General features: G+C 37.6%; 2 protein-coding genes and 1 long non-coding RNA gene across 8 annotated transcripts; 1 reads left to right on the top strand and 2 right to left on the bottom strand.

Moving 5' to 3' along the window:
* Positions 1–29,018: 29,018 nt before the first annotated feature.
* LOC113342296 lies at positions 29,019–40,176 on the bottom strand. Of its 2 annotated transcripts, XM_026586885.1 has the most exons (3): positions 40,047–40,176; positions 29,592–30,462; positions 29,019–29,287 (listed from the first exon to the last, which is right to left on the bottom strand). In XM_026586885.1, the coding sequence occupies exon 2, from the start codon at positions 30,444–30,446 to the stop codon at positions 29,643–29,645; it is 804 nt and encodes a 267-aa protein (XP_026442670.1). In that variant the 5' UTR covers positions 30,447–30,462; positions 40,047–40,176; the 3' UTR covers positions 29,019–29,287; positions 29,592–29,642. The 2 variants fall into 2 exon arrangements, with proteins under 2 accessions (XP_026442670.1, XP_026442669.1); XM_026586884.1 differs by lacking the exon at positions 40,047–40,176 and having other exon boundaries at positions 29,592–31,727.
* A 970-nt stretch (positions 40,177–41,146) lies between these two features.
* LOC113342156 lies at positions 41,147–43,282 on the bottom strand. 2 transcript variants are annotated; one of them, XR_003356457.1, is made up of 4 exons: positions 43,205–43,282; positions 42,831–42,926; positions 42,005–42,149; positions 41,147–41,863 (listed from the first exon to the last, which is right to left on the bottom strand). It is a non-coding gene; the product is annotated as an uncharacterized LOC113342156 (long non-coding RNA). The 2 variants fall into 2 exon arrangements; XR_003356458.1 differs by lacking the exon at positions 43,205–43,282 and adding an exon at positions 43,064–43,186.
* Positions 43,283–44,095: 813 nt separating this feature from the next.
* LOC113342315 lies at positions 44,096–49,021 on the top strand. Of its 4 annotated transcripts, XR_003356598.1 has the most exons (7): positions 44,096–44,658; positions 45,463–45,550; positions 45,646–47,036; positions 47,916–47,988; positions 48,262–48,407; positions 48,493–48,746; positions 48,831–48,988. XR_003356598.1 is itself a non-coding variant. In XM_026586894.1 (4 exons), the coding sequence occupies exons 2-4, from the start codon at positions 47,934–47,936 to the stop codon at positions 48,622–48,624; spliced, it is 333 nt and encodes a 110-aa protein (XP_026442679.1). In that variant the 5' UTR covers positions 45,557–47,036; positions 47,916–47,933; the 3' UTR covers positions 48,625–49,021. The 4 variants fall into 4 exon arrangements, 1 of the variants encoding a protein (XP_026442679.1); XR_003356600.1 differs by lacking the exons at positions 47,916–47,988; positions 48,262–48,407; positions 48,493–48,746; positions 48,831–48,988 and having other exon boundaries at positions 45,646–45,789; positions 46,673–47,148; XR_003356599.1 differs by lacking the exons at positions 47,916–47,988; positions 48,262–48,407; positions 48,493–48,746; positions 48,831–48,988 and having other exon boundaries at positions 45,646–45,789; positions 45,982–47,148.
* The last annotated feature ends 23,068 nt before the right edge of the window (positions 49,022–72,089 follow it).

Raw genomic sequence — 72,089 nt, 5'->3', positions numbered from 1 at the left:
TGGGAGAATGGCCAGGATGTTTGTATGGATGTCACTAGTGTCTCGCTCTTAACTAGTGAAGGTATTCGTGCCTTTGTTCCAGGTAAAGCCATTTCTAGTGTTGTTTCGCGCAAACGCACTAAATACCTGGACAAATGTGTCTCACATGGTTATGGTTGGGTGTTCTTGCTTTCTCTACTTTAGGAGAGCTTAGTGAAGATACTTTGTGTTTTTTTAAACGTCTGAAAACTGTCTTCTTAATAATGATGCTAGTAGTGGTTTGGGTAGTTTTATTTTTCATAGATTAGGCATTGCTATTCAAAAAGGCGTTGGAGCTCAGTTTGTTGCTAGGCTACCAACCAAAGCTCGATATGAGTCATGATGTAATTTTATTTTTGCATATATTATTATTTTTACATAACCAATTAAGGTTAAAGAAAAAAATAAAATAAATAAATAAATAAAACATATACACAAAAAAAAATTGCATTTAGGTTATTATTTGTTCAATAAGGCCATGGAGAATAAAAATCTATAAAGAAGTTTCGAGCAACAAAGAAATAGAGGAAAAGAGTTACAAATTGTCGAAGTTCTACGAAGTTCAAGAGTTTAACATCAACCGTTGAAGACCGAAGACGAAGAACAAGAAGATGAAGACGACGAGCCTAAGACTTTCCATTGGATGTTGTGAGAGTGGTGCTATCATTACTGCCGATCATATGTGAAGGTGAGTGAGTACTCCCATCCTTGTATATGGTTGATTTCCTTTCTTAAAGATCATCATAAAAATACTTTTATTTTCCCCGATTTTGTGGAGTCTCCAGAAATAATTCGGAAGGTTTTTTTCCTACCATTCAAAGTGTGCAGCATTTCTCTCTTAATTCCAGCCTGCACACATGTGTGAGACTAGAAAAGCGGTCTTTTGGGTGTGAAAAGGCGAGGGTATCCAAATATACCTCAAGCTAAAACTTTTCCTACCTATAAGTCCTTTCTCCGAAAGTGATTGTCTATGGACTGAGTCGAGACAATACAACTAATCGGTTCACACTTCGAGTGATTTTCTATGTATACGAGATCGAGACAATACAACAACGAAGTATGTTTACTTGATACAAAGGTTCGGACTTAACCAGACACAATAGGATTGCTTATCAAATAAATAGGAATTAAAGTTTGTGTAATTTACTTTAATTATAATAAAACAATTATAATGCGGAAATAAAAGTAAATGACACAGCAAGATTTTGTTAACGAGGAAACCGCAAATGCAGAAAAATCAGGGGACCTAGTCCAGAATTGAATACTCTCAGGATTAAGCCGCTACACAAAATTACACCTAACTTCGTATAGTTAAGACCAAGTAACTAACCTTATAGTTCACTTAGTTCCGTCTGTATTCCAATGCCTCCTACCTATGAATAAGTCACGTACTTGGAACAATCCCTTTTGTATTCCAAACAGTAAAGGAACAAGAAATCTGTTTGGTATCAACTCTATTCAACCAAGTGATATGAGTCGGACAAAGGCTCTTCCGTTTATCTCAACATAAACTCCTTCGTCGGGTCTAGATCTATCTTATGTTCAATCACCCTAAGGTAATCGTTTAAGATTAATCCAACAACACCTTTAATCCGAAGAACCGTGTTGATGCCGATCTACTCAATTAATCAATCCAATCTACCACAAGGATAAACCGATTATTAATTGGATCCTCTTTTACCGAAACAAGTATTGTGCACACCAAAGATTATAAAACCCAAGTAAGATCTTCAATATCTTCTTTGTCTTCAAATCTTCTTAAATCTTAAATAAAAACCTGCACACAATCACTTGAATCTCTTGTGATCAATCACGCACAGAACGGAGTCTGTTAACAATGGATTATCACAAGATCGTCTTTAGAACTAACAACAGTCTAAAGATCCCTGTCGAAACTCTGAACTAGTTTGAGTGAATCTTATATCAGAAGAGAAGATTCTCAAGAATAAACAAACTAGGTGCAATTAGATATCAACCATCGTTATTCAATCAAATCAATCGAAAAAAAAGATAAACCGCAATTATCTAGTTTCCCACCAACGGGTCGCGCTAAAGCTTCTCAATCCCAAAGAATACTTTAAAACGAGCGGTCGTAAGAGATTTCACCTAATTAGATTACTCTCCTCTCTGATAGGCGGCTACACCAGTAACAAACACAAAGAGAGGAAGTCTGTTGTTACGAAGGATTAGTTTGCTAGAAAGGCAAACTTGGTGTATTTATAGACAAGGAAGTTTGGACACCAAGGAATTTCCAAAACCGAAAATATTCTCAAGATATTCATAAATGCACATATTCGGTTTTCATAATTCCTGGAAATGCTCTGTCCAAAAATAATGATTGAAATCTCTCGAAAAATATAATTAGTAAATGCATATTACTAATTCTGGAATTTCCCTACAAAATGAAATTAATAACCTTAATTAAAAGATTCTTAACTTACTTATGTTTCGATCCTGGGATTCTCTTCCCTTAGCCTTTAAGGAATATCTTTGGACAATTATAGAAATAAATATTCTCAGCACGTGTTCAAAGTTTGTCAACATCTTTACTTTGTAAGTTCTCTTTCACACTTACAACTTTGAAACCGATTTGCCACACTTCCAAACAAGTTTAGAATTGGTCCATCTGACTTTCAAGAACTATGTGATTGATCAAACCAACATTCAATCACAATCATGGGTTTACGGTTCTACCAAAACAAGTTTCGGTTCTACCTCCATGTGAGTACTACGCATAGTCACACTAGCTTCCCAAAAGATTCGGTTGACTAGGTAATAGGGTCGGTTCCCCACATATATATGGTATCTAACTTATATGTGTTGCACATGTTCACAGGATCGGTTCCCCTTTCTGCTGTAGACCTTACTGCACCCCATACAAGGATCGGCTCCCCTTGATGTACTGCACCCCTTACAAGGATCGGTTCTGATCGCTGTCGTAGGCGTCAAAAATAATTACACTTTCTTACTACTCAAAATATATTATGAAGCAAGGGAAAGAAAGGATCGTTCCCACAGAGAGGTCTAGGTTGTCAATATGTTTCGGTTTCTTATATAAAAAAAGGGGGATTTTTCTGATTTTTATAAATTAAAGTAAAATAAAAGCAAAACAATAAAAAGTAAACACGCAAATCAAGGATGAAAAAATATTGGATAAAGGTTTCATCTTCAATAGCAAACAAGTTTTGAATGTATGATTGGAATTCGTATTTAATCTCGCTATCATCAAAAGCCCTAGAATACCTTATTGCAAGAATACTTCGTAAATTTCCTAAGTCATCAACACACACATTAGAGCGGCATATGTGAATTCTACCTAAAGAATAACCTAACGCCTTGCGCTAACTAAGTTCAATTCCTAGGAGCTTTAAGTTTCAGAAATAGGCTAATCAATGCAATTGTCATGCATTGTGCATAACAATTCGGACAAAGGTCAATTTCTACATATGACTACAAGGATGTATCACTACAAACCGTAATCATATCATGCTACTCGTATTTAAGGTTATCGCTCGATGATGAACCCTAAATTAGCTATAGATATGAGTGTAAGTTCAATCAATTTTAGACTCAACCAAACAAACATTCAATCATATTGCAATACATCAATCATGCAATTATTATGAACAGTAGAAATCAAACGATAATATTGAGAGAAAACTAATTCATAAAAATCATAACTTGGTTGCAAAATCCAACTACATCTTTAACCAATAATTAAAACTTATTACTTGTGCTTTTGGAAATCATCATAGAAAGCAAAGAAGAACTATCATGTGAAACCCTTAACAAACAAGTAGAAGCCTCCCTAATGGAGATATCTAGGTTTAGAGAAAGAGTTTTCTATTTATTTGCTTCTCTAATTCCAAAAGGATACTCTTTCCAAATTTAGATCTTCTCAAAACCTATCTCCAAGTGGTCCACCAAGCCCATGTGTCAATACCCATCTCAAAATACTGTGTGAAAAGTGGTTCGCCGGAAAACTGGTGTCGCCGTCCGGAATACGTCATCACCGGCAACCTGAAGTCTGCCGCTGACTAACTGGGTCAACCTAACGGTCTTCCGGAGTCGCCGTCATATTTAACGGTCAAGTTAACGTCACCGTTATCTCTGGATCAGTGAGTCAAGTACCTGGATCGTTGAGTCAACTCGTTGTACTCCGATTCCGGAAAACTTTCCTCTGTTTCTGTCCGATCTAGGACAAATTCAGGCATTTTATAACTCCTCCCCTGCACAGTTTACATTCACACATATCATTCATTCACCACTCCAGTTAAGATCAATACCCATTAGCTTAGAATTCCAACTCCATTCCTTGCTGCAACCTTGCTCATCACCACATTGCAGTATTGAGTTCCAATCTCAGCTGCCTACTAATGACACAAGTGCATCACCTGCAATTCATCACATACTCTGGGTTCACATAAACTCCAGCAGCATCATCAGCTCCATCCTTCCCTGTCTTTATCACCAGCTACAAAGCACCAACACATAAACAGCAGCAGCATCAATTTGTTCTTCTCAGCTTCAATACCACCAACACCATTTTCTTCTCCATCTTGGCTTCTCCCTGTCCAACTCCAGTGCTGGCAGCAGCTTCTTCTTCAATTTAACCCTTGTAGTCAACCAGTCCCAGTTGCAATCTCACTCAAAGCATTACAACCACCACCAGTCCTAGCCACTCATCTATGCATTTCACCTGCAATACCATGTCCACCATCTGTTGCAGCTCTACCAGTTTAACTGCAATCTACCAACACCAGAACCCATTCATTCTTCCGCCAATTTCAGATGTAAATCCCCTTTTCTATCTATCACAGACCCATATCGATCTCCATTTCTTCAGCCATCTGTTACATAGCAAACATACTCAAATTCAAAGCCAACACCATCACATCTTCTCTTCAATCATCATTCCAGGCCACTCAACAATTGAAACCCCACTTGAATCTTGTCATCACCCATCTCTGCTCCTTCCTCAGCTCAAATTCTTCATTTTTATCACAGAATCGAACATCCAACACAAACCCTAGTTTCTCTGATTTTGACTGTACTACCATCAGCTTCTTCTTTAGTTCTTCATCATATCCCAAGAGTTTCAACATAACTTTCCCATGAATTTCAACATCTCGGATCTACCATCTTCTTTATCTTCATCAGCAGAAAACCCACATTCGAATTGAGTTTCACCCATCTTCTATTTCATCACCACCTCTCAAATCAACAACCGCAACCCCAAATTTCCATCTCAATTAGCAGCAACCATCAAACTCACATCGTCTCTGCAAATCTCGACCTCCTTCATTATCAAACTCAGACCCACAACTGTTGTAGCTTCAATCACCAGCAGCTCAAATCTTTCATCACCAACAAACCCCATTTCTGCTTTGCTCTCAAATAATCAAAACCCAAATCTCGGTTTCAAAGCTTTCTCTCACAGCAGCCACACTTCTCTGAATTTGAGATGAAATAATTGAGAGAAATTATTTTCTCGACCCTAGGGTTTTGGTAATAGAAAGGGGGATTGATTGATGGTACCCAGGGAAGTAGATAAGGGGTACAAAATAACTATAGGCACCCAATGATGGATATGGGCAGACCTACTGACGCCCCTTTGACTAAATCTCCTTTTTAACACACTAAAGACTTGTGTTCTTGCCATCTTCATCTCTATCAACGCCTCGTGCCTCCAAGTAAAGCCTTTAGCTCATATTTCTCCTCTTTTTCACCATATAAAAGTAGGTGCTTTAGACACCTATCAAATTCCCCCACACTTAGAATTTGCTAGTCCACGAGCAAATCAAACAAAATAATTCTAAACAATACATACAACTCCGTGTCGTCGAGGCTACGGTCACACTTAGCATGTATAACAAGACTTTAAACCCCTAGGTGTCCCTAGTGGACGAGTTATAGTCTCGTGAGGGCTTACTAGAGATATACCTACAAAACCTACTTTTCCAACTTACTAGTTCTCCGAAATGATAGCATCCAACGCGCTAAGAAGACGTAGAAATTCTGCACACTAGTCATAAGAAGTTAGACACATAAATGAACACAATCTCATCCTTAAAAGTTGAGAGAGAAATAGCCATCCCTTATCGAAAGAAATTCGGATTCGAAGTGATCAAAAGTCTCGACCCTGCCTCACAAGAAAGGGTTTTATGAAGTTGCTCTCAATAATAAATAGCTTTTTATGAGTCACACATGTGTCCAGGTAGGAATGAAGAGAGAATCCTGCGACACATTGAATGGTAGGAAGGCAAAAACCCTCCGAAATATTTTGAAAACCCGCATCTTTTATTCATTTTGAAAACCCTTTTTCTGACGATCTCTAAGAAATGAAATCTACCACTTAAGGAAGGTGGGAATATACTTACTTACCTTGTTATCCGTTCGACGTGCAGCTAGCACCACTCTCACAGTATCCATAGAAACGTCTTCGGTCTTCAATCGGTGTCTTCATCTTCGTCTTCGTTCTTCAACTCTCGATGATAACTCTTGAACTTCGTAGAATCTTGACAATGTGATTTTTTCCTCTAATTTCTTGTTGCTTGAAACTTCATTATAGATATTCCTTCTTTCCATTGACTTTATTGAAAGAAAAAAACTAAAAACAAACTATACAAACCCAAAATATGATACAATGAATTTTTCTTGTCTCTTTTTTTTTTTACTTTTTTTTCTTTTTCTTCTTTTTTTTCTTCTTTTTTTCTATTTTTTTTTATGAGACAAGAAAAATAAATAAATACAAAATGAAAACAAAATAATAAAACTAATAATGAACCTTACAAAATTTTCTCTTGTCTCTTTTCTTTTTTTTTTTTTTCTTTATTATTATTATTATTTTTTCAATCTTTTTTTTTCAAATTTTTTTTTTTTGCTTTTCATGAGACAAGAGAAATGAACACAAACTGAAAATTAAAAAAAAAAAGTACAAATGGCAATGGTGTAAGTACTTTACCGCTTGATTCTTCACAACTTGTATCGGCTTGATATCATAAACTTCTCGAACTCTCATCTTGATAATCTTCGTTCTTGTATATAAGTCTTCAACTTGTAAAAATTCTGCTCCTTGTCTTGTTGTTTTACTTAAATCTGAAATCTGCTCATATAAACCTTGAACGTCTTCAACTTTCCTTCGAATTTGTGATGCTCCTCTTTTTGATGATGATGGTGTTTCTATGGACCTGTTGGTGTAGAGAGAGATAAAGTGGATGGTGCTAACTGCGAAAAAGAATACAAGTGGTATGTAAGTTTGCAATTCGATGTCACCATCATGATTAACAAAATAGCACTCAAGATATCAAAGTAGTGCTTCTATTGGTGGGAGGTTGGGTAGCTCACCATTCTACCCGGAGTTAACGTACGGTGACACACACTCTAAAAGCACATACTTAGACAGGTACAAAGAATTGAAGGTTGGTGCCTCACATTATGTTACATGGGTAATCTCCACTATAGGGGACCACAACTCTAATACCGAATTCATTTTGCACCTCATTTTCCACTGGCATGGTTAAATCCAACTTTAACTCTCATACAAGTAAGAAACCCGATCACGTTCTCTGTCATCTCTAAGTTCAGTCACTCTTATGAGAATCTCGATGTAATCTTAGCGACATGTATACTATGTGACTCTAAACTAACTACAAGTTGGAGTTTTTATTCATTATTTTACAAAAATTTATAAAAAATTTACAATGCAAATGCTTAACCACTCCCCCACACTTAAACTTTACATTGTCCTCAATGTAAATTGAATCGTCCAAAGAAAGTCAAGGTGGGAAGTCTTATAATGATATGCGACAAGAAAAAGTAAATACAAGACGAGAAAAATAAAAGATAAGAGATACAAAACCTATGGGTTGCCTCCCATGCAGCGCTTGGTTTAAAGTCGTCAACCCGACTATATCCTTGCAAGAATCATTCCCCATATACCAACAATCTGAAAAGTTAGGGATCCTTCCATGTAACCTGTTTTGCAAGCACTAGCTTCACACAAATATTAGTAATATAAAACAGAAATGAAGCTATTAACCGATAAAAGTTTCCCCCACACTTATTCTTGTCCATACTTGGAAGTGTATAAAGAATATAAAAGTAGGGAACTTCTACGGTTTCTTGTTCCAAAACCTGCATAGTATGAGAATCAACTATCTCTAATGGCGGAAATCGAGAAACAAAGTCATTCAACAATATTCTCGAAGCACATACATTCAAACCAATAAGAGGTAAAGGAGAAGAAACAATGGCAAAGGGTTAGACAAACCTTGCACAATCTCTTGTATTACGGAATCCTCTTCATCCTTGAAAAACTCAAGTGAATTATTCACCTCTTGTATATCATGGTCTTCTATCAAACCTTGCAACCATTCTTCATCCGTTTGTGCCTTAACCAAAATATCGGCATCAACATCATCATTACAATCATATGCAAGCTCAATTGGGTCTTCCACAATATTGGTCATATCGGTCACATTCTCAACATACTCGTCATCATTAGACTCAAACCTTGTTGCAAGGCTCTGTAAAACACTAGTTTAATCATACTCATGTACCTTTTGAATAGGTGTTTGATCATTATAAAGATCAAGAGTTGAGTCAACTACACTAATGTCATCAAATATCTCCAAAGGCTGGTCCTTTTCAACACAATCATCTTCATTTTCAGACTCACCATAATAAGAATCGCCGTCAGTTTCCCAACCTTTATCACGACGTCGTTTAAGCTCCATGTGAATGGTCCTACTAATTTCATCGACAAGCTCTTCCTAGGCTTCATCATCTTCCAACTTGTATAATTTCTGTGCAAGTTTCTTGATGTTCACACGCTTACCACCGTTGGATACAATAGGTTCTCTTTCCCATGACTCTTCCCTTTGAATGGGTGAATGATCATAACTACGATCCGGAGTCGGGTAAGAAAAAGTGTTGCAGAAATTGGTTTGTGCGACGTTCTCTCTATTACGGTCAAGTTGGTCTAGTCTTTGTTGCATGTCTTGTAATCCATTCAAAATCTGCATACAACTCGAATGAAGCCAATTAGAAGTAGAATTATCCCACCTTGGTGCTTGACTTACATACCCACTACAAGGTTGTAGTTAGTATGTATGAAAATTACCATAAGGTTGTCTAGGATATGCATCATAGCCAATAAATTGGTTTTGATTGTATCCCATAGATGGTGGGTAATTTTCGTAGTGTTGAGGTTGTTGAAAACCGTATCCATTGTTTCAATATGCTCCTCTATAGAAATTGGTACCTGAAACAAGAGGTCTCAAAACTATGTCAAAAACCAGAAAACAAGATAAAAACTAAAAACAAAACAAAAATAACAATAAAATAAGAAACCAAAAACAAGTGACAACCGCTGCCTCCCCGGCAACGGCGCCAAAATTTGATCGCTGTCGTGGGCTTGTAGGCGTCAAAAATAATTACACTTTTTTACTACTCAAAATATATTATGAAGCAAGGGCAAGAAAGGATCGTTCCCACAGAGAGGTCTAGGTTGTCAATATGTTTCGGTTTCTTATATAAGAAAAAGGGGATTTTTTTGATTTTTATAAATTAAAGTAAAATAAAAGCAAAACAATAAAAAGTGAACACGCAAATCAAGGATGAGAAAATATTGGATAAAGGTTTCATATTCGTTAGCAAACAAGTTTTGAATGTATGATTGGAATTCGTATTTAATCTCGCTATCTTCAAAAGCCCTAGAATACCTTATTGCAAGAATACTCCGTAAATTTCCTAAGTCATCAACACACATATTAGAGTTGCGTATATGAATTCTACCTAAAGAATAACCTAACGCCTTGCACTAACTAAGTTCAATTCCTAGGAGCATTAAGTTTCAGAAATAGGCTAATCAATGCAATTGTCATGCATTGCGCATAACAATTCGGACAAAGGTTAATTTCTACATATGACTACAAGGATGTATCACTACAAATCGTAATCATATCATGCTACTCGTATTCAAGGTTATCACTCGATGATTGATGGTATTTTTACAGTGGTTGTAGAAGTGGTAAATAATATAGTTCGTTCAAGACTTGTGAAGGTCGTGCTTTTAGATTTAAATTTTAAGAATAACGAAAATAAAGCAAGTAAAAGTTAATGTAAAAATTAGAGAAACCGGGGCTCAGTATTTCTGCATTCTCTAATGTTCATGTGAATTTAATGTTAATTTTTATCATGCAATTCTAGACAATAAAACTCCAGTTAAAAGAAATTGTGATTCTAATCTTTGCCTAAATTAGATTTTCAAAACATCAATTGTTAATTGCAAGCATGAAGTATCAAAAGTCCTAAACTAAGCATACTCCATCAAGAGAAAACACAACTAATTAATAAAAATCAATTACTCAATTTTCATTCGGTGCAAATAATCATAAAAGAATTGCATAAATAATTTTAAAAAAATTTACCACATAATTATTGGAAGAATGACTTCCTCCATCGCCCCAAGGATTGGGTTTAGCCTCTCATCATGTTGGAAACACACTCAAATTTCATTTTTATTGCTCAAAGTGTTGACAAATGATGAAATGGGAGGGAAAATGATTAAAATTACAGAGAACGATAAATTAAAATTGTCGCTGTTATTGTAGCTTCTAAGACTGCCACGGAACTGTCGCAATCACTGTAGTGTTTACGACATATGGGTGTGTGTCTTATGTTCTTCGTATGTTCTTCACCAGCAGCAAACAATATTTCCGCAACTCTGAATTTTTGGCTCTATGACGTTCCAAACTGCTCCCAATCTCTCTGTCCCTTCTCTGAGTCCCCAGCAACATATTTATACCCACAGCAACCCCAAATCTCTCGAGTAATTGCAAAATATTTATGATTATTCTCCATGCAAGATACGAGATATTTTTTTTTTCTTTTTCACCTCTTCACGCGCCTTACAGCTGCACACCTTCCTTATTTATCTCTGACACGCTCCAAACTGTTGCTCGAGTCAACAAACATGCTCAGAAATCGTTCAAACTCATGCAATCCCGTGAAATAACTCTCCCATAGCCATGGGTGCTGAGAATGAATTTGGGCTATACATAGTCATGGGTGCCCCTTATCCAAACTTGGAGTCCGCTTAGCAAATGTCCTTCGGGGGGTGCTCCGAGTGATTTTTCCAGCCGAATTTTCCAACAATATTTATTTCCAAAAAATACCTGTAAACACATAAAACACCATTATAAGTACGAAATCGAATACCAACAATACAGAAAATTGAGGACAACTTAGACACAAAAATGTGTCTAACAATGATAAACCCTAAATTAGCTATAGATATGAATGTAAGTTCAATCAATTCTAGACTCAACCAAACAAACATTCAATCATATTGCAATACATCAATCACACAATTATTATGAACAGTAGAAATCAAACGATAATATTGAGAGAAAACTAATTCATAAAAATCATAACTTGATTGCAAAATCCAACTACATCTTTAACCAATAATAAAAATTAAGTTACTTGTATTTTTGGAAATCATCATAGAAAGCAAAGAAGAACTATCATGTGAAACCCTTAGCAAACAAGTAGAAGCCTCCCTAATGGAGATATCTAGGTTTAGAGAAAGAGTGTTCTATTTATATGTTTCTCTAATTCCAAAAGGATACTCTTTCCAAATTTAGATCTTCTCAAAACCCATCTCCAAGTGGTCCACCAAGCCCCGTGAATACCCATCTCAAAATTTTGTGTGAAAAGCGGTTTGCCGGAAAACTGGTGTCACCTGCCGGAATACGTCATCACCGGCTGCCTGAAGTCAGCCGCTGGCTACCTGGGTCAAGCTAACGGTCTTCCGGGGTCGCCGTCATATTTAACGGTCAAGTTAACGTCACCGTTATGTCTGGATCAGTGAGTCAAGTACCTGGATCGTTGAGTCAACTCGCTGTACCCCGATTCCGGCAGAGTTTCCTCTGTTTCTGTCCGATCCAGGCCTTTTATAACTCCTCCCCTACACAGTTTACATTCACACATATCATTCATTCACCACTCCAGTTAAGATCAATACCCATTAGCTCAGAATTCCAACTCCATTCCTTAATGCAACCTCGCTCATCACCACATTGCAGTATTGAGTTCCAATCTCAGCTGCCTACTAATGACACAAGTGCATCAGCTGCAATTCATCACATACTCTGGGTTCACATAAACTCCAGCAGCATCATCATCTCCATCCTTCCCTGTATTTATCACCAGCTACAAAGCACCAACACATAAACAACAACATCATCAATTTGTTCTTCTCAGCTTCAATACCACCAACACCATTTGCTTCTCCATCTTGGCTTCTCCCTGTCCAACTCCAGTGCTGGCAGCAGCTTCTTCTTCAATTTAACCCTTGTAGTCAACCAGTCCCAGTTGCAATCTCACTCAATGCATTACAACTACCACCAGTCCTAGCCACTCATCTATGCATTTCACCTACAATACCATGTCCACCATCTGTCGCAGCTCTACCAGTTTAACTGCAATCTACCAACACCAGAACCCATTCATTCTTCCGCCAATTTCAGATGTAAATCCCCTTTTCTATCTATCACAGACCCATATCGATCTCCATTTCTTCATCCATCTGTTACATAGCAAACATACTGAAATTCAAAGCCAACCCCAGCACATCTTCTCTTCAATCATCATTCCAGGCCACTCAACAATTGAAACCCCACCTGAATCTTGTCATCACCCATCTCTGCTCCTTCCTCAGCTCAAATTCTTCATTTTTATCACAGAATCGAACATCCAACACAAACCCTAGTTTCTCTGATTTTGACTGTACTACCATCAGCTTCTTCTTTAGTTCTTCATCATATCCCATGAGTTTCAACATAACTTTCCCATGAATTTCAACATCTCGGATCTACCATCTTCTTTATCTTCATCAGCAGAAAACCCACATTCGAATTGAGTTTCACCCATCTTCTATTTCATCACCACCTCTTAAATCAACAACCGCAACCTCAAATTTCCATCTCAATTAGCAGCAACCATCAAACTCACATCATCTCTGCAAATCTCGACCTCCTTCATTATCAAACTCAGACCCACAACTGTTGTAGCTTCAATCACCAGCAGCTCAAATCTTTTATCACCAACAAACCCCATTTCTGCTTTGCTCTCAAATAATCAAAACCCAAATCTCAGTTTCAAAGCTTTCTGTCACAGCAGCCACACTTCTCTGAATTTGAGATGAAATGATTGAGTGAAATGATTTTCTCGACCCTAGGGTTTTGGTAATAGAAAGGGGATTGATTGATGGTACCCAGGGGAAGTAGATAAGGGGTACAAAATAACTATAGGCACCCAATGATGGATATGGGCAGACCTAATGACACCCCTTTGCCTAAGTCTCCTCTTTTAACACACTAAAGACTTGCGTTCTTGTCATCTTCATATCTATCAATGCCTCGTGCCTCCAAATAAAGCCTTTAGCTCATATTTCTCCTCTTTTTCACCATATGGCTCCAAAACACCTAATAAACTCAAAAGCAAATATAAGATACATAATCTACAAGAAAACTCGCAAAGAAAGCATAAATACAAGATATAAAAGTAGGTGCTTGAGACACCTATCAGGTTCCCCCTTTCCCATACTAGGATCGGTTCCTCTTTCCTTTACAAGGATCGGTTCCCTTTCCCCAAGGCAGACATAATCCGATCATACCAAGGTGATTACTTAAGATTGGTTTTACTAATAAAAGTTATACCAATACAAAAATCGGGCCTTTGTGAATAGTTCTACCAAAAACACAACAAGTTGTAAGCGGTTCTACTTTATCACACATATTGGTTGTTCATAAGATATGCAATGAATAACAAAACCAATAACACCTGGCAATTTCCTTTTCGGTTCACAAAACAAGTTTATGAACTTACTTCCTTAGAACACATGTAAACATTGTTCCTTAGGATGAAATCCTCACATCATACCCATACATAATCACAATAACATTCAAATGATTATGCCGATGTCTTATCTACAAAGTTTAATGGTTAAGCAATAAACCTCGTATTGTATTCCTTAATACTATGTCTATCTAGAGTTCAAATATGCTTCTCAGTTATGTTTTTCAATATGCACGACTTGAAAGATACGTTAGGGAATGAAACGGTTCAAGTCAAATATCACTAACCTCAAGTGGAAGGATGATTGTGGTCGTTGTAGATCCTTGCTTCTTCACATCTTCAAGTCTTCGCAATACTTTTAATGTCTTATATCCTAATACTTTCAAGCTAACCTATACGAAGTTTAACTCTAGTACATAATCAAGCGACTCTTAGCATGAGTTTTGATTCACTAAAATATCACAACCAAACTTGACATACCAACGCTTGGTGGGTTCAACCGAGCCATGCTCTAACAATCTCCCCCTTTGTCAATTTTAGTGACAAAACTCTTACATCATATGGATAAACAAATTACAATAATTCATTACAATCCGCTTGATTCCCGATTCAACAACACAGTTAAACTGCTTATATTCAATCCTTGAAAATGTCGTTGTTGACATTATAATAACAAAGCTAATACTCCCCCTAAGGAAGATAGGTAGATATTCAATCCGCACGTCTTTGTTATACCAATCTATATGACATGTTACTCCCCCTTAGTTCGTGCTTTCACTCTTTCGTTAGATAAAACATTCAAGTACCAATGTTCTTTTCCTTAGTGATACCAATTAATATAAAATCAATGCCAGTATCACTTGTTTACTCCATATATTTCTCCCCCTTTTTGTCACAAAAATGACAAAGAAACGAAAAATAAAGGACAACACGAAAAGAATCTTACAAATCTCAGAATAGACTTGCAAACCTGTAGAGTTAGCCACGAGGGTTCCACACATCATATTCTGATAACCAATATCAAAACCGAAACTACAAGTAGTCTTATTTTGATATGTTACCAAGGAAAAAATTGCCTGAAACAATTTTTCCCATTTAGTTTAGCAAACCAAAAACAACTAATCGCATTAGTTCCTTTGCTAAACCGATTGTTCAAAAACAACCACTTAATTCGATAAGACCAAAATAAAGAATAAACTCAATTTTTCTCATCAGGTTCTACTTATCCATAAACTTAGACCTTTCAATTTTAAACAAACCAAATATTAAGTTAGTAAACTAGCATTTCCTTGTTTAGGAATTCGATTAGACTTGAATAACCGAAACCTCACTTTGATAAGACAAACTAAGATCAGAATTAATTTAGTTTCTTATCCAGAATCGAATAAGACTAAACAACTCATCCCGTACAAATATTATTTCGTTAAGCCATAAATAATTCATACAAACCAAAATAAATCAACTTGCATAATTATTCACCTCAACCGGAAGCAATTGAAACAATAATAGACATTATAAGCACCGCAATTGCACCGTAATTTTGTAAGCCTAAAAGATTGATACCAAACAAAAGCAAGATAACAATAGTTTTTCTTAACCGAAACCAATTGAATCACACACACATCAATTGTACCGAAATTTTGTAAGCCTAAACGATTGATATCACACAATAAAGCAAGATAACAATAGTTTTTCTTAACATGAACCAATTGAAACACACATCCACACACACATCATGAAATAAATATCAATTGAACCTGAATTTCGTCAAGCAAAAGCAACAATATATATATAATATAAACTCAGGCTTTTCTTAAACAGGAAAACAATTAACTAACAGATTTTTACCTCAAATTTCGCATCCACTTCTCCAATATGATTGCATCTTCGTCCAGGGAGAATTGATATCGAAATATTACCATGTTATCATCTTATGTGTGAACAAAAGAATAACAGCATACCTCAACCTTTACCAGAGAAAGGTTGAAAACCGGTTTTAACTATTGCAAGCAAAAGTTAAAAAACTGTCGAAACACATATACTTTTATGCTAAACCGAAACCGATTCAACATATTGTGACTTTTCACGTACTGTTTCTATTAGAACCCCTCATAATCCTTTGATAAAGCCTACCTACTAGGGCTAGAGCTTAATCCCGCTAAATCAAAAAGTCACCCAAATCATGAGGGTTCACAATATATGAGATCGAATATTAAGGTAACAAAACCGAAAACATACATCTCATAAACATACATAGCAATAAGGTAAAAGCAATTAAGCACGGGCTATGTAAACCAAAAACTATCACAAGAAAAATTACTAATCAAATAATTTTATTCATAATAGTTTTATTCATAATAGACCAATACAATCAATGAAAGAAATCAAAAATTGATGTCTATTAAACTGGATTAAGTATTACAACAAATAACTTAATCTCTAGTGGTGCTCTTGTTGTTCACTGAGGTCTCTTCAGTGTTCAAACTCTTAAAGCATGTCTCCAGAGACTTGTCCGCAACCACTTCTTGTTTCTCAAATCTCTCAACTTGAATCTTCATACCAGCTATATCAGCTTTTGTTTCATCAATCTTGTCTTTGAGCCAATCTTGATTTCGAACGGTTATAATGAGATTGGATCTCAATTCCTCAAAACCTTGGATATATTTAATCATACTATCAAAACGAATCCACTTGGTTTTGGTTGGATCTTGAAGGTTGTAAGCCAACAGACATGACTCATCTTGTGATTCAGCAAAATTATCAGAGTCATAATCAGACATAATGCCTTTCTTCTTTCTCTCTGTATTGATTCCTTGACAATCCTTAACTTTTTGAGCTTCCTCCTTATTAGTCTTTGAGACATTGCGAATTACTGGAGGCATGTTCGGTTATGAACGAATTTATAAAGGATTCCCCAGGGTCGAATACAGACAAGATAAAGTTTCTCTTCTTAAAAGAGTCAACTTTCGGACCAAAAGACCTCTGGTAAGACCGAAAATATGAAATAATATATTTTGTTTTCCTTAGTTCGAAAATCTCAAGTTGGAAGGATTATTAAAAATCCAAAAATTCCAAATAACACCTATTTTTGGAAAATCATGATAAACATGAACAATTTTTAGACTCCCATGGATTCGCAGCAACCCATAAACTATCACAGAGTTTTTTTTTTATAAACAACTACACGATGTACATGTGCTCCTGTTTTATTGTGCCTTTCTCATCCAAGATCATGAGCACAAAAGGATGAGAACCCACTATGACACAACTAAGTTGTATCGGAGTAAGCTTTTTCCAGCTTACAGTGAATATCAGAAACATAGTTCATGTCTCTTTTAGGGAATTTCTGCCCAAAATATTTTCTCCCAAGACGATGATCTTTTCTAACACTAGAGATATGATCACGTGGAGAAAATATGCTAATGTGAGAATTCTAGGAGATAGCTAGATCTCTCTTAATTCTTTCAATGAGATTTTCATTAGATTTTCTCATTCTAAGGACTTCCTTATTATTCACATTAGTGTGATCATCTGAAATAATTAACGGAAAATCCTGATTGTTTCTTTTGGCAGAGATTCGATCTTTCCCTTCCTTCTGAAGTCGTTCCTTATAAAAACCAGAACTGTTTCGATATGGGTGCGGAGGAACCTTTTTCCAGAAGCGATTATCAACTCTTTCCTCTGACTCCTTTGAGTTGATCTTATCGAGATGTAGTATAATCTGTCTTTCTACTGAGGAATAATCTTTTAGTTTTTTAAGACAAGAAACTTCTATCAAAATTTTTACCACTGTATGTTGAAGAAATATAAGTTTCCTTTCAAGTGACTGAAAGTTGTATTCCTTAGAGTCATCACGGAATCGGTTCAAAGTTTCCTTTGGACAAGATTTTGTTTGATCATCAGTAGATCTAGAAGTTGGTTTCTCATCCTCTTCTAATTTGATGTAGTTAGGAAAAATACCATCATCTTGATCTGTTTCAGATGTGATTAACCCGGTTTTATCACAATATGTAAAAGTCGAGCAGGGACTTTTAGTTTCCTCATCAGAAGAATTCACAAAAGCATCATTAGCCAAAATCATAGGATGTGTCTCTTTATCTGTAAGAGATTTACCAAACGCTTCTAGTTTAACATCGAGATCCATTTTCTCCTTGGCTAGACAGTTCAGTTGAATGTCTTTTTCTCTAATCTTCTGCTTAAGAAGATTCGACTTTGTCTTTAAGATGAACACTTTAGAAGACAGAGATTGTATAGGCTTTAGGAGTTTTACCAACTCTTTATCAGCATCTTCTTTTTCCTCAGAAAAAGACATAGATGTTTTCGTAACTCCTGGGTCATGAGTCAACGAAGTATTAACATCTTCAACCTTTGATCATTCATACTCTTGCATAAGGTTAACTGAATCAGACATGGATTCAATTCTTATAAGTTGGATCGCACCAAACAAAGATTGTTAGATCTTTTCTTGTTTGCCTGCTCTGATACCAATTGAAAAGGCGAGGGTACCCAAATATACCTCAAGCTAAAACTTTTCCTACCTATAAGTCCTTTCTCCGAAAGTGATTGTCTATGGACTGATTCGAGACAATACAACTAATCGGTTCACACTTCGTGTGATTGTCTATGGATACGAGATCGAGACAATACAACAACGAAGTATGTTTACTTGATACAAAGGTTCGGACTTAACCAAACACAATATGATTTCTTATCAAGTAAATAGGAATTAACGTTTGTGTAATTTACTTTAATTATAATAAAACAATTATAATGCGGAAAATAAAAGTAAATGATACAACAATATTTTGTTAACGAGGAAACCGCAAATGCAGAAAAACCCCGGGACCTAGTCCAGAATTGAATACTCTCAGGATTAAGCCACTACACAAAATTACACCTAACTTCGTATAGTTGAGACCAAGTAACTAACCCTATAATTCACTTAGTTCCGTCTGTATTACCACGCCTCCGACCTATGAATAAGTCACGTACTTGGAACAATCCCTTTGGTTCGTATTCCAAACAGTAAAGGAACAAGAAATATGTTTGTTATCAACTCTATTCAACCAAGTGATATGAGTCGGACAAAGGCTCTTCCGTTTATCTCAACATAAACTCCTTCGTCGGGTCTAGATCTATCTTATGTTCAATCACCCTAAGGTAATCGTTTAAGATTAAGCCAACAACACCTTTAATCCGAAGAACCGTGTTGATGCCGATCTACTCAATTAATCAATCCAATCTACCACAAGGATAAACCGATTATTAATTGAATCCTCTTTTACCGAAACAAGTATTGTGCACACCAAAGATTATTAAACCCAAGTCAGATCTTCAATATCTTCTTTGTCTTCAAATCTTCTTAAATCTTCAATAAAAATATGCACACAATCACTTGAATCTCTTGTGATCAATCACGCACAGAACGGAGTCTGTTAACAATGGATTATCACAAGATCGTCTTTAGAATGAACAACAGTCTAAAGATCCCTGTCGAAACTCTGAACTAGTTTGAGTGAATCTTATATCAGAAGAGAAGATTCTCAAGAATAAACAAACTAGGTGCAATCAGATTTCAACCACCATTAGTCAATCAAATCAATTGAAAACAAAGATAAACCGTAATTATCTAGTTTCCCACCAACGGGTCGCGCTAGAGCTTCTCAATCCCAGAGAAGACTTTAAAACGAGCGGCCGTAAGAGATTTAATCTAATTAAATTACTCTCCTCTCCCATAGGCGTCTACACCAGTAACAAAGACAAAAGTGGAAGTATGTTGTTACGAAGGATTAGTTTGCTAGAAAGGCAAACTTCGTGTATTTATAGACAAGGAAGTTTGGACACCAAGGAATTTCCAAAATAGAAAATATTCTCAAGATATTCATAAATGCACATATTCGGTTTTCATAATTTCTGGAAATGCTCTGTCCAAAAATAATGATTGAAATCTCTCGAAAAATATAATTAGTAAATGCACATTACTAATTCTGGAATTTCCGTACAAAATGAAGTTAATAACCTTAATTAAAAGATTCTTAACTTACTTATGTTTTGATCCTGGGATTATATTCCCTTAGCCGTTAAGGAATATCTTTGAACAATTATAAAAGTAAACATTATCAGCACGTGTTCAAAGTTTGTCGACATCTTTAATTTGTAAGTTCTCTTTCACACTTACAACCTTGAAACCGATTTGCGACACTTCCAAACAAGTTTAGAATTGGTTCATCTGACTTTCAAGAACTATGTAATTGATCAAACCAACATTCAATCACAATCATGGGTTTACGGTTCTACCAAAACAAGTTTTGGTTCTACCTCCATGTGAGTACTACGCATAGTCACGCTAGCTTCCCAAAATATTCGGTTGACTAGGTACTAGGATCGGTTCCCCACATATATATGGTATCTAACTTATATGTGTTGCACATGTTCACAGAATCAGTTCCCCTTTTTGTTGTAAACCTTGCTGCACTCGCATACAAGGATCGGTTCCCCTTGATGTACTGTACCCCTTACAAGGATCGGTTCCACTTTCCCATACTAGGATCGGTTCCCCTTTCCCTTACAAGGATCGGTTCATTTTCCCTTACAAGGATCGGTTCCCTTTCCTCAAGGCAGACATAATCCGATCATACCAATGTGATTACTTAAGATTGGTTTTACTAATAAAAGTTATACCAATACAAAAGTCACGCCTTTGTGAATAGTTCTACCAAAAACACAACAAGTTTTGAGCGGTTCTACTTTATCACACATATTGGTTGTTCAGAAGATATGCAATGAATAACAAAACCAATAACACCTGGCAATTTCCTTTTCGGTTCACAAAACAAGTTTATGAACTTACTTCCTTAGAACACATGTAAACATTGTTCCCTAGGATGAAATCCTCACCTTATACCCATACATAATCACAATAGCATTCAAATGAATATGGCGATGTCTTATCTACAAAGTTTAATGGTTAAGCAATAAACCTCGTATTGTATTCCTTAATACTATGTCTATCTAGAGTTCAAATATGCTTCGCAGTTATGTTTTTCAATATGCACGACTTGAAAGATACGTTAGGGAATGAAACAGTTCAAGTCAAATATCACTAACCTTAAGTGGTTTAATGGTTTAAAGGCTTGTTGCATATGCTAAGTGCAACCGTGTCCTCAACGAAAGGGATTTGTTGTAGTTTAGTTTAGTTTACTCGAGGACTAGCAAAAGGCAAGTGTGAGGGAATTTGATAAGTGTATTTCACATATATTTGGTGTCAATTCCATGCTAGTAATTGCTTATATTCTTGCAAATTATTGTATATTTAGTTTATTTTCTTGTATTTGTCTTTCATTAGGTGAATCATCCAAAAAGAAGTGGAAATAGCTCCAAAAGTGAAGTTTACAATTAGAGAAGGGCCAAAGACCAAGTGAAACTCTTTAAATTGAGGAAAAGAATATGAAGTCAATTCCGGAAGAACGAAGTCATTCTGAGTTCGTATGAAGAAGTTATGAGCAAAACAAGAACTTAGAAAGCTAAAAGGGAAAAATGGTCATTTTCCCATGAAAACTACTATTGGCACCTCGTCGAGTGTTAAGGGGCAGTCAGTTTTCAAGGGAACTGCTCAACACAGTCACGTATTTTACAAGGGGTATCCATTCTGCTAAGGGCCAGTCAAGTATTTACGAATGGGGATGCCAGAAATTTTCATCTCAAGGCTATCTTCTCCTCCACCATGCAGGGAGTTGTTCTTCGATGCTACAACTGAGCTACGTTCATGGCCGATGGTTCATAACCTCTAGTCACAGCTAACCAAGATTTTGTTGGGATATGTATTTTAAAATAATTCTTTTGTAATTTATATCAACAATTTGAGCTTGGTCCAGTGGTTAAGCATTTTGGGCCTCGAGGGTGAGGTCTCAGGATCGAATCCCTCCACCTATATATATATATATATCATTAGTCCGGGTGCGGGGCCTTGGGGGTCTTGGGAGGTATCTTGAATTTGGACAGTATTTTTTACTCTTTTTGAAAAGATTTTTTCAAACCATTTTTTACTGCACTTTATTATGTTTTAATTGCTCTAATTATGGCATGATTTATTTGCCCGTTTTTTGACTGTTGAATGGAATTGTAACTGCAAGAATTAATTCAATTTATTTTCATTAATTCGGATTGATTTCCTGGTTATAAAATCAGTTTTTGAGAACAGAAAGAAAACACAAGTTTTTTTACACAATTGTTTTCTAAGAATCAAGAGACCAAAAAATACTGAGCAAGAATAGAGAGAGTAGAAGTAATCGATTTCTCATTGTGTGTGTGAGAAATCGAAAGAGAGTTTTTCTCGGTTGTTTTATCCTGGGGACGTTGTGACGAAGAAATAACCGCTTGCACAAAACTCAAGGCAGAGCCACGAAACGTCTTAAAGAGAGCGACCTGGTCGTGACTCAGCCGTCACTTTGTTTTGTGATTAATCCTTGTTTTGCAGGTGTGAAATTGGCAATTGTTCCAACAATTTTAAGACGAATCTTTCTTCCATGGAATCTGAAAAGAAAATCGTTGCTGATATCAACAAGCCGTTCAAGTTTGAAGGACTTCATTTCAGAAGATGGAAGCTAAAGTTGTTTCTCTACCTCAAATTGATGAAGTTGCACATGATGGTGACCCCCATCAAACCAGCTAATCCACAAGATGAAGAAGCTGCGAAAAAAACAACTAAAGCCGCAACAAGTGAAACTCCTTAACCAACTGAAGAACCTGTTGTGACCCAAACTGTTGAAGAAAAATGAAAAGCCTATAACAAATGGATTGATAATGACTTTGATTGCAAAAACCATATTCTGAATGCTTTGTCTGACGATTTATATGAATAATACTCCACATTTGATACTGCTAAAGATGTGTGGGATGCCTTACAGAAAAAATATGATACTGAAGAAGCCGGATCGAAGAAATATGTTGTAAGCCGCTACCTGAGATATCAAATGGTGGATGAAAAATCAGTCGTTGCTCAGGCTCATGAACTTCAGAAAATAGCTCATGAAATTATGACGGAAGGTATGAAAACTGATGAACAATTTCAAGTATTTGTAATGATTGATAAATTACCCCCATCTTGGAAAGATTTTCGTAATGCTTTGCGTCATAAAGCTAAGGAATTTTCTCTTGAAAGTTTGATTGTTAAGCTCAGGGTTGAAGAGGAAGCACAGAAACAAGACATTGGAAGAGATTCTTATCATTTCCAACAATAAGAATCAGACTCAACCGAGTTTGAAACCTAAGAAAAAACTGATGAAACCTGACCAGAACCAAAGGAAAGGAAAACCTAATCAAAACAAGAACCCACACCCATCAAGGAAATTTCAGAATTCTGATTATGAGTTCCTTTGTTATGCATGCATTAAACCAAACCACATGGCTAGGGATTGCAGGAATAAAAAGGAAAGAATAATACACAAGCTAATACTCCTGAAAGCGTTATAATTGCCATGGTTTCTGATCCAGAGATTCACATGGTTGGTGGAACCGATGGGTGGTGGATAGACAGTGGTGCTTCGCGCCATTGTTGTTTTGATAGGTCCCCATTTAAGAGCTTTAAAGAAATCAAGGATAAGAAAGTGTTGTTGGGAGACTCCCATACCACTATTGTGAAAGTTTCTGGTACGGTAGAACTGAAGTTTACTTCTGAGAAGACACTTATGCTAAAAGATGTCCTCCACACTCCACAAATGAGAAAGAATCTTGTTTCCGGCTATCTTCTCAACAAGGCTGGGTTGTATCAAACTATTGGATCCGATGTTTACACAATTACTAAAAACAGAGTGTTTGTAGGAAAAGGTTATGCTGCTGATGGAATGTTTAAGCTTAATGTTGAAATGAATAAAATTGCATCTTCTTCTTATATAGTGTGTACTTTTAATTTTTGGCATGCTAGACTTTGTCATGTGAACAGTAGATCAGTAGATACCATGAGTAAGCAAGGTCTTATTCCAAAACTATCCATGCATGATTTTAAAAAGTGTGAATCTTGTAGTCAAGCAAAAATAACCAAGAGTTCTCATAAATCTGGTATTAGAGAATCTGAACCATTAGAGTTAGTGCATTCTGATTTGTGTGAATATGAAGGTATATTAACTAGAAATGGAAAAAGATATTTTATGACTTTTATTGATGATTATTCTAATTATACCTACTAGTTTCTCACCCGTGCTACGTACGGGTTTATATTCCGCTTATGAGATATTGTATCTATATTTATAAAATTGATCTCTTTGAAAACTAAATTAATAGAATTCACTGAGTTGATCCTAAAAACTAAATCATGAGCTTATAATGCAACGTCTTAGTATATAGTTTTTAACCTAGCTTCATAAATTGATTAAAAGTTATATAGTTTCAATCGTCCTCCATTCTTTAATATGCTCTATATCCCTGAAGCACATTATTTTATATATATTAATTATATTCTTTTGTCGGGTGTTTCATTTTTTTTTCTCTTTCTTTTTTTTTGTTTGGTCAACTCAACTATCGTGTGCCTTTACTTCATCTGTCGAAGCTTTATCGAGATCGCGATACATAGTAATTTCAAAAAAATCTTTTTCAACCGCCTTGGAAAAAATATGTTTGATGACTCTAATTTACTTTCAAACTTGGAATCCTGGATAGTTCATTAGTTATCTTAGCTAGATTAGATTTACGCAATGAAATAACTTAGATTAACTGAACGGTAAACTACACTGCATTGTATTCAATCCCCCGAGGCTTCATATGTGACCGTGAAGATGGAAGTAAAAATTGCTTACTCTCTTTAAAGACTGTTCATTTCTTGGCCACTCTTCAATGCTTACACCGCTCCAACTTGATTTACTCCTTACAAAGATGGAGAGAGAAAAAAAACGAAAAATAGAGGCGTCAAAATACTTAGCTGGATCACAGACAACATGCACCAGTATGATGTAATCAATAAATTGTGATAATGGTTTTACTGTGCTTGTTAGAAGATTGAGCTTCGTAAGCAGGATTAAAGAAGTGGAGGGTAGACAGTTGTTTTTACGTAAGCTAATTGTTCGAACCATTTAAGTTTAAGGTGTCCCTTATTGTGACCATAAAAAAGAGGGCAATGGAGACCAAAGAATATCTTAACTGAACCATGAGCCTAATGAAGAATTGGCTAAGATATATATTGATGAGATGGGTGATGATCCCCTAAATGCGGGCAACTTCCGGAAACATTATAATTGATCTCCAACTTCGGCAATGCTTCTTGAAACCATTTATAATGACTTCATCAATAAACTTATAATTCAACCCAACAACGGATTTTTATAAAGTGATGAAGTGAAAATGTAAACATATCGGGGCTGTTTGGTAATCATTATAATTGATTATTTTAATCCATTATATAGTTCATAATGGATTATGTATATGTTTTTAATATTTTAATCATAATTGAAAAAACCATTATTTTCAAAAATTGAAAAAAGTTGTTATTAAAAATTATTATAATCAATTACTTTTTTCAATAAAAATGAGTTGGGTTTTTACTTCTTATTTTTTCTAAACTATTAAAACAGAGCTAACCATAAGGAACTTGATATCAATTATCTATTTTGTTATTGCCCATTTTGTACTTATTTTGGCTTTTTATGTTTTTGTAGGTGTTTTTGGAGAAATACACTTGTGCGGAAAAATTGGCTCGAAAAGTGGTATTTGCGCTCGTGGGATAAAATCACTAAAGACACCCCTCATTTGGATAAGGGGCACCTCAATTACTAAGGGGCACCTACTTGCTTTTGACACCCCAAAACACCCAAGTGTTAAAGGCACCCGACAGCTGGTTAGGGGACATCTTCTTCCCTATTTGAATTTAAATTTGGCGTGAAGGAAAAACAGATTCGGCGATTTTACTGGATCGGATTTGGGAGTGTTTCAACCGGAGTTTTTCACGGGAATGGCTTGGGATAAGCCTGTTAGGACAACACATGCTTCGTAATCGTGTCAATTCGAGTAAAAAGGAAATATCTTCAAGATTTAGTTAAACAGGGAACAAGATTCAAGAATTCTAGGTTTAGATGTTTTACTGTCTCACAAAATTGTGTAGACTAGACTGTATTCATTCAGTATTTATATGATTTACATAAGAAGGATTCAAAACCTAGTTAAACAAATTGTACGCTAATAATGGAAATCTAAAAGACTTGTTACAACAGATTACATCTTCTTATACGCCGGAGGACTTGGACTACAACAAACTTCTTCTATTCACCAGGCTTGATCTTTATAACATACTTGGACTATAATATGCTTGGTCTTCAGTGTGTATGTACGTGAAGTATGTGTTGTGACCACACAACACATATACGACATATATATATGTCCAATACCCCCCTCAAGTTGGAGAAGGAGTTGAGTCAGGTCGCAGGCCCAACTTGCTAGAAAGATGTCGAAAATGATCCACTCCCAGTGGCTTGGTAAAAAGATCAGCTAATTGATCAGCTGACGGAATATGAGTAGGTTTAATGAGACCGGATAAGAGTTTCTCACGAACGAAATAGTAATCAATTTCGATATGTTTAGTTCGTTCATGAAATACTGGGTTCTCAGAGATATGAATAGCAGCTTGATTTTCGCAGTAAACTGGAATAGGTTTCGCAATAGAAATACGAAGATCTTGAAAAAGATAATGTAACCATTGCAATTCAGAAGTAAGTCTTGCAAGGGCACGATATTCTGCCTCAGCATAAGAGAGTGATATAGTTGGTTGTTTCTTGGATTTCCAAGAAATGGGACTATCGCCTAGCATTGTAAAATAGCCTGTCTTTGATCGACGAGTTGTAGGGCACCCTGCCCAATCAGAATCAATGTAGCCAGCAAGAGACAAAGAGCTAGTGGCAGAAAGAAAAATGCCATTTCTAACAGTACCTTTGAGATAACGAACTACACGATGAGCAACGTCCAAATGATTAGAACATGGTTACTGCATGAATTGACTCAAGTAGTTAACTGAACAAGTTATATCAGGACGAGTTACCTGAAGATAAAGTAATCGACCAATGAGACGACGATATATACTTGGGTCTGGCAGTGAAGTACCAGAACTGGGAAGAAGCTTAAGATTTTGTTCCATGGGAGAAGGAGCAATCTTAGCACCTAATAACCCAGAATGTTTAACAATGTCAATAATGTATTTACGTTGACAAAGAAAAATACCTTTTGGAGATCTTGAAACTTCAATACCAAGAAAGTATTGTAAACGACCAAGATTTTTAAGTGAAAACTGAGATTCAAGAATATCTTTGAGCGCCTGAATGGCAGATTCATTATTTCCTGTAATAATAATGTCATCGACATAAACCAAAACATATAGCGAAACGTCACCAGAATGATAAGTAAAAAGAGAATAATCTGCTCTAGATTGGACAAAACCAGCATTGAGTAAAGCAACAGAGAATTTAGCAAACCATTGGCGAGATGCTTGCTTGAGCCCATATAGAGACTTGTTGAGTTTATAAACACGAGTATCCCCCTTTTTTTGAAAACCTGGAGGAATTTTCATGTAAATATCCTCAAGTAGATCACCCTGCAAAAAAGCATTATTAACGTCGAGTTGATGCAGAGGCCAATTATGAATAGCGACAACAAACAATAAAACACGAAGAGTAACTAGTTTGGCAACCAGAGCAAAAGTGTCATGAAAATCAATGCCCTCTTGTTGTGTGTAACCTTTAGCAACAAGACGCGCTTTGTGACGTTCAATGTCACCATTTGGTTTATATTTGATCTTAAAAACCCATTTGCAGCCAATAGAGGTTTTACCCGGTGGAAGATGAGTCATAGTGAATGTGTCATTGTCTTGAAGAGCTGTGTGCTCTCGTACAATGGCATCACGCCAAGTCGGAATTTTGATGGCCTATGTGAAATTACGTGGTTCATCAGCGGTGAGAACAGACGAGAGAAAAGTAAGACGGTGATCTGTAAACTGATCAAAAGAAATATAATCAGTTAGAGGGTAGGGAGACTAAGAAGGACAGTGGTTAACAGAACAAATATAGTCTTTTAAATGAGGTGGACGATGATGATCCCTGGTAGAACGACGTAGTACAGTGTCTTGCATAGGAACTGTAGGATTAGAGAGGGTATGGTCACTAGCAGTATCCGAGCGAGAAACAAATTCACTAGCAGGAGGTGAGCTAGGAGATGTAAGTTGAGAAGAGAGTGTGTAAATCCAACGTACTGTCAGTATTGGAAGTGAGAATTTGTAAAGAAGGATTAGAGGAGTACTGACCTGAACAAGGCACAGATTGTGCTGGCAGCAATTGTGAACTGGATAGTGAAGGATTATCATAGAAAAAATCCTCTTGAGATACAGACTGAAATGAATCAGAAGTAGTGAGTTGTGCATCCTTGAAAGGGAAAACATTTTCATGAAAAACGACATCTCGAGAGATGAAAGTAGATTTGGTAGATAAATCCAACACTATATAACCCTTATGGTTATATGGATAACCAAGAAAAACACCAGGTGTAGCATGAGGGTCGAATTTATTTGCAAATTTAGTATCGCGAGCATAACACAGACAACCAAAAACACGAAGGTTGCGATAATCAGGTTGCTTACCTAAAAGAACTTCATATGGGGATTTTTTAGAGAGTACCGGAGTAGGCATCTTATTGATTAAGTAATTGGCAGTAAGAATGCATTCATCCCAGTAGAGAATAGGCAAGTTAGCTTGAAAACGTAGTGCTCTGGCAACAGTCAACAAATGCCTATGTTTTCGTTCCACCACTCCGTTTTGTTGTGGAGTATAGGTACAACTACGTTGATGATGAATGCCATTCTCATTTACCCATGCCTGAAACTCATTAGAGAGAAATTCTGTGCCATTTTCAGACTGGATACGTTGCAAGATGGGCAAAAAAGGTAAAGAGTTACCTGTAGAGATGGTAGTGAGTTGCGTAGAATATTGAGTGGCAACATACCGGGAAATTTTTTTGAGAAACCTGCAAGTTTCACTTTTAGTGTGCATGAGATACACCCAAGTGCAACGAGAGAAATCATCTACAATAGTAAGGAAATACTTTGCACCAGTAAAAGATGGTGTAGAAAATGGTCCCCATATGTCACAATGTATAAGCTCAAAACAACGTTTAGAAGAAATACTACTTTTATTAAAAGATAATCGAGTTTGTTTAGCCAACGGACATACGTCGCAATCAATAGAAAAACTGGAGTGCATATAATCATGCGAATTACAAATAGAACGGAAACGATCTAAACTAGGATGGCCAAGTCGACAGTGCCAAATGCCGAATGCGTCTTATTAAATAATACTTTAGGCGATGACGCAGAGACCCGTAGCTGATACAGACCCACATGAAGTTCACCCTGACCAATCACTTTGTTCGTTGACAGGTCCTGAAACATAAAATAATTGTGGGTGAGAAGAACTGCACAATTCAAAGATCGAGTCAACTGACTCACATATAATAGATTGAATTTAAAGTTCGGAATATGATGACATTTGATAATGTAAGAGTTGGTGAAAAAACTACTTCACCAATGTGTTTAACTGTAGAGAAAGTACCATCTGGAAGTTGCATTTGGATTAAAGTTGTAACAGAAGAATAAGAACTAAAATAAGATAGTGAGTTGCAGATATGGTGAGTAGCATCACTATCAAAAAACCATGGTTCAAAAGAAAATGTATTTAGGAGCTTACCAGCAAAATTGACACGCGGTTCCATTGTAGTATCCTCAGAGGAAGTGTTGATTAGAGCCAACAATCGTGAATATTGTTCAGCAGAGAATGTAGGTAGCGCCGGATGATGTGCAAGTTGAAGATCTGGAGCAGCAATGGCGGTGTTAGCAGCAACCGGCTGTGATGCAGAAGGATCAGGAAAACCGTGAAGACGGTAGCAACGGTCTCGAACATGTCCATGGCGATTACAGTAATCGCAGTGGGGTCGTTCCACTTGTTATGGCTTGTAGAAGGAGAAGAACGATTAGCAGATGATTGTGTAGCATAGCGGTTTGTACTGAGAGCCGCAGACTCAATGTTGGGTAGAGGACTTGCAGTTATATGTTGTTGTTCTTCCTCTTGCTGCACCATGTTGAATATGCGCAAGGCAGTAGGGAAAGGGTCCATCAATAATATCTGACTCCTGAGATTGGAGAAACCATCATGTAAGCCCTGGAGGAACTCCATAGCTCTATCACGCTCAAGACGCTCGAGTAAGGATTTTCCAGCGCCGCAAATACATACCTCAGTGACAGCTATAAGGGAATCATATTGATCCCATAGGGTCTTGATCTTTGTGTAATACAAAGAGACAGACATCGAATCTTGTCGAATAGCAGCAATTGCAGATTTCAGACGATATAAAATAGGTGCATTAGAAATACAAAATCGCACCTGCAAATCCTTCCAAATTGCATGAGAAGAGGGTGCATACAAGCAACTTGCACGAATATCTGGCTGACAGGAGTTGAGGATCCAACTTCCAACCAAATCATCAGCACGCTTCCAGCATTGATAAGCTAGTTCGTCAGAGCCTTGGTAATACCTCGTACCCATGATCCGTAATTATCACCTTGCAACAGAGGAGAGAATAAAACAGTGGTTGGGTTATCACTGGGATGAATGATGTAAGGATCTAATGTCCTAGGGTTTCCTGAAGATTGATTTTCTGTGTTTTGATGAACATGGCTATCAGGTGGAGATTAAGTTGAAGAGGTCACCATGATGTGAGAAATCAGAGATTGATTTTGCGGAAGAGAGAATAGGTCCTAGGATGGATCAAGCTGATACCATCAAGAATTCTAGGTTTGGATGTTTTACTGTCTCACAAAATTGTGTAGACTAGACTGTATTCATTCAGTATTTATATGATTTACATAAGAAGGATTCAAAACCTAGTTAAACAAATTATACGCTAATGCTGGAAATCTAAAAGACTTGTTACAACAGATTACATCTTCTTATACGCCGGAGGACTTGGACTACAACAAACTTCATCTATTCACCAGGCTTGATCTTTATAACAGACTTGGACTATAATATGCTTGGTCTTCAGTGTGTATGTACGTGAAGTATGTGTTGTGACCACACAACACATATATGACATATATATATGTTAATAAAGATATTACGGGATTGCATGGTTGTATTTTTAGAAGAGATTTTGTGCGAGTTAATCGTGCATATGGATTGGGATGAAGTTGAAGCGACAAGGCAGGATGAGTGACGTGTTGGAATCAAAAACTGGACATGAAATCTTCTTTATATTTGGTAGTTTGTTAAAACAGGGAGGAGTTGGTTCACGGGTTTTTTTGTGGAAAGTTTTGATTGAGATGGAAATAATATCTTGTCTGCTGGATTTAGAGAGAATTTAGAGACGTTGGATGAACTCAGAAGCCGCGTAAATAAGATGGAAAAAGAGGAAACTACCGTGCATTGTGGTGAAAGAAAAAAAGAGAGATTGCCGAGGAGATTGGAGGTCATGTATGTGTATAAATAGGATAGTCGAACCACAGAAGAGGCTATCGAGACCTTGAGGGTAGTTATCGAGAGTTGGGGGCAGTTAGCAGAGGCTGCAGAGCGGAGAAGAAGAAGCGCATAGAAATTTATCTGATGGTGCAGGGAAGAAGAAGACGAAGAACAAAGGCCTGTCAAAGTCAGTCGCATAGTACTGTCGCATATCAACAACAAAAAGAAACAGTCGTAATCCAGCAGTCTTATTATCTCTGTAACACTCAATCTGCAACAACTATAAACGTTGCAGTTGAGCTGCTTTTATTCTTTTTCTCATATTTCTTCAATAAAAACACTTTTTTGAGCAATGAATTATTCTTCTGAGCGTGTTTCTACCATGATGAGCTAAACCCCATCACTGGGACAAAGGAGGAAGCTGGATTTCATCTATGTGGTAACTTAAATTAATTCTTTATTTACTTTCTGCACTGTTTATTAATTATTTCATGATTTTTATTTCAATTGATGGGTCATACTTAACTCAAATGATTTGATGTCCCACGCTTTAAATTTAGAATCATTGCTTTCAAAAATCTATCTTGGCAAATATTAAGAGTTCATACATTTAATTATTTGAGTCATAATTATCCTAGGATTAATTTATGAACCACATGAATATGAGAAAAAGTGAAATCCCGAGTCCCAGCAACTCTTGTTACCTTCTTTTACAATATTTTCTAGTTTTAATATTTTCTTTAATTAAGTCTAAAATAAACAACTTCCCAAGTCCGAGAATCAAACCCTTTTCTTATCACTGTAAAAACTACATCAGAACTTAGAAAACAATCCTAGATATATCATCATACACATGATAACATGACCATATACCTCACTAAAATGCACATTCCTGGTGTGAGGACTGACGTGACTGTATGTTTCCCCCTCTTGATCACGAAGCAATCTTGCTTTCGTTAGAGCTGTTTTATAATAATACACCAATAACACCAAATTTTCACAATCTTCTTTTAACAACTACCACTAAAGAAACTTTTAGGAATTGGACGCCGAAAAATGAATTGACCTACCGAAAAAGAAAATTTAATATAGAATTCCAAATTAAAAAAAAAACTACAATTATGAACAGTCTTTTCTACCATTTCTAGGAAATGGGCGGAAATTTTCTACTTGTTTCTACCATCACTTCTACTTCTTCTGGCTTTGGCTCTAGCAACTGCTAGAGATCCCTAACTGGCACGGGATTTCACTTCTACTTCTTCCGGCTCTAGTTCTGGGAACTGTTAGAGATCCCTGATTGGGACAGGGACATGATATGATAGACTTATAATAGACTTCTGGCTCTGGAAACTGTTAGACATCCTTGATTGGGACGGGATATGATAGACTGATGATATATAAAGCAAAATATTAAAACAAAAAAAGGTTGAAACAAATGAAAATATGCTTGTACCCTATTACATTAAATATAATATAATGTTTTTTTATAGGAAAATATAATATAATGTAAAAGTAATATCTTATGTGTTCATTTTACACATTCAGATGTCAAGCTAATCCGGACTTCGCAGCTGAAATATTGTCAAGCTAGTCCTAGACATCGCAGATGATATTACTGTACCAGATATAGAAAAATGTTGTACTCATAAATTGACGAGCAAGGCCTCCTAAACTAAAAGCTAGTAAAGGAAGAAGAATTGATTGATGTCTAGGACACTTAGGGAAGTGCCAAGTAGTAAAATTTGCTATTAACATATGAAAAACTCTTTACAGGCCGCCATTTCAAGCTAAACAAAAACAACATACTCACAACAAAACCAAAAACTGGGATCCCCTGCATTTTCTTGGGGGTGGGGTCCGCAAAATATGAGTGTAAGCGATTTCTACATGGTTCAAAATGGCAGTCCATGTAGAATTGGTGTTAACATATATATATATATATATATATATATATATATATATATATATAAGAACTAATGAAACTAATGATATTTGCAAAGTAATCATCTATGTCAAATAAGCTTGGTTGCCTGAATGTGAGACAACCTCAAGAGGCATCTCACAGTGTTAGAATATATCCTCCGTATACAAGATATCGAGGTAACCATGAAGACAGGCGTACGGATGAAGTGACCATGCAGTTCTCGTAAAATATTAAAGACAATAAAGACGGAGATTATTAAGATAATTATGCAATCAATTATCAAGATATTATTACCTAGTCAAACAAAATATTGAGATATTATGTTATTTCTAGGTTTAGTTAACTCTATAAATAAGAGTTCTCATGTAAATGCAAAATCATCCCAGTACCATCAAGTCCGGAGATCAATATATTTCACCCTACGGGGTTCTATCAGTGGACGTAGGCGTTAGTGCCGAACCACTTTAATTCTCTTGTCTTGTTTATTCATATTTGATTGATTTTGATTAATCGATGACCCGTCTCGATACCCATAATTTATTATGGTATCAGAGCGGATCATCAATTTATTTTGTCAAATATATAAATTCTCCTGCCTTTTTGATACTCTATTTTACATCAATTTTTTTTTCCTGCATATGGGTTAAAGATTGCAGAGTCCAGGTTTTATGCTCACTGTTGGCTCATAATTCTTATCAGTGAACAAAGATAATAGTACTTCTTGTTCTCTCTCAACTTCATGAGTTTTCTTCTCATAGTTTATGACTATACATGGGTATCGAACATAGACCCATTCATTGCTCAAAGTTACCATTCAAACTATGTATCTGTATTAGTTTAACTACTAATTCATCGTTGGTAACATTCAATTGGGAAATCACGTTCCAATGATATTATCTCCTTTGCAATATTGTATAATTGCATCACAGCCCTTGTTTCTTAACAAGTTTTAGCCATGTATAATCATGTATTGTTTTGATGAGGTTATATCCATTATCACAGAAAATTTTAAATTCTCCTTTTCTGTTTCCTGAGAATTTTATTCCGATATATTTCTTATTTTCGAGAATATCCAGTTATTTTGGTAATCTGTTTTACACCAAATATTTTTTTTTTTCTGAAAATTTTCAATCTCATTTTGGAAACTTATTTCTATGTCCGTAGCTGATTCTCACTATAGACCAACTTGAAATTTCTGGTATGATTGGTTTTTAGCAAACCAAGCCTATTGGCAATCAAGCCAATTCTGAACGCACCATTTCCATATGGCGTGCGGTGTACCTTGGAGATCATTTTGCTGCTTCATTTTTGTTCAATGTGCCGATGCAACCGAAGACCAAGTGTCCGTGGTCGATAATCAAAGTTCAAGTTGCAAGACCGTTTTCAAGAGAAGTTTCAAGTTGAACACTTCAAAAAAATTCCGTACTCAACTTGAGGGGGGGTGTTAGAATATATCCTCCGTATACAAGATATCGAGGTAACCATGAAGACAGGCGTACGGATGAAGTGACCGTGCAGTTCTCGTAAAATATTAAAGACAATAAAGACGGAGATTATTAAGATAATTATGCAATCAATTATCAAGATATTATTACCTAGTCAAACAAAATATTGAGATATTATGTTATTTCTAGGTTTAGTTAACTCTATAAATAAGAGTTCTCATGTAAATGTAAAATCATCCCAGTACCATCAAGTCTGGAGATCAATATATTTCACCCTACGGGGTTCTATCAGTGGACGTAGGCGTTAGTGCCGAACCACTTTAATTCTCTTGTCTTGTTTATTCATATTTGATTGATTTTGATTAATCAATGATCCGTCTCGATACCCATAATTTATTACACAGTAACAAACTGCCGTGCGTCTTAGACATACAAAGCACGTATTCTTGAAATTAGTGCATCATATATACAAAGCACATTTGAAACTTTAGTGGTTGACAGGCGGTAGTTAGTAACATAATACAATTTTTCCTACCGAGAATTAAATCCGAACACAGGTTAATGCTAAATTCGGCTTAGCAAAGGAAGAGTTACAAACTTTCTGGTTTTGGCCTTGATATTGATTAAAAATAACGTGTAAGTGCAAAATTTGGTATTGGCTGATATTGGCCAAGAGCCCAAGAGGGTAATGTGAGTTAATAATGATCCAACACTACTGAAAAATGAAAACAAAAAATAACACAATAAAATTGGTGCTTGTTAACGGATACCTTAAATCAGGTGAATGATCATCTTTGCCTTACCACCCAATTATTCGGATATCAAATCATGGAGACTCTGACCGGATAAGCAGATAAATATCTATTGATGCTTCCTGGAATATTTTATATGTGTTGGGTGCAATAATCAAAAACAAAGAAAAATCAAATAAGCAAAAAGTTATTGATACTTAGCTCTTTTATAGTGGAAGTGATTGTTTTGACGAAACGAACAAGCTCCCTATATCTCCGCAACAGCAACAGGGCAAAACTTTGGAAAACAGAGTGAGTCGCGTGTTCAACACGCTGTCCTTAAGACATTAGCGTCCGGCTACACTCAAGAATGATGCTATAGCCCTTACAGGACGGATATCTCCAGGATAAAACACCCTAATACACCTACTACTAGCATATGTAGTAGATGCTCAACTTGATCTTGGCAACTCCGAAAAAACATTAAGGAAAATCGTGAATGCTAAAGAAAGCAATACAAAATATTTTCCCTTAGGGGTCTCTCTAAAATATAGAGAATCCCCTTGGGGGTATCTCTAAAATATAGAGAATCCCCTTGGGGGTCTCTCTAAAATATAGAGAAACCCCTTTACCATATAGGGGTCCCTCTAGAATGTAGAGCAACCCCTTTTTTCCATACATTTACAAAAGAAGTGAATTTGTTTATATAATTGACAAACTCAAGTTAAGAAGAGCTCCTCCCCTATGTGGGAGTAAAAATCTTATATAGTCTCTTAAAAACAACTAAAGAGTGGAAACTCCACTATGTGGGACTAATAAGTTTTCATTCACAAAAGAAACACTAAATTAAAATATTTAAAAAGTATTTTTATTAATCGTTTTTCCAACAACCCCCACATGAATGAAAACTCAATAAAACGTGAAAAACACAGATAGATCTTGGTAAATCAACAACCCAATCTCACGACCCGAACTGACTGAACAGACAGACAGATCGTGCATGTTGAATTCATACTAGCCATTTCAACATCCTCTCCTTCACACAATAGTGTGTTGATCCCAGGGTCATACTATGGATTGCATAAATCATAATAGTATAGAGAGCTTTCATCTTTAGTTTCTCACAAGTGAGACTAAAGGTTTCTTTCACCAAAGTGAAAAATCATGAACTAGTGAATCCTTAGTGACCCTTAGGTCCTAAGAACTAGTAATACCAAGACCATAAAAACAACATAAAACTCATTTTCTCAAAATGAATTAAAAATAGATAAAAACGAAAAACAGGAAATACCACTATAGGCAGAGGTGTCCATGAGGTCTTGAACCTTTGCTTAGTGAGATATTACCGGAACTACTTGCTAGACAGTGAACGTGATGTCTTGAACTGCTAGCGTTTGGTGTAATCCGCGATAATAACCACGCATGATATTTCCAAGGTTGCTGCCAAGCTCGTGTCGTTGTGTCCGTTTTGGCCCTGGACTTATCCTGTTTCTCAGAATGCTCTAGAGAATCAGCTCATATTCTCATAGGAAGCGACCCACTTCCCCATTCAGATAGGTGATATCCATCAAGAGTGTTTACTGCAACACCCCACTTCAATCTTAAATTGAAACTATAGAACTCATTAAGACTTATTAAAAAGTCATCCTCCACATGCAGTCACACTATCACGTCTACACCATAGGGAAGGGACAGAGAATGAAAATCTCTGATAGTGTTTACCTTTACCCACCACAAATTAGTTTCTCATTCGAAACCTTGATCATGGGATCTCCAGTCAGCAAGGTTGAGTATCCTTCATGGTAAGTTTAATATATGAGCTTAAGCCCCAACCCCCTCGATGCATTTTTAACTATCTCTTTTTACAAACCTTTCGTCAAAGGTTGCGCGAAATTCTCCTTGGACTTTAGCCAATCAATGGAAATAACGCCGATTGAGATTAGTTATTACTTAGCTTTAACTATTATAGCTTGGCTAACACAATGTATAGATATAGCTGGCACAGGCCTATGCCAGAGAGGAATGTCTTCTAAAAAGCATCTTAGGCACTCGGCCCTCTCTCGTGCTTTATCTAACGCAATACTCTCAGATTCCATAATGAATTGAGCAATATATGTTTGTCTGAAAAACTTCCAGAAACAAACCCTCTTGCTAGAGTGAAAACATATCCACTCGTAGACTTAGACTCCTCTGAGTCAACTATCCAGTTTGCATCACAAAGTCCCTCAAGGACAACAAGATACCTTTCATAAATAAAACAAAAGGTAATACAGTATTTTAGGTACCATAATACTCTATTAAGCGCATCCCAATGCTCTTGTTCTGGACTACAAGTATATATACTTAACTTACTCACAATATAGGTAATGTCTGGACTCTTACAGTTCATTAAATTCATCATACATCCTATAACTCTTGAGTATTCAAGTTAAGATATTCCATTACTCTTATTTTTCTCGAATCTACAAGAAGAATCGTACGGAGTAAGGCATGCTTACAATCAGACTGATTGTATCTCATAAGCACAAATTCAACACAATGAGAATGACTAAGACTATAAATGTTAGATTATCTTCTAATCCTCATCCTTATGATTACATCAATAAGGTCTAAGTCTTTCAAGTCAACGTTCTCATTCAGCATATGTTTTAGTGGAATTAATTATATCTACGTTTATATCAAGTATAAGCATATCATCAATATACAAGCATACAATCACATAGGCATCCTTAACAAGTTACTTGCAAATATACTTGTCAGATTCATTACCTTAAATCCACTACTCATTATCACATGATCAAATTATCATGTCTCTGTTTACGTGCTTATTTGAAAACAATGCAAAGATTTGTTCAACTTGCAATCTTTGTCTTCACAACCTTTCACTACAAAGTCCTCAGGTTGGTCTATGTAAATTTCTTTATCTAATTCACGGCTTTATAAAATTTGTATTAACATCCATCTGATGTATCTCTAAGTTGTTTATGGCAGTAATAACAATTAGCATCTCAACGGAAGTAATTCTTGTCACAGGCGAATTAGAATCAAGGAAATGACACCTACTTTTAGTTTATATCCTTTAGATATCAACCTAGCCTCATAATTTTTCCACAGTTCCATCTACCTTACGTTTCCTCTTAAAGACTCATTTACATCCTATGGTCTTACTCCCCAAAGGTAAACTAGCATGATCCCAAGTCTGGTTCAGACGGACTTAGTCCATTTCACTAAATGAAGCTTCTTAGCAGAGTGGGGTTTCGGTAAATGTTATGGACGAAGCTATATTTTTGGGTCCTATATTTAGGTTTAGGGATGACAACCTTAGCCAAACACCCACACACTTTGAAGTATGCATAATAAGGTTGTCTACCTTTCCACAGTTCATATGGAGTTTTATCTGATCCTTTAAAAGGTACTCTGTTCAGGATATAGCAGGCTGAGAGGACAGCTTCCCCCCACAAGTTCGAAGGTAATCCTGAACTAATTAACATGACATTCATCATCTCCTTAAGGGTACGGTTCTTACGTTCAGCTACACCACTCGACTGAGGTGAATAAGGAGGGGTAACTTCGTGTATTATGCCATGTTTTTAACAGAAATCTCCTTTCGGAATTTTGTACTCACCACCACGGTCAGACCTAATGGTTTTAATGGTAGTATTCATTTGGTTTTCAACTTCAATTTTATATATCTTAAAGGCTTCTAAGGCATCATCCTTACCTCTAAGCAAATATATATGACAATACCTAGTACAGTCGTCTATAAAAGTAATAAACCATTTCTTACCACCTCTAGTTTGAACCGGATTCATGTCAACTATGTTCGAGTGAATTAATTCTAAGGGTTTAGAATTTCTATGAACATTTTGCTAAAAGGTTTTCTATCATATTTTGATTCTACGCGAATTTAACTTTTGTGTTCAGTATCCAAATTAAATTTGGGTACGTAGCCTATGCTATCCAGTTTATGCATTGACTTATAATTTACATGTCAAAGTCACACAAAAGAAAGCACAAGAATCAACTATGTTCATTTTATCAGATTTTCTTTTAAGATTATAAAGACCCTAAGTCTTATAACCGTCGCCTAAAAAATCATTGCCCTTAGTTACAACAAGTTTTCTAAATTCACTTAAGATCTTCAATCTTTTACCATCTACAACATAAAAAGATACAAGATTCTTGCATATGCCCGGAATGAAAACTTCATTCAATGTGAGAATATTACAGATGTGAGCTTCTGCTCGACCTTTTCCTTTTATGCAACCTCTGTTGCAGATGAGTTACTCATATAGAGTTTCTCGACGTCTCCTATCCTCTAATAGGAGGTGAACAGGTCTCTGTTTCAGCAAACATGCTTAGTGGCTCCAAAGTCCACCCATCAATATCTCTCACATTGGTTATTAAAATAGCTTCCGACATCATGCCACTGAACTCGTTCTAGTTTGTTTCAACTAAATTAGCATTAACTTACTACTTATTAAGGTTTTTACGTTGTCTACAATTTACTGTCATATGGCTAGGAATTTACAAAAATAAAAATCACCCTTAATTAAAGTAATGCTAGATTCAGGTTTACGAAACATACCTTTATTATGAAGACCACGCTTAGTGTTGCGGTCGATGTTCTCACCTTTGCCATCTTTGGAAGATTTGTTTCCAACCACATGCGGCTATTAGCCATGTCCCTCGGAGATGACACCTTTATCACAAATCACAATTCCAAATCAGAAAGTAAAGTATGAGTTTTGAAGATAACATCTAGAGATACAAACTTCGTTTGAATCAGCGTTTCAAAAAACTCATGGTTACCCCACAAAAATTAATTTAGTTAACAACAAATTTCTGCTCGTCAGAATTTTTCAGAAACGTTTTTCTGTTTTGTAAAATATCAAAAAAATATTTTTACAACTCCAAAAATTCTGAAATTTTAAGCGGGTAACTATCAGGATGTCTACTACGTTGTGTCAAAAGGGGTCATCGAAATTCCTTCTATGTTGAGAGATAAATTCGAAACTCTACAGCTGACCAAAAATTCGTTTTTTGTTTTTCACTCCACAATTAACATCCATGATTCACAAGACCAACCATTTTCGATTATTACAAATAACTAGTGTCTTAAGATTATTGGGTGCAATAATCAAAAACAAAGAAAAATCAAATAAGCAAAAAGTTATTGATACTTAGCTCCTTTATAGTGGAAGTGATTGCTTTGACGAAACGAACAAGCTCCCCATATCTCCGCAACAGGGCAAAACTTTGGAAAACAGAGTGAGTCGCGTGTTCAACACGCTGTCCTTAAATATCTCCAGGATAAAACACCCTAATACACCTACTACTAGCATATGTAGTAGATGCTCAACTTGAGCTTGGCAACTCCGAAAAAACATTAAGGAAAATCGTGAATGCTAAAGAAAGCAATACAAAATATTTTCCTTTGGGGGTCTCTCTAAAATATAGAGAATCCCCTTGGGGGTCTCTCTAAAATATAGAAAAACCCCTTTACCATATAGGGGTCCCTCTAGAATATAGAGCAACCCCTTTTTTCCATACATTTACAAAAGAAGTGAATTTGTTTATATAATTGACAAACTCAAGTTAAGAAGAGCTCCTCCCCTATGTGGGAGTAAAAATCTTATATAGTCTCTTAAAAACAACTAAAGAGTGGAAACTCCACTATGTGGGACTAATAAGTTTTCATTCACAAAAAAAACATTAAATTAAAATCTTTAAAAAATATTTTTATTAATCGTTTTTCTAACAGTATGAATTTACGTTTTATTCGTAATAACCTTGTCACAGAAAGCTAATCAATAAATATGTCTTCAGAAAGCTAATAAGTAAGCATGTCTTCCCCTTGTCTGTATAGCAAGAGATGAAATCGATCAGGGGTCACTAAACCCTTTTACACAGGGAAACCTTGCACATCATTCCCAGGGTATCTCTACTAACTTCATGTAAATACTTTTGCTATAAAGTGTTCGTCTGTGTCAAAGGATTAAATAAAGATAACACATATATCATTAGGAACATGTACTCAAAACAAACAAACTTTTCTCACCTATCATCAATGGTATGATCTAAATAGTTTCTTGTTCCAATCGCTAATCCTGAACTATTTAAGGAAAAAGTCTATGACAAAATTGACAGTATGGACTAAGTCATATTAACCAACAATCATTTTTCCAAGAGTGATCTATGGTGTGTTTCGAATGTCTCCCAAAAGTGGCATAATAAACAAAAATTTAAGAGCCAACATACCTCATAAAAAATACGAATAAGTCATACATATTATTATTCAACAAAAATGGTGAAAGTTGTTATCGTAAGCCATCCAAACCCTTGCATCGGTTTCCCTCCGGTTTACCATATGGGCTATCTGATGGCCCTCACCATGGCGTTTTTCTGTTGCAATATTGTGGGTTGGAAGTAGAAACTATTGATTAATTATCGATGCATTTACACCAGCGCATAGTGGACCGAAAGCATAACATCTAGATTTTTTTCAGGTAAATAATTAATAGACAGATACTCATATTAACTTACAGGATCAGGTATTTGCAGAAGGTTGACACAGAAAACAGTTGCAAACCCCTTATACTGCAGGTTTGGTGCTCAGTGCTAGTTGGATATATGCCTCTCCTCATATATTAGTTCGCCCAGACGACACTTTGATCCAATATACCACTGCCTGAATACGTATAAACAATTCAGCAAAATCAGCTCCAAAAAAATAAATAAAAAGAAACATTTCATCTGAAACAACATTTGCATTTTGGTGCAGAGATTTTAAACCCTCTTTTTATGCTTCTGGCTGGAGCTTTCTTTTAGATGGTAAATATCTTATAAAGTTACAATTGTATGGAAAAACTTGGGTGATGATTGCTTACCTTCATGAGTGAACTACAAACCAAAATCTAAATTACTTTGAAGCTTGAAATATCTACAGTTTCATATTACACTCTAATTCACCTGGCAGAAAAGAACTAAGATTCTACATTTTACGAAAAATTAACAAAATGTCTAAAGCTGCAAATATTTTTCTACACACTGTAAAGGGCCATATGTAGAGGAAAAAAAGAGACCAATCCGGGAGGGAAGCAATCATATATCACCATCCGTTATTTTTAAGTAAATATCAACTTCTCTTTAGAAATGCACCACCAATGGTAAACGGCAGGCTTTCCCTTCCATCAATAAACCTATGGAATAATACCAATATATTGTCCTTCTCTGTTTGGAATTTCTTCTATATATATATAAGAAACATAATCATGAAACAGTGATTCTCAAACTTCTGTGATTTACAACAGGTCATATTAAATCACCTGTTTATTTTACAACTTAACTAATCAAAAAGCAAGGAAATTACCATCTTTATCAAGATTTTATCAGGTTCCTATTAGAATGATGGCAGCTGTGATCTTGGTGTTGAGAAGAACTTTCCATGTTACACAGGGAAAGGGGCCTGGGAAACACAAATGAAAGTTAATTCTAGACAGTAAACAATAAATCCAAAAAACTAAAAATTAACAAAAATCGAGCGACTACTGAAAAAACAAAAGAGGCAACATCAATAATAGGAAAAACAATGGTTCTGCCTACCAGAAAAACAAAACAATATAAGAACAGTTAGAGCTCCCAAATGAAAATATGGAGACAATGTGAACAGGAAGAAGAAAACGTGAGAAAAATCTCCAACTATTACAAAGAAAAAATCAAAACCTAATAATTAGTTGAGGTTACCTGAAAGAAGACGCAGTGTGAATCACAATAATTGAGAGGTTGCGTGCAAAACATACGATAAACTTACAGAGAGATTGCTTCAAGAAAAAAAAATAATAAAAAAAAATAACTTATAGAGATAAAGAACCTAGTTTAATTGGAGGCCATCCGAATTAATTTGGGGCCATGCACTAGAGGACAAAAAAAGGTCACCAGAACCTAATTTGGGTCACCCCTTATAAAAATATTTTTAAATGGCTAAAATGCTCTTAAATGATTAGAGTTAAAATTTAATTAATTAGTGATAATCTTAATTAATTAGTGATAATTTTACTTAATTAGAGTTTAACTTTTTTTTTCCAGATTTTTTGTCTGCAATTTTTAGTCTAACCTTTTTTTTTTTGCCCAGATAGTATGAAAAATCGTTTAGGTATTAAAAATTTTCATTGACGACCCTCAACAGTCGTTAATGTTCAGATTGTTTAAGTGACGACTCTAAACTGTCGAAGATTCATTAATGGCGGAAATGTACGACAGTTTTGGGTCGTCATAAAAATGATCAATTCCCTGACGACCCTTTGGAAGGGTCGTTACTGTTTTGGTTACGCATTTGACGACTTAAGCAGTCGTTAATGTTTTAGAAATGTCGTTATAGACTGTCGTTAATCTCTAAAAAGAGTTGTTAGTGTATGACAATTTAGAGTCGTTATTGTTTTGATCATGATGTATATGACGACCCTAAACTATCGTTAATGTCGATGAAGGATCGTTACTTACAGAAAAACTATTAATCAAGGGTAAAATAGTATATTCATCTTGCGATTTTTACACCCTGAAAAGTTTGGGGGCAAACAAAATTCCATGGCCCCCGATTAGAAGTTATGACCCCCAATTTAACATGGATTTCTTTTCTTTAGGCTGGGTACGCAACTGAAGAGATTGTTTAGTCGAAGAACTTTTCTCTTCCGGTGATCCAAATTCACTCAAGAACAACCGAAATTCTTCGTATCCTTCACTGAATCTCAACAACAACAATTCCTTCCGAAGGTGTATGTTCGTCTCTCTGAAGAATAGATATGAGCAGATAGATTAATTCTAGGCTTTGTTCTTTTAATCCTTACTGCGTCAATCTCAAACTCTGTAAAGAAGTAGTTGTTTCGAGGAGGATTAATCTATTGATATGGGTTTTTCGAGATTAGGGTTATTGAGAACTGAGATTGATGATTAAGTCAAAATATTTGAAAATTTTCAGAATCTAGGGTTTGGTTTGGGGAAGAGCAGCTGACTGTGTCTGAATCGGTAAGAATGAGAATGGGTTAATTGAAGATGGGGGTTGGAGAGTTCTTGGATGATGATTAGAGTTGGGTTCACCTCGATTTGCAACCAGATGAAGAAATCAATCGAGAAGATATATTCCAGGTTCAAATTGTTAGTTTTTCCAGATTTTGATATCTGGAATTTGAAGCCACCAACCGGTATGATATTCAAACTCCTTGCTTCCTTATTTGAAATATCAGATTGTTATATTTCCAATTGTTCTTATTGAAGCTTGCCAATTTTAGGATGTACATTAGAATTGATTTTGCAAAAGCTAGAGATGATAAGGAGACTAATGCTGGGCATAAAGTTCTTAAACCAGATTTACTGTTGCTAGAATTTTCAACTTAACTTTTGAGGTCTGTTACTCATTGTTTGAGTATCTTGAGAAATTTTATATAGATTCTTAGTTTCGATAGGATTATTCTTATGGTCTTTAAAAGGTTTTGGTTCAGCCTATAATGGAAATTGTGGTCGTTGCTATAGATGTTTATACAAAGCGGTCGTTGCTATAGATGTTTATATGATTTTGAAATTGGGTCCAGAGGAATGTAAGAGTGAAGCAGAAGGTATATGAATGATTGCGTTTTCAGCTTTAAAGCCCCTTTTCTGCAAAGAACATCTGCTGCTTTTCTTTGGGGTGGGAAAGACTAAGGCTTAAACTTGCTTATGACCTTAAACTAAATGTGTATTTTGTTCAAGGTTTTGAGGTTTAAACTTAATTAATAATTAAGTCAAAGAAATGTCCTTAGTGCTTGCTTTACGGAATGGGTGTATTTGTTTTAGTGGAGAAGATTGTGATGGTCAAGAGGGTTAAATGTTTTTTAGTCTCTAAAAGCATTTGGAAGTTGTTACAGTTTGAAATTTTTACTTGAATATTCGTTTGAAAGTAAGTTAGTTCCTTTTGTTTTTTAGTAATCAAATAATTCTTGATTTCTATCATCTGATTCTTCATGGTGCAGTCCCATAAGACTCATGGAGCTCCATTGGATAACAGAGTGCTATTAGATGAAGAACTGTAAGAAATGGTCCCAGAGACCGTGGTAGATGGTTTGTATCTTTAGCCCCATTCCATGTTTCTCTTTCCCATGATTTGTGGGGTTAGTTTGCCGTAGACTGATTTTTATTTTGAATTTGATCTACAGGAACGTCTAGAAAGTAGATAAACTGTTGCTTGAATAATGACTAGGTGTAAGTTCGGCAACAGGTACCTTGAGAAGCTTATCAGGTTATGAGCGATCCAGCGCGAAGAAAAACTTAGATGGGAATGTGAAGTTTTGTATATATAGGTACGTTAAAAGAATTGGAATTTGAATATAACAGAAAATATCAGGCGTGTTTCTTTCTTACTGTTGTGCATATATCTTCCGTTTATAAATATGCGTGTTCCAATTTTTCGATTGGGGTTAAAAAGAGTTGAAATAGGTACCCAGTTTTCCAGAATTCTATCTCAATGCAACTCATATTCTGCCCTTTAACAGTTACCAGTATTCCGTCCTCCAGTTTATCTTGCATCCAAACACAAATTGATCATTGGTACTAAACAGAGGTAACTGTCACTAATATTCCCATGTCAGTATTTGCATTGATTGTTAAAAATGTATTCTGTAGTTTAATTTTTCTTCATGTCCATGTCTGTGATGTCACTTGAAATGGCAGTCAGGGAGAATTATTTACCTTTACTTGCCAACCATTTATAAGTTTATTCAAGATCTGCACTTTTTTGGTACCAGTGGTGACAATGAGAATGAGCTCAAGCCACTGTTCTTCGGGCATTCTTGAATGCTGAGATTAAAGATGATAATTAGTTGACGTCCTTCTTGCCCCATTGTCCCTGGAACAACTTAGTTAAAATGACAGTACTCGAGAACTTGGATGTTGTCCTTTTATACCCAGCTAAGAATGTTGATGAAGAGTGTGCACGTACAACTTATTTATGTGACTAATATGTTTCCTCAATTGTGTAGCATTTAGCATTAATTTCATCTGTATGTTCTTGATCGACATAGCATTTAACATTAATTTCATTTGTATATTCTTGATCGACAACCTGCATAAACATTTGACGATCCGTTATAGCTCAGTTATGCACAAGGGTTATATACTGTACTCTCGCGATGACCTAAGACCAACTAATGATACGCTGTGATGGTGCGTCAATTGGCAATCCAGGGCTAGCAGGAGCAAGCAGGTGATGTTTTTAGAAATGCTAATGGTGATTGCTTGGGCACTCGAGCTGTTTCCTTGGGAATTCAGAGCAATTATATGGCTGAAGTGATAGCTATTGCAGTTGGCTCTGAATGGGCAGTTGGTTGGAATGTCAATCGTATTATCGATGTCTCAAATTTGGCAAGTGTCTAACTGTGACGGGCGGAGAAGGGTTTAGCGTTTATATGGTAAGACTTCTTTCAAGCAAACTTTTAGAGAGGTGAACTTTGTGGCGAAAACGATGTGAAAATATGCAGCTCACTTACAAATTGGAGATGTTGAGAGAACTGTTGGTGGACCTGCTTACTTAAAAAATTTAGAGGGGCAGGTATAGGCTACTTTGCATTTGTAGTTTAATTAATTTTCTCTGGCCTACTTTGCATTTGTAGTTTGCTGTAAGTTTTCTTGGTATTAATAAATTTGTTGATTTAACAAAAAAAGAAAAAAAATAAACCCGCCCAACTGCTGATCGCATTGGCATTGTAGGAAGAACAAAATTTGTTGCTGATCGCAAATTCCTACTCTGTTATACCTTGAAGTTAATCCATGATATTTATCATACATTTAGACTTTCTTTACATTGTATATGGATTTGAAATTGTAAGCAGTCGAACGCATAAAAAAATTGTTAATTTTCATGCAAACCTTCTTTTAGTAATTTGATGCTTTATTTGTAGCGTATAATCAGAACCACATGATCCTTTTCTGTTGTTTGGTGAGAATTGTTTTTGGATTTTTTAGTTAGCGTTTGGTTTTGCCATAATACTTCACATTCTTATTCTAGCTACCAGTTATCTATATATATATATACTTTTGTTGGTCGGTGATGGAAGCCACCGGGTAGCTCAATACGATGTTATCGACATGTCGGGAGGGGAGAAATGATGCTCTAGATTAGAAGTGAGTTTATATAATTCACGATTAGCAAACCATGGTCCAAACAATGTATCAACAACCTAAAAACTTCACGGCATCTCTCACACCACGTCGAGAATTGTGATAACCTCCCCTCTCATTGGCCGGTGAACGAAACTCTCGCTCCTGATTGGTCGAAAAGCAATTTATACCCCTATATTTCGTGACCGTTAATTTTTAATAAAATTGGCCGCTCCAGATCGAGTGATAGTATAGCAGATTCTTACACCCTATTTACACAATTTTAATACGTGGAAGTTCATATGGGCAATCTCTCTTCATTATTATTTAGAATCAAGCAATTAATATCATGCACTCAGGGGGTGGGGATGAACAGCAGGGAACAATGAAGATCCAGCAACAAGGTTAGTGGCAATGTGTTTTAGTTTTTCTTTTCTTTTTTTAGGGTTGAACTATCAGCCAGTTTAAGCTTAATGGTTTTGGATTACTTATACAACCAATTGTTGGGTATTTGTTGTGTTTTTTTTTTTTTTCTTTTTTAGGGTTAGGCATTCGTTGTGTATTAATTTTTTTTTTCAAGGGTTAAACTATCGATATTAGTATTACTAATACATCCAGTTGTGATTTCGTTGAATTTATTTATTTATACCGGGTGAATAAGCGATTCAAATCTGCAGGGACAGTTTATACACCATTCGTCGATCTTGAACCAGGCAAGACAACTAACAAAATTGTGAAAGTATTGGTATTGAAGATGTGGAAATTCGAAAACAAGAGTACTGGGAAAGTCTGGGGTCTTGAGATTCATCTTATGGATCATGAGGTGAGTATCTAATCTCCTCTGATGGATGTATACTGGCTAGCTGCTGGGCTGCTTTAATTTTTAAGTGTAATTGTGTTCATTGCAGGGAAATCAGATTCATGCTAAGGTGGGAAAGGATTACGTGGAGTTGTTCCCGGGAATGATGAAGGATGTGTGTATTCTATTCGAAGATTTAGATTTGAATTGCCAACAACTGGTTACCGCATCGTTTTTTTGAGTATGTTATGTTGCTGAACATGCTTGCAAATATAGAAAAGCTGAATGATGACCCAAAAACATTTCTAAAGACGATTGGTGATGGTGATGTCTTGATGCGAGAAATTATGATCGAAAACGGGGGTATACACAACTAAATTTCTGATTTAAATTTTTCAATGTCTGTATCGTTCTGAATGATGCTGATATTTTTGGAATTGATGCTAGGGGGATGCAATTAAAGTAACGCTGTGGGCTGAGTTGGTGAAAGTAATTAGTGATGATTTAATAAAAAGTTCAGTGGATGTGCCTGCGGTTGTAGTAGTTACTGGCACAACCGTAAAGGAACATATGGGTAAATTTAATTTATGTTTTTGTGATGTTAATGGAAGTGTACGATTGATGTTATGGTAGTAAAACTGACGTGTGTGGCGTTATAGGTACACTGAGTCTTTCTACTACACCTGCGTTTAGGGTATTCATCAATCTGGCTGTTGATCAAGTGAATGGATTCGGATCAACGTCAGTTTCCGGGGGAACGCGACAGCGCGGCCCCTGCCAATTAAACTAAACCTTTCAGCCTTTGCTAATCCCGATTGTTTTAACAAAAAAGGAACACCCAAAATTAAAAAACTCTAATTACAGAACCTATAATAAGGGGTGTCAGGCATCTCAACTTTAACTCTAGCTCAGGTCTACCCATATGCACATTTTTACCACCAGCGGCAAGCAATGCCCGCCCATCGTTAAGAACTTATCTCCCTGTAACAGTGAACATATTGAATGCCAAGGAATACTCCCCTTTTCTAAAATCACCAACAACTGATTTTATCTGACTAGATTATGATTTTATCACACCTTTATAAACTAACAGCCCATTCATCCCACGCCATTTCTCACACCACGTTGAGAGTTGCGGTAACCTTCCCTCTCACTGGCCGGTGAACGAAACCTTCGCTCCTTATTGGTCGAAAAGCAACTTATACCGCCTACATTTCGTGGTCGTTAATAGAATTGGCTCAATCTGACGCTCCAAATCGAGTGATACCTTAGCAAATTTTTACACTGCATTTACATGATTTTAATAAAATCTGGACCTTGAAATTAGTCGCAAATAAAATGCCATATAAAGCGGATGCTAAAAAATCTAGGAAAATATTTGGGAAAAAACATTTTTTTTTTTTGAAAATATCCGTGAATTTCCATGTAAAAAAAAATAGAAGAAAGAGTTACTAAAATTAGTTTTTAAATTTTTTAAGCTATCTTACGTGTATTTTTTCCTTAATTGTAGTTTTAACCTTTCTTATCTAATTTTTTCTTAATAAACTCTCAATATTCTTTGTTTACACATTTTTTTTTAAGAAATCTGGATCGTCGAATTTGGTCAGTGCATTCTATAAACGTATTTGTATCTACTTTGAGAAATAAAATGCCATACTTAGCAAATGCTAAAAGATCTTCGAAAATCTCTTAAACTTATGAGATTTCTATGTGGAATTGTCACACAATAGTGTCGACACTTTCTTTGTATTAGATATATATATGGATACAAATACAGGGAATATCTCAACTTATCACGAATATACAGGGAAGATTCAACTAAATACAACAAACTATGACTACATAGGAAGCGGACCTTCTTGGAGACTTGTTCTGGTGGTTACTGACGGCTTGCTCTGGCTGTTGTTGTGCCATTGCTGTGGTAGAGCATGTGTACACGTCCAATACCCCCCCTCAAGTTGGAGCGTGAGGAAGATGGTGCCGAACGCCCAACTTGCTGACAAGATGGCGAAAGTGATCCAAACCAAGCGGTTTGATGAAAAGGTCAGCCAATTGGGCTGCACAGGGAATGTGAGTGGGTTTGATGAGACCGGAGATCACTTTTTCACGAACAAAATAACAATCGATTTCGATATGTTTAGTTCGTTCGTGAAATACCGGATTTTCAGAAATGTGAACAGCAGCCTGATTGTCACAATAGACTGGGATTGGTTTAGGAATACTAACACGAAGATCAGTGAATAAATAGTGTAGCCATTGTAACTCAGAAGTTACCCTGGCGAGAGCTCGATATTCTGCCTCAGCAGAAGAAAGAGAAATAGTGGGTTGTTTCTTGGATTTCCAAGAAATGGGACTAGCACCCAGCATTGTGAAATATCCTGCCGTAGAACGACGAGTAATTGGGAAACCTGCCCAATCTGAATCAGTAAAACCATCTAGGGAAAGAGAGCTAGTTGCAGAGAGAAAAATTCCATGACTAACAGTACCTTTGAGATAACGAACCACACGATAAGCAGCATCCAAATGACCAGAACAAGGATGTTGCAGAAATTGACTTAAATAATTCACAGAATAAGTGATATCAGGGCGAGTCACCTGAAGATATAGTAGACGACCAATTAATCGTCGATAGACACTTGGATCAGGTATAGGATGTCCTGAATCCGGTAATAATTTAAGGTGTTACTCCATAGGAGAAGCAGCAGGTTTAGCACCCAAAAAACCTGCATCTTGGACAATGTCAAGAATATATTTACGTTGTCCAAGAAAAATACCTTTTGGAGAACGAGAAACTTCAATTCCCAGAAAATATTGCAAACGCCCAAGATTTTTGAGCGAGAATTTGGCTTCAAGTTTATGTTTGAGTTGGTTAATAGCCAAGTCATTATTACCTGTAATGATGATATCGTCCACATAAACCAAAACATAAATAGAGATTGCACCTTTATGATAAAGAAAAAGAGAGTAATCAGCACGAGACTGTTGAAAACCTTCCTCAAGTAAGGCAGAAGAAAACTTAGCAAACCATTGACGAGATGCCTGCTTAAGACCATACAAAGATTTATTGAGTTTATAAACACGAGTATCTCCCTTTTTCTGAAAACCAGGAGGAATTTTCATGTAGATATCTTCATGGAGATCCCCTTGTAAAAACGCTTTTATTAACATCAAGTTGATGAAGAGGCCAATTAAAAATGGAAACAATAGACAATAAAACACGAACAGTGACTAATTTAGCAACAGGAGCAAAAGTATCATGATAGTCAATACCTTCATGTTGTGTGTATCCTTTGGCAACCAGCCGGGCTTTATGACGTTCAATGTCACCATTCGGTTTATATTTAAGCTTAAACACCCATTTACAACCAATGGCAGATTTTCCAGGGGGAAGAGTAGTCATAGTAAAAGTATCATTATCTTGGAGAGCAGTATGTTCTTTAATTATGGCATCACGCCACGGTGGAGATTTAATGGCCTCCGTAAATGATCGTGGTACATCATTAGCAATAACCGAAGAGATAAAAATACGATGTTGCAGATTGAATTTATCAAAAGAAATATAATTGGTAAGAGGATAGAGAGAGTTGGAAGAACCTTTGTTAACAGAGCAAATGTAATCTTTCAAGTGAGAAGGAAGATGGTGTTCTCTGAGGGATCTGCGTAAAACATTCTCGGTGGCAGAAATAGGATTAGGAGAAACAACTGTGTCAGGAGGAACGTCCGGAGAACTGAACGTAGAATGAGAGTCATTCATAGGAGAAGAAGAATCATTCGAAGTGGGTGTGGACGAATTAGAATCATCTTCTTGCAAAAAAGGTGAAAGACTAGGAGAAGACGTATCTGTCACATGATTTGATGGAACAACAGGTATGAATTCCTCATAGAAAACATCATCAGAATCTATAGAAGGTGAAATTACATTGTCTGTAGTCAATTGAGCATCTTTGAAGGGAAACAAATGCTCATGAAAAACAACATCTCTGGACACAAAAGTTGTCTTTGTGAGGAGATCCAAAATAATGTAACCTTTGTGATTATAGGGATATCCCAAAAATACACCAGGTTTAGCTCGTGAATCAAATTTAGAATTTACTTTTGTGTTTCGAGCAAAACACAAACAACCAAAAACACGTAAATGACGGTAATTAGGAACAGTACCAAGGAGAAATTCATGTGGAGTTTTATGTCGTAAAACAGGAGTAGGCATTTTATTAATGAGATAACATGCCGTGAGTAAACATTCTCCCCAGTAAGTGATAGGAAAATGTGATTGAAAACGTAGAGCACGAGCCACGCTAAGAAGATGACGATGTTTACGTTCAACAACACCATTCTGTTGAGGAGTGGAAACACAACTCCGTTGATGATGAATACCATGGTCATGAAACCATGTTTGCATTTCTCTGGATAAAAATTCTGAGCCATTATCAGACTGCAATCTTTTCAAGGATGAAAGAAATGGAACGGAAGTGCCAGTGGATATGTGATCAATTTTGTTAGAATATTGAGTGATAACAAAATTAAAGAAGTATTTGAGAAATTTAAAAGTTTCACTTTTGGTGTGCATGAGATAAATCCATGTACAACGTGAAAAATCATCAACTATAGTGAGAAAATATTTAGCACCTGTGAGAGAAGGTGTCACAAAAGGACCCCAAATATCACAATGAACAAGTTCAAAACAGCGTTTCGAAGACAACGCAACTTTATTAAAGGATAAACGGCTTTGTTTAGCCAATGGACATACATCACAGAAGTGAGTAGAACTAGATTTAATATATCAAAATTACGACAAAGAAATTTGAAACGTTCTAAGCAGGATGGCCTAGCCTGCACTGCCAAACAGGCAGCATGCCTTTATTACACAAACTCGATTAAAGACTGATGGGATTGACTTGAGCTGATAAGGCCGGAGATGAAAATCAGCCTGACCAATCACTGTTCTCGTTACTCGGTCTGAAAGAAGAGCCATTGTCGAAGAATAAGCGACAGAATAGTTTTGGCGAGTCAACTGACTCACAGAAATAGATTGAACTTGAAATTAGGAATATGATGCACATTCGACAGCGTAAGTGTGGGCGAGAAAACAACTTCGCCAATATGTTAACAACGGAGAATGATCCATCCGGTAATTGCATTTGAATCAATGACTGAACAGGCATATATGATTTAAAATAGTGCATGAATTACAGATGTGGTGTGGCACCACTGTATAAAACCAGGGATCAACTAGAGACGTGGATAAAGTGATACCTGCAAAGTTGGCACGAGTATCAATCTGTGCAGACTCTGGTGCAGGAGTAATCAAGGCTAGAAGACGTGAAATATTGGTCAGCTGACAGCGTTGGCAGAGCACTGCTGAATGGCAGACGTATCAGCTGGTGCAACTGCAGTCGCTGCTGTGATGTGCATATTGCTGGTAGATTGAGGCAGAGAGTTACGGCGCTGGCGGGCTGGGAGGGAAAACCATGGAGTCGATAACACTTGTCTCTGACATGACCAAGCTTGTTGCACATAGTCACAGAATGGACGCTGTCGCTTGTTTGGTTGGCTGAAGGACGAGAACTGGATGGAAAATGACGATTCGAATTGAGTGCAGCAGCAGCATCAACTGTTGGAAGAGAAACAGAAGTGATGTGTTGTTTTCTTCCTCCTGCTGAACCAGATTGAAAATACTGGAGTGCAGTAGGGAAAGGGTCCATGGTTAAGATCTGACTGCGAAGGTTGGAAAACCTGTCATGCAAACCCTGTAGGAACTCCATGGAACGTTCCCTTTCAAGCCGTTCAATCATGTGCTTGCCAGCACCACAAATACAGGCCTCTGTAGAAGCTACCAGGGAATCATACTGATCCCAGAGTGTTTTGATCTTCGTATAATAGAGAGACACAGGCATAGACTCCTGTCTGATGGAAGCAATAGAGGACTTTAAACGAAAAAGAATTGGAGCATTGGAAACACAGAATCTCACCTGCAAATCCTTCCAGATAGCATGGGAATTGGGGGCATATAAACAGCTAGCCCTGATGTCTGGTTGGCACGAGTTGAGAAGCCAACTGCCTACAAGATCGTCACATCTTTTCCATCATTGAAACTGCAACTCATCCTTTGGAGTAGGAAGAGATCCATCAACGAAACCGAGCTTGCCCTTAGCATTCAGAGATTTTGTGATTCCCCTAACCCAGGAACCATAATTATCCCCTTGCAAAAGAGGAGAAGATAACACTGTTGCAGGATTATCACTTGGATGAATTATGTAAGGGTCTAGGGTTCTAGGATTCCCTGAAGAAGGGGTTGGGTTTCATTATTTTCTGTAGGATTGGAGTTGTGAACTGGTGAGATTGGGGACGAGTGATCTGAGGTAGACATAGTGAAATAAGAAGGAAACAAACTATGACAGAGATGAAGCAAACTATGAAGGAAACAAACTATGACTGCATAGGAAGCGGACCTTCCTGGAGACTTGTTCTGGTGGTTACTGACGGCTTGCTCTGGTTGTTGTTGTGCCATTGTGGTAGGCCGGGGACAGTGTATAAAAAATGGAGAAAGTTAAGGCCTACAGTGATACCGCAAGTGCACGGTTTCGATGTAGTGAGTGCACAAGTACGGGTCGATCCACAGGGACTTGGGTGTGTTCATGAAGATTCCTAAGCTAAATGGCAGTGACAGTGCAGTGAGAACAATGAGAAGGCAGTAAAGAGAAAAGCAAAGCCAAGAGGCAGTGAACAGGGCAGTGAAGATGATGAGTGAGCAAAGCAGAAAGAAACAAGGCAATGTAACAAAAACAGTGACAGTGACCAAAGGTCATAGGCAGTGGGTGAGCAGTGTGTGAAAGCAAACAAAGCAGATGAAGGGAGCTAGGATCATTAATTCCACCACTAACCTACACCATGTATTCAACGACTACATTCTTGTTCTTGTGATGACATGGGTTAAGATGTGGTCTGCCCTATGTCTAAGAAGTTTCTCCACTAGAGAAATCATCCCCAATAAGACATTGCTCCATAGCACTAGTTATCTGGCTAAGTATAACTAGTCTAAGGCTCAACATGGTCTGGTTTAGCATGATTGGTGGCTGTGTCCACATAGAGATATTCTAACTACAGTGGATACATGGCATCCACTGTGAGAGCAATTTGCAGACATGCCAAAGTGATTATCTCCTAAACATTTTTAACATTCAAGAATGCATATTCACATCACACAGGATAGCAAGTTAAGGCTTCCTTAAGACCCTAGCAATTGAAACTAACACATGATAAAACTGAAATTAAAATTGGAATTAAACTGAAATTAACCCAATTAGGGGGTATCTCGGCTAACCAAGAACACCCTTCTCTCTACACATCAATTGCCTTTTATAGTTTTACAAAATATCCCCAAATTTCGAAACCCTAACTTGCAAACCCTAATTTTTGAATTGAAAATTCCACTCACCTAATCCCTGAATTGATGTCGACCCATGCCTATTCTCTCTTCTCTGCTCCTCTCCATGTCTTCAATTGCGTCTTATAGCCTCACCTAATTTATTGATTTATCACCTAGGGTTTCAGTGGTGAAAAATCAATAAGTTAGATGGCTATAGAGGTAGGGGAGGTAGCTAAGGCGTGTAGGTGGTGTTTGGTGACAGTGGAGGAAGTGGCGATGGCAGGGTGGTGTGGTTCAGCGAGGTGTAGCTGGTGGAGGTGATGGAGTTGCAGAGCAGCTCTCTGCAACAGGGTATGGAGGAGAAGAGGTCGAGTGATTTTGGGTTAGGGGGCGTTTGGCTAGGGGTATAGGGTGTTCGATACTTGGGTGTTAGGCGGGTGCAGCGAGGTTTGATGATCTGCGACAAGGAGCGATGGATGGGAAGATGGTAGGTGGATCTGACGGCGATGCGGAGGCAGGCGATGAGCGACCGTCGGATGAAGAGATACAACGAAACGAACGGTACTTGATGGAGTTAGGTACTGTAGTGTAAGGCGGAGATATCAAACTTCGATGCACAGCAAGGGAGCGACCGTCGGATGCTTCTGAGAACTGATCTGACGGCTGAAGACGCAAGCGGGTATGGATTTGGGTTTTAGGCTTTTGGGTATAGAATATGGGTTTGGGAAATGAGTTTGGGCTTGGAAAACCTTGAGCCCACTTCTTCTTTAAGAACAACTTTCTTCTTCAAGCCCATTTCTATCCTTTTTTTGGTCTTCCGCACATCACTCTTCGCGGCTTCCTTGCGTAATTCCTCCTGGCTTTTCACTACTTTTCTGCTCTTTTTGCTCCGCAACTCATCCAATCTTTATTTATTACCTAAAAATGCAAAATTAAGTAAGAAAAATATTTATTCTTGAAAACAATGAAAATACAGAATATGGGATAAAATGTAGAATTAATGCACAAAAGATGAGTTAAATGCCAAGAAAAATATATAGAAATATGCACTTTTTAGCACTCATCAAATACCCCCAAACCTGAATTTTACTTGTCCTCAAGTAAAACAAAACTAAGGAAATCCTACCTATACCACTGTCGCTGGTCTCTCGAATGCATTTAGCGTATGCACTAAGCCTTTTAAACCACTAAGTGTCCCTAGTGGACGAGTTGAAGTCTCGTGAAGGTTTGCTTAGAACGTACCTACAAAGTTCTAGGTCAAAATATAAGCTCAGATTCCATCAAATGTGACATGTGCAAAACAGTTTAAGCTCACAGCAAAATGGAGATGTCAATCTAGCTATCGAAGGCACAATCCTAGCACTGATAACAAAAAAAGACATGTGATAAGAGTGTAAAGTGTATCTACACATGTGTAAAGAAAGATCTGAAGTTATGACTACTAATCACCAAGAGATAGTTTCTCAGGCTAAGAACTGAGGTCGAAATCTAGCTAGCTGTCCGGACTTTACGAGAATTGTGAATGAGTTGGAGGTATTTCACAATTACTCGCGTTGTACATCAATGGCATACACCCTCCTTGCTTATTACAATGAAACAACAAAAGATGACTCTTTACATGACTCTTATTTACATTGACTATTCTCTTTTTATTTTTGGAACAAGAGATGATGGAATTGATAAGTACTTGATTTTTTGTATTTTCTGATATTTTTTTTTTTTTTTTTTTTTTTTTTTTTTTTTTTTTTGAAGGAGACACTTTTGATACATATACAAAAGGAAACAAAAGATTACATGACACTTTGCAAGAGGTAGCCCTTTTTGATGCACCCAGTTAAATTCGATGGTTGTCTTTCTTAATGTAACCTCCACCTTCTATCCCAACCAACCAAAGAACAAGCTAGTCAAGTTTCGTTCAGTATTCTAAAGTGATTGGCAATCGTAACTTCCTATCAAACACCTTGAAGATCGAGGCCATACATGTATTGGTAGATCGTGCGCGTGCAAATTTCTTATCACTATGTGAATTGTGCTAGAATCAGGGTGCCTAAATATCTAGACTAAGACTCCTAATAAAATACATATTTGCACAAGAGTCAACATTTCAAGGTAAATGAGCTCCATTTTTATGATTTTTAATTTTTAATTTTTTTGAATTTTTTCGATTTTTTCAAAAGAAGGAGTTCGTTTTCAATTATGGCAAATCATGGTATCTACTCTATACCCCCAAACCTAAACTAAACATTGTCCTCAATGTTTCAAAATATGGAAAGAATTAAAATGCAACATATGGAAAGGGACATGCTGAGTAGAGTAAAAGGAGAGAGAATACCCGATTTCGGCGAAAGCAGAATTAAAACTCCGTTATTCAAGGCAAAAATCCAACATATTTCAGCCGAGATCATATTGGATTAGCAAAATATATACAAAAGGAACAAAAGGGTTTTTAAGAAATTTTATCTACTGGATTATATACAAAAAATTCACCATACACTAACAATCTAAAGAGTTGAGGATCAACCCAAAAGACAAAGTGTAAAGGTTTCAACAGCTTCACACAATAATAATATGGTAGGCATGCAAGTGAAGCTGTGAAACAAAATGAGCTACCCCCAAACCTGGATTTTACAGAAGATATAATTTTGAAAACAAAATCGCGCAGTTTCGGGGGTTCATCATGCAAAAGGTCTAGCTCGAAATGAACTTTGCTAGGGACGGGCAAACATGCAATTTCCAACTGTGGTTCCTCAAAGATATTATATTTGAATGCAAAATGGTCCAAGAGGACTTGGGAAGCACACAGTTCCAAACCTAGATTAGGCATTCTCAGAAAAATTGGTTTTACAATATTGGTACAAACCAAATCTAGGTTGGGTGGAAGGCCATCAGATTGTGACTCATGTAGGAGAATAGGTGCGTCATTATCAATCAAATCAAAATCTCCTAAATCATCTACACATGTCACATCATGCTCACAATCATCAATCAAATTAGCAAGTTCACACTCAGAATCATCAACATCATCAACAGATTTGTCCTCATGCATCGGCAATTCAATGGAAATATCACAATGTGACCTAGGTAGAGAATCAGACACATCACTTATATTTTCATGCATAATAACATTAGTGTCTACAGAAGATTCAACTATTCCTATGTCATGCTCATCTTCACAGAATAATTGTACGAATCCCATGTCAATATCAAAATCATATGAATTACAATGAGTATTAGAAAAAACAACATTCATGAAGGTCGAGGGCGAGAAGCCATATGTTATTGAACCAACAGGTTCCACAATATTTTCATGTTCTTCTAACACATAATAATAATCATCATAATCATCATCATGGTAGCATGCATTGGTCCTCATTAAAAGTGGTGGTGTCGTTAGACGATTCATGTTCCTCTAAATTAGGTTCATATTCAATATCATTTACATGAATGGGACTAGATACTTCATTAGGGACAACATACATTTCCTCATGAATTTCCTCCTTTTGTAGGTGAAGCAAAATCTGATCTAAATATGCCTGAATTCGTGATGTAGATCTATCGAAGTTTTGCTCACTGAGTCTGAAAGCTTCTGTGGTGGAGTCTAAATTCATGGGAGTACAAAATTCTTCATGTTCAAATTGTGGTGATTGGTACATGTGTGCATGGTCATTAGGGTTTATAAAAGATTGATCGCAACCTCAAAGGATTGATTATGGTCCCAATGACTACCATTCTCACAATTTATGGGCATTTCATACCTTGGATTTTCTCTAGATTGCCTAAAATTATGCAAAATATGACAATTCTCAACAGGGTGGTCTAAACTACCACATGCAGGACATGCATAGATTTCAGGTTGCCTAAGAAAATTAGATGTGACAGATTCCTCATGTGATTGCATTTCTAAAGCTGCGATTCGAGCTTCTAATTGATCCACAAGAGATGATTGTGTGAGTGAGGCATTAGCAAAATGTTCATTTTCACGTTGTGGCAAACGATGCATGTGTGAATAGTCATTAGGGTTCATGTATTGAGGCTCGGGACTTTGAAAATGTCCATAATAATTCCTATAACTATTGACATCATGGTCTATGGGAGGTTCATAACGTGAAGTTTGTCCACACGCAAGTTCTCTAAGGGATTCGTTGTATTCCCTAACTGTAGAAAAAGATCTAGACATGATTGGGCTCAAAGGCTAAGTAAAGAGTTTACAAAGCTCAAAATTTGGTTTTTAAGGGATTGGACCTTTTGGAAAAATTTGGTTTTGTTGGGAAAAATTTGGTTTTGGCGGGAGACATTTGGTTTTGATGGGAAAAATTTTGGTTTTTAGGGGAAGATTTGGAAAACTTTTTGGTTTTTACGGGAGAATTTTGGTTTTGTCGGGATAAGGAGGAAGAAGAAAAATTTGGTTGTTAATGTGGGAGCAAAATAAAATTTGGTTTTAGAATTTGGGAGCAAGTAAAGTAATTTTTTTTTTTTTTTTTAATTATCCTAGCATAAATTAGCACAACCCATAAAAGAAAATAAAAACAACAATAATAATTACAAACCCATAAAAGAAAGAAAAAGAAGAAAAAGAAAAATTATTACAAGCCCAAAAAAAATAAAGAAAAACAAAAATTATTACAAGCCTACAAATTAAAAATGGAAGCCCACAGGTTGGGTTCTCTTAATGGGTTTAAGCTTACCTTTGAAGCACAGCCCAGCTGTTCAGTTTGGTTGCAAAAGCCCAGTTGGGCTTTGGATCATCCTAAGCTTTGGCTTCAACACTCAAGGCCCAGTTGGGCTTGGTTCAATTTCTTCTCCTTCTGCAGCTTACAGCCCAGTTGGGCTTGGTTCAATTTCTTCTCCTTCTGCAGCTTACAGCCCAGTTGGGCTTTATCTTACACCAGCTTCAGCAGGCAGCAGCAGCAGGGAATAGCAACAGGAGCACAGCAGCAATAGCAGCAGCAGGATCAGGAGCAGCAGCAGGATCAGGAGAAGCAGCAGGAGAAGCAGCTCAGCTCTATTTGGGCTTCACAGCAGGTACCTGGACTCAGCAAAGATCAGTTTCTTTCAGCTGCACTACACAGCAGCTACTAAAACAGCAAGTTAATCTAAGATGCAAGAATGCAATGCATGATGCAAGATATGCAGTGCAGAGAATATGCAAGATGAATATGCAAGTGAGGCTAGATGAACTAAATGCAAGGAGAACAGCAAATAAGAATGCTTCGAAAACACAACGCCAAGTCCCCGGCAGCGGCGCCAAAAACTTGGTAGGCCGGGGACAGTGTATAAAAAATGGAGAAAGTTAAGGCCTACAGTGATACCGCAAGTGCACGGTTTCGATATAGTGAGTGCACAAGTACGGGTCGATCCACAGGGACTTGGGTGTGTTCATGAAGATTCCTAAGCTAAATGGCAGTGACAGTGCAGTGAGAACAATGAGAAGGCAGTAAAGAGAAAAGCAAAGCCAAGAGGCAGTGAACAGGGCAGTGAAGATGATAAGTGAGCAAAGCAGAAGGAAACAAGGCAATGTAACAAAAACAGTGACAGTGACCAAAGGTCATAGGCAGTGGGTGAGCAGTGGTGAAAGCAAACAAAGCAGATGAAGGGAGCTAGGATCATTAATTCCACCACTAACCTACACCATGTATTCAACGACTACATTCTTGTTCTTGTGATGACATGGGTTAAGATGTGGTCTGCCCTATGTCTAAGAAGTTTCTCCACTAAAGAAATCATCCCCAATAAGACATTGCTCCATAGCACTAGTTATCTGGCTAAGTATAACTAGTCTAAGGCTCAACATGGTCTGGTTTAGCATGATTGGTGGCTATGTCCACATAAAGATATTCTAACTACAGTGGATACATGGCATCCACTGTGAGAGCAATTTGCAGACATGCCAAAGTGATTATCTCCTAAACATTTTTAACATTCAAGAATGCATATTCACATCACACAGGATAGCAAGTTAAGGCTTCCTTAAGACCCTAGCAATTGAAACTAACACATGATAAAACTGAAATTAAAATTGGAATTAAACTGAAATTAACCCAATTAGGGGGTATCTCGGCTAACCAAGAACACCCTTCTCTCTACACATCAATTGCCTTTTATAGTTTTACAAAATATCCCCAAATTTCGAAACCCTAACTTGCAAACCCTAATTTTTGAATTGAAAATTCCACTCACCTAATCCCTGAATTGATGTCGACCCATGCCTATTCTCTCTTCTCTGCTCCTCTCCATGTCTTCAATTGCGTCTTATAGCCTCACCTAATTTATTGATTTATCACCTAGGGTTTCAGTGGTGAAAAATCAATAAGTTAGATGGCTATAGAGGTAGGGGAGGTAGCTAAGGCGTGTAGGTGGTGTTTGGTGACAGTGGAGGAAGTGGCGATGGCAGGGTGGTGTGGTTCAGCGAGGTGTAGCTGGTGGAGGTGATGGAGTTGCAGAGCAGCTCTCTGCAACAGGGTATGAAGGAGAAGAGGTCGAGTGATTTTGGGTTAGGGGGCGTTTGGCTAGGGGTATAGGGTGTTCGATACTTGGGTGTTAGGCGGGTGCAGCGAGGTTTGATGATCTGCGACAAGGAGCGACGGATGGGAAGATGGTAGGTGGATCTGACGGCGATGCGGAGGCAGGCGATGAGCGACCGTCGGATGAAGAGATACAACGAAACGAACGGTACTTGATGGAGTTAGGTACTGTAGTGTAAGGCGGAGATATCAAACTTCGATGCACAGCAAGGGAGCGACCGTCGGATGCTTCTGAGAACTGATCTGACGGCTGAAGACGCAAGCGGGTATGGATTTGGGTTTTAGGCTTTTGGGTATAGAATATGGGTTTGGGAAATGAGTTTGGGCTTGGAAAACCTTGAGCCCACTTCTTCTTTAAGAACAACTTTCTTCTTCAAGCCCATTTCTATCCTTTTTTTGGTCTTCCGCACATCACTCTTCGCGGCTTCCTTGCGTAATTCCTCCTGGCTTTTCACTACTTTTCTGCTCTTTTTGCTCCGCAACTCATCCAATCTTTATTTATTACCTAAAAATGCAAAATTAAGTAAGAAAAATATTTATTCTTGAAAACAATGAAAATACAGAATATGGGATAAAATGTAGAATTAATGCACAAAAGATGAGTTAAATGCCAAGAAAAATATATAGAAATATGCACTTTTTAGCACTCATCACATTGCTGTGGTAGAGCATGTGTACACGTCCAATAAAATCTTTGGGTAAAAACGAAAACGAAGAAAGAAAATCTTTGGAAAATCCGAAAATTTCCGTATAAAAAAGATAATCAACGCAAATAAATTTTTATGAGATTCTTTCATCATACGGTAAATGTTGCGCAAAGAAATAAAGAAAATAAACCCAAATTTATTACTTGGAATGAGTATACAGAAACACGGTTAAAATTCTATGAATATCGTCACATTCCTAATGTTGTACGTGGATGCTCTCTATTTTTATAATCATGCAATTAAATTCGATAGCAATTATGGTAGTTATTATTGTGATCAAGTTTTGGGAGTCTATATTAAGAAACAAATCTAAAAACGTTGATTCATTCGCAACTTATGCCAAATATAAAGAACGGGTCAAAGGAAATCGTAAACAACCTATGCCAACTTATGCAAGCTATCAAAATTCGCAAAATTCGTCAGATCCATGAAACGATCCCTTACAAGGTAAGCAAGAGTACTGGCATGGAATTAGTTTATTGTTAACTTTCATATTAGTTAATTTTCATATTCTGTGCCGTAATCAACTAATCATATTTTTAGTTTTTTCATGTTTCTTATGAGTATTTAACTTTGCCGGGTCTTTTGATTTGAATGTTGTAATTTCTTATGGATTACCTTGATTTTAATCAGGGACTTTTCTTAGTTGCTTCCCACTGTTTGTATAAATAGAGCAAGTAAACTCACAGGTAAACTCATCATCTCCTATCCATGTTTGTTTCAAGTTTTCTTATTTGTTTTCTCTTGAGTTTTCCTAATTCATTTTTGCTCTCTCTCTCCATTCTCTCCATGGAAATCTGGAAATAACTGAATTCTCGAACTATGTTGTCACCCAAGCTTTGCCTATTTCTCTTCTGGGAACCCTACAATTGAATGAATCAGGAGAATTACAAATTAATCAAGGTGGTTTTGGACCAATCTACTGAATGTGGTTTTGTACGAATTGATCAATGTGTCTGCTGTTACATATATGCTTATTGTTAACTGGTGTTGCAGTTTTAAACCAAAATAGGTTGGCAGTTAACAAAGCAAAGTAAACCAGGTGAAACTCCGAAGTCATGTCTTGGATTTTGTTACTGCACTTTTCGGGTTTCTTTCTTTCAAGGACAATGGAATTTTTTAAAACATTATTTTGATGTCATCATGCCAGTGGGATGAAAGTAGTTACTGTCTTTATTTGGGAAGGGTAATGGTGTAATGCTTATGGAGTATACCTAAATCTCTTATTCCCTGTCGGCTACCTTAAAGTCTATTGTCCTGTATCCGTCATGCATATTGATGAATTTGCTAGAGATTTTGATTGTTTTCTCACAAATCTATTTGGGAAGGGAAATGGCATAATGCTTATAGAGTATACCTAAATCTGTTATTCCCTGCCGGCTACCTTAAAGTGTGAACACACTGATCACGAAGGCATCAGAATGCTCACAACCAATTATCATAATATAGAATAATTTGTGATGATGATATCTTAGTGTTGATTCCTTGGCTCAAAACCTTCGGGTTTATCACAGCCTCATCCAACAACTCCATGCAGGGTGTTTGCGCACGGGATATAGATAAACACAAAGAAAACAAAACGTACAAGTAAAGATCCACGGGGTTAGACAGATATAAAGTGCTGAAATGTAAACAAGACCGAGGTTTACGTGGTTCAGCACTAAGGCCTACATCCACGGGGTTTGTTGTTTCACTATGTTCTTCACGGTTACAAGAGTAGTCGAATGACTTTTGGGTTTACATGTATTTTCCCTTCTAAAGGATTAACTTACACTCGTAATCTTTCTCTCTCCTTTCCTTCATGTTCTTTTTCGATCCCCTTTCCTCTTGGTGGAGAAGGGGTATTTATAGGGTTAGAGTGTGGGACCCATCTCTGAAGGCCGTTGGAACCTTATCTTCTAGTGTCTTGTGTCCATCACGCAGATGTCTGCGTTTGCCACTTGATCCCGCAGAGACATCCTCGCTCGTCCCACGGATTGATCGACACGTATACTGCTCAGAGTGTTTAATGAGGGTGGTTGAGATGCCTGCTCGTGTCAGACAAGTGTCTTCTGCCCCTGTCACGTCCGTGTCAGCTAACTTTCTCTCCACCGTTGATCTTAGCTTCTTTTGGGATGAGATAAAGTAACTCCTTGGGGTTTATTTGGTGTTCCGTAGTACATCGTATTTTGATGTCTTGGCCTGCCTGCTTTCCACGTATTTTTCTATATACACGTGTCTGATGGTGATATATATGTATACACAATTTGCCCCTTTTCTTCGGGCTTGAATGTTTAATGGGTGCACTGAAGAAAACAGTCGTTGCATATTCTTCTATCTCTCCTAATAACTTTTCCTAGATACTTGGGCACGTCTTTTATTTGTGCATTAACTGCTCATGTAACGGGCACGTTTCCCATTCCTCCATTAATTTCCTTCTCTTTCTTTCGGGTATATTAAGGAGAGAGAAAATTAATTTCATTCTTCCTAAACATTCTCTCAATTTTAGTTCTTCGTTCTTCAGCCCTTAAATTCTCTGTCAGTCTTCATTCTTCAGCCCTTAAATTTTCTGTCAGTCTTCATTCTTCAGCCCTTAAATTCTTTCCATTGAGCATTAATCACGCTTGCCTCCTCTTTATTTCTGATTTGTTCTTTCTGTTGTTGTTTTTGCTGGTAAGTTTTTCTTTTCTTTGTTTCCATGGTTTTACGCTATGTTGATTTGTAAATTTTCTGCTACTGTTGTTCCTTGTTTGTGATGAAGAAGTTCTTTCAATGCTTGCATGCTAGTTTGCCCCTGTTCTTCGTCTTAAATCAAGGAGGCCATTGTTAGGGTAGGGATTTTATGGAATTTTGATCATGTATGCTAATTTTAGAGTTTCTGCGTTATCGTGTGTGGATTTCTATTTATGTGGTTTTTTGATCGTTGGTAATGTCCTTGAGTTTGTTTTTGACTTGTTTATGATTAATCTTTTCGCAGCCATGTCTGACCGTCTGCGGCTTCCTTATCAGACTCCTGGTTCTGGTCTATCGAGATCTCCTCCGCGTAGAGAGTCTCAAGATGATGTTCGTAGAAGTCGAGTTTCTTCTGGGGCGAAGGCCTCATCTTCTAGGGAAGAGGTTCCTTCGACCAATCCTTCTGGGTCTCGAAGAGTTGTTGATCGCGCGGTGTCTCGTCCGTGGGATGGTATTAGGAGTACGCAGTCACCGACCTGTGATGTCTGTTTTGATGTTCCTCCCTTACGTTCTGTAGAGCCCGAGCGTCTGCCGCCCCCTCCTATAAGTTAATTTAGAGGGAAGAATACCAAAGGTAGTGTTCCGAGGGTTGAGTCTTCAAAGAATCCTTCTTTGAAGAGAAAGGCTTCTGAGGCTTTCATTGGTTCATCCTGCCCCGCCGAGGAGGATGAGGCTGCCCCATTGATACACAGTGTTTCGGTCAGTAAGAAAAAAGTAACGTTCAAGCACATTGATCTCGAGATTTTCAAGGAAAAGCATGAGCTTCAAGCCTTCGAAGTTCGTTTCTATGCCCCTGAGGATGATATTACTTATGAGCTTATCTCAAAGTATGAGTTCGATGAATTTCATTTGTTGACCACGGTTGGTGCGTTCGAAGCTGGTCTTATGCTTCCGTTGTACAAGTCAGGTGATTCCTTATACTATGATGTGCTTGCTAGTCGTGAAGGCTCTTCCACCAATACTCACAGCCGTTCTGTATCGCAACTATCGGGGAATTATCTCCGCGCCCTGAAGGAATGCTATCTGCGGAGTAAGGGGGAAACGACAATGACTTGTTACGTTCCCAATCCCGCGGAGAAGGAATGGTATACTCCTGAGAATTTCAATAACTCCTTCGGTGATTACGTCAACAGTAGGAACCGTAAGTCGTGGAGTGTCAGCCTCCGTAATCTCGCTGCTCCTCGGGGCGAAATTTGTTTGTTAAATGAGGTCAGCGATGCCAAGCTGAAGTATGTTCCCGGCACGGAGGGGTCTAGTCAGCGGAAACTTTTCCCGACCCGCGAGAGGATCAAGCGCGACCATGACTACGAGTGGCACGCTACTGTTATCGAAGTGGTTGGTCCATGGGCGTACGGTTGGATTCCTGGTCCCCGCGGTTGGCGTCCTACTGAGAGTAGCAAGCCGCGTGAATCTCCTCCTGCTCGTTATGGAGATTTCTGTCCCTGGCGTTTAAATTTCGCAGGTATGAATTTTCCTTATGCCCTTGACGTTGTGGAGGGAGACGAGGAGGAAGGTTCTGGTGCTATACTTCCACCGAGGAGTGCCTCGACTGCTCAGGTACGCGGATTCTAGCTGCGCTTCTCTTTCTTTTAGAAATTCAACTGTTCGGGAAAAATAATTCTTTTGGTTTTCAGGTGTCGAAGAAGAAAAAGATTAAGCCGAAGCAGTCTTCAACCATTGTGATGGGTGAGGCTGAGGCCCATGAAGAAGTTACAAGTCCGGTGAACGAAGAGTTTGCTGAGGATGAGGATATTACAGATGGGGAGGAACGTACTGGTACTTCCCCTATCAATGTTGAAGAAGAGGTCTGTGCGGGTCAAGATGGTGATGAAGGGAGAAACAACGCCGGTGTTATTAGTGATATTTCTGTCCCCGGTTTCCTTCCGGAAGTTGGACTGGTTTGGTTCGCTTGGATATATCCTCGGTAATATCCTTTCGTACGTAATGTTTGAGCTCTCCTGCATCAATTAATTTTTGGATCATTATTTTAAGGTTCTTGCACTTTTCGGTTTGGTGTCCGTTGAAACAATGATATTCACAGTAATCTTTGGACTTCTCGGATCTCGGGGGCTGCTTTCCCTTAGACCATGGCCATTCCAGGTTTGCCCTCCCTTTGATCTCTCGTAGGATACGAGCATAGCTAGCGTTGAGTTTCGTGTAAACTTGATCTTCGAATTTTCGGTCACCTGTTCTTCGTTCATCCCTTCGTTCCTTCCTATCTTCGTGAGGTCTCTCCAATGAGCAACTCCTTTTGGCCCCATTGGTTTTTTCCGCTGAATTGGTGCGGTGAGATCTCTGCGGATATGCCCTCGGGTTTTCCCGTTGAATTTCTTCAAGTCGAGCGTGCTTTTCGATAATTATTCGAAGATCTCCCTCCGTCTTAGGCACGCTTCCATGAATCTCAACAAATAGGGGACTCATTCGGTCTAATCCCCATTTTTAGCAATTGATGCTTACCACTGGGTCCACGCTCCCAATGGCTTGGAAGATCTTGTGCCATCTGTTAGTGTATTCCCTCGTGGTTTCCTTGTATCCAATCGCTAGTGAAAAGAGCTTATCCATTCCGGTGTTTACAGTCTTGTTATACATGTATGTTCTTAAGAATTTCTCTGCGAGTTGGTCGTATGAGTGGACGGAGTCTGGTGGCAGATTATCAAACCATGATAATGCCGATCCCTTCAGGCTTGACGGGAAGTATCTGCAGAGTACGGCGTCGTTCTGACCCCATCTAGCTAAGACACGGTTGTAATACCGAATATGTGCAGCAGGGTCGCTGGATCCATCATAGCATTCGAACGTTGGGACAGGGCATTTCAGTGGAATAGGGGTGTTGGCCAAGCGATGAGTTAAAGGCGTAGAGTTAGCTTCTCTCATGACCTCTTCTAACCTCCCCCCGCCTTGTCTATTTTTTAATTGCCTGATCTCAGTCATCATCTCATCTCGTTGCTCTTCCATCGCGCGGTGGTGCCCTAAGTTCTTCTGCTCGTTACCGTCTGATTCTCCGTCGTCATAATCCGGATCGGATACGCTACTTCCCCTAGTCGCGTCTCCATTAACTGCTATGACGACTCTACGGTCTCGGTTCGGCTCTGGTGCTTTGGAATTTGCTTCATCAAGTTGTTGGCTGGTCTTCGTGCTTAGAGCAATCCGCTCCTTTAAATCTTGATTTTCTCTGGCCAACAGGGCTACATCATCTGCGTAAACCTGCTGGCTCTTCTTCAATTCTTCAAGCTCAGCCATCAGTCGATGTGATTGGTTGGACCCTTGATTGGGAATCCCAGCTCGTGCCACTACAGCCATGGTGCCGCCTTCCTCTACGGTCTGCACTAACGGTGGTAGAGGTTCAGCTTCGGTCGCTGGCATTTCCAAATCGGGGTGAGTGCCCCTCTGCGGTGCTAGAGCCGCCGGTATGGTTTGATTTTGATCATTTGTTGGTGGCATTCCGAAAGTTGGAAGGTGCACGGGTTGGAATGTTCTGGATTCATCCACCCTTTCTCTTGGTTGATGAAGTTGATTCATAGCGCAAGTTTTGCTAGCCTCTGCAGCCCTCGGGACTACCGCAGCCGCACCCGAACTTTGTCGCCGCTGCTCTGAGAGCCGCGGCTGCAACTGAATTAGCGTTCATAGGTGAAGTGATTTCCGCAGTATCTTGCCTTTGACTTGTTATTTTAGCTTTGTCTCCTTTCTGCTTGCTTCAGGTGATGACCGGGGTTGTCCTGGGTGTTTCCTTTGAGAAAGCTTTGGATTTTCCTGCTTCCTGCGTTTTTTCCATCACGGGTCCTTTTGTCGACAATGGGATCTCGCAGAAACTCGCCTTCCTTACTCACAATCCGTTCTTTCTGCATAAGGGAATTTCAAATAGCGAAAAACGGGAATATCCGCGTGAATCGGGTTAGTTTGCGAAATCGGGTTAGTTTGCGAAAGAAAAAACGTAAATCCATGGATCAAAACAACAAATCTTATCTAAGATAATGGGTACGTTTTTGAATATAATGAAGTTAACAAATGATCTATTTGGTCCGAGCTAATAAATCAGAGCAATCATATGCCAGTTTAAGACGAAATCACAGGACAAGATAAATCTTTTACCGGGACGATGTCCCTGTTTCTAGCGCCAAATTGTGAACACACTGATCACGAAGGCATCAGAATGCTCACAACCAATTATCATAATATAGAATAATTTGTGATGATGATATCTTAGTGTTGATTCCTTGGCTCAAAACCTTCGGGTTTATCACAGCCTCATCCAACAACTCCATGCAGGGTGTTTGCGCACGGGATATAGATAAACACAAAGAAAACAAAACGTACAAGTAAAGATCCACGGGGTTAGACAGATATAAAGTGCTGAAATGTAAACAAGACCGAGGTTTACGTGGTTCAGCACTAAGGCCTACATCCACGGGGTTTGTTGTTTCACTATGTTCTTCACGGTTACAAGAGTAGTCGAATGACTTTTGAATTTACATGTATTTTCCCTTCTAAAGGATTAACTTATACTCGTAATCTTTCTCTCTCCTTTCCTTCCTGTTCTTTTTCGATCCCCTTTCCTCTTGGTGGAGAAGGGGTATTTATAGGGTTAGAGTGTGGTACCCATCTCTGAAGGCCGTTGGAACCTTATCTTCTAGTGTCTTGTGTCCATCACGCAGATGTCTGCGTTTGCCACTTGATCACGCAGAGACATCCTCGCTCGTCCCACGGATTGATCGACACGTAGACTGCTCAGAGTGTTTAATGAAGGTGGTTGAGATGCCTGCTCGTGTCAGACAAGTGTCTTCTTCCCCTGTCACGTCCGTGTCAGCTAGCTTTCTCTCCACGTTGATCTTAGCTTCTTTTGGGATGAGATAAAGTAACTCCTTGGGGTTTATTTGGTGTTCCGTAGTACATCGTATTTTGATGTCTTGGCCTACCTGCTTTCCACGTATTTTTCTATATACACGTGTCTGATGGTGAGATATATGTATACACATAAAGTCTATAGATGAATTTGCTAGAGGTTTTGATTGTTTTCTCACAAATCTAAGTCCCAGAGCTCGAAAGATAACAAAATCTTGATGACCACCCTCTCACCGTGCTCTCAAATTAAGGTATGGAAATTGTGCGTCAGCATATGGTGGTATGTACTTATATTGAATTGTTTTATTTCGTATGTAGTTCTAACACGAAGTTCGTTGTATTTATCAACTGTTTCTATGAAGGATCACAAGGTTTTGATAAATTGGAGAGGCTTGGTGGTCCTATTGGAGTTCGCAGAGGAGGAGAAGAATGTATGTTGGGTGAAGATGCTTTCAAAGAATCACATGCCCATGAGGAAGAAATGTTAGGGGTGCTTCCCCTCAATATAGGGGGACCTAAGACCCTTCAAGACGTGCACAGTAACATGTTGCACTGTGTTTATTATATCAGAGTGCAACATACAGAAGCTGCATGTAATATTTGTCATTTCTAGCTTCCTATAGGTTTTATTATACCAATTATACCAGAGTGTTTTTCTATTGAACTAATTGTTATTTTGTGTTTGTAATATTACAGGTTCAAGTTGTTGTGTTCATCTGCAACTTTTTGCAACTCATGCTACAACACGTATGGGTGCTCATATATATGGTTAAGTATTTGTTCCTTTATAATTACCCTGTTCAGGTTCCATAATCGTGAAGCATTATAGTCTCTTAAGAGCAACTGCAATGGACGAGTAAACCTATAATTATGATCCAGGGACGAGACGTAACGGGACGGAGTAAAGACTAAAATCTGGACCAAAACCAAATTACAGACCATATTTGGTCTGGGACCAAGACCAAAACTATATATAGTGGAGCAGAGGTATAATCACCGTTTGGCATCGGGCGTATATATAATCTACGCCTGTTGTGAAACGTAATTAAAGTCACCGCCCCATAAAGAGGCGTGTATATAAGTTACGCCCGGTTCAGGCGTTGATAAAATGTTCGCCCGTTGGGACGTTGATAAAGTTTACGCCCCACGTCAGGCGTTAATAAAATGAACGCCCCATTCAGACGAAGATTATACAAACGCCCCAGCCCGGCGTTGATATTCTTAACGCCCCACGCCAGGCGTTGATAAATTGTACGCCCCACGCTGATAAAGTGTACGTCCCATTCAGGCGTTGATATAGTTAACGCCTCACGCCAGGCGTTTATATAGTTAACGCCCCAGACAGGCGGTGATATAATTAACGCCCCATGCCAGGCGGTGATATAATTAACGCCCCATCCCGGCGTTGATATAGTTAACGCACCACGGCAGGCGTTTATATAGTTAACGCCCCAAGCTTGAGTTTAAAAAAAAAAAAATAATTAGACAAAATTGATTTTGAAATTTTTTTATACCGTTGGTAATTCGACCGTTGAAGAAAATGGAACGTTGAAGAAAATGG

This window comes from Papaver somniferum, unplaced genomic scaffold, assembly GCF_003573695.1.
Source record: "Papaver somniferum cultivar HN1 unplaced genomic scaffold, ASM357369v1 unplaced-scaffold_35, whole genome shotgun sequence".
Classification (NCBI taxonomy): domain Eukaryota; kingdom Viridiplantae; phylum Streptophyta; class Magnoliopsida; order Ranunculales; family Papaveraceae; genus Papaver; species Papaver somniferum.
This window is presented reverse-complemented; position numbering and strand designations above follow the sequence as displayed.

What these genes read in the sequence shown, in the direction of transcription:
- LOC113342315 (XM_026586894.1), top strand. Translation starts at nt 47,934, where the DNA reads ATGCACTCAGGGGGTGGGGATGAACAGCAGGGAACAATGAAGATCCAG. An exon ending in AATGAAGATCCAGCAACAAG is followed by an intron (nt 47,989 to 48,261) that starts GTTAGTGGCAAT and finishes TCAAATCTGCAG; the next exon opens with GGACAGTTTATACACCATTC. An exon ending in TTCATCTTATGGATCATGAG is followed by an intron (nt 48,408 to 48,492) that starts GTGAGTATCTAA and finishes TGTTCATTGCAG; the next exon opens with GGAAATCAGATTCATGCTAA.
- LOC113342296 (XM_026586885.1), bottom strand. Translation starts at nt 30,446, where the DNA reads ATGGGTACGAGGTATTACCAAGGCTCTGACGAACTAGCTTATCAATGC.